The sequence below is a fragment of the Taudactylus pleione genome, unplaced genomic scaffold (genome assembly GCF_031769625.1).
Source record: "Taudactylus pleione unplaced genomic scaffold, aTauple2 ptg000665l, whole genome shotgun sequence".
In the NCBI taxonomy this organism is placed as follows: Eukaryota; Metazoa; Chordata; class Amphibia; order Anura; family Myobatrachidae; genus Taudactylus; species Taudactylus pleione.
The window spans coordinates 32-72,120 of record NW_028285067.1 but is presented as its reverse complement, the minus strand read 5'-3'; the positions used below and the strand labels follow the sequence as shown (position 1 = coordinate 72,120).

Here is a 72,089-nt window from a genome sequence, read left to right as displayed (position 1 = left end):
AGTTTTATGTTAGATGTAAAGTGGCTACTTAGTGTAGCGGTAAGGGATCTGTATGTGAAGATAGAATTTTTTAGGTATATATATTTTATATATGGAGACATAGAGATAAAAACAAAATAAATCGTTATATATTATTATTACTATTATCAGTGAGAGAAACAAATAAGACAAGTTTGCATAATGATTTAAAGTATTGTATACTAAGATCAAGACGCTTATTTTAGATGTATATTTTGTAATTGATTGTTTGAAAGCGTATACATTTTTTTTAGCTCTTTACCAGCACAATGAGAGACACCTGTGTGATCAGGTGTTAATTAATGATAAATTAAGAGAACGAATCAAAAGGAGTGAGGACTGGTATAAAAGCTTCCATTGGAGGGAGCGAAAGCGGTCAGTGGACTGTTCTTATTTGATTTGCTACTTGGTGGGAGTTTGTGCGGCTTGTCCTTGTATCTCCAGCACTCACCTTAAAGAGGAGAGAAGACTGAGGGGTAAATTTACTAAAGTGAGAGTTTTTAGAAGTGAGTTTTAAAAGTGATGTTGCCCATAGCAACCAATCAGATTCTACTTAACATTTAACTAGCACCTTCTAGAAGATAATAGCTAGAATCTGATTGCTTGCTATGGGCAATATCACTTTTTAAACTCACTTCTAAAAACTTTCACATTAGTAAATTTACCCCGTAGAGTGTTCTTTCTGCAGTGTGGTGAAAGGCTGTCGCAGGCTGACCGAATTATTGCCCAGGAGAACTGCTTGTACATTTGAATGATTACCTCTTAACCGCTCTAACATCTTAGCCCGACAGGGCTCCGAATACACCTGAACCGGAGCTTATTAAACGGAGGAGCGGACATTCAAACAACCTTACCTTTACAGTCTAACATGGTGAGATATTAATGTGACCTACTTTTCTCCATTATTGCGGAAAATAACCAGCTATTGGACATACCCACCTCTCTCTATATAGAATTGTGCAGATTTTTAGCATGTTCTAGAGCAGGGATGGGAAACCTCAGGCCTGGGGGCCATAAAAGGCCCTTGGAATCATTTGGTCTGGCCCTCTGAGCTTTTTTGTGATAGCCTCATCTGGCTAGCAGGGTGACTAGAATGGCACACTGCAGCCAGAATCTAAGCAGCAGTGCCGCCTAGAGCGTCCTTCAGACGGTCACAGCGCTGCCTCAGGATGCTCTGGGCATTGCTGTAATCATTGGCGATTGTAGCCCCGCCCCTGTGTGATGTCACACGGAGGGGGCATGGCCTGCACTGGCCCGCGAATAATGTTATATATATATCAAAATGGCCCTCGGCAGAAAAAAGGTTCCCCACCCCTGTTCTAGAGTGTATAGTACACCTGAATATGTATGCTTTATATGTTTTTTTTAATTAGATTATTTTATATAAATACATTTTAAAATTATACTGGCGACTTGATCTTATTTGGTTCTGCCACATTTGGTAATAGTATTGAATAGTATTATTATACAATTTTCATATACTCTAAATTAGCGCAAAACCAGTTAATTTTTTGGTGATTGACTTTTTAGTTTTCTTTATGAACTTACACAGGTTCACAGGTGTGTTTGCAGCCCTATAAAATTCATTTGTGCACTAAGGACCTGATTCAGCAAGGATCGCTATTCTGCTAATACGTACGCACCGCAGTTGCTAATATCAGCGGTAAAATGCAAATGTTTGCAATCGCATTGCGATCACAGCCTAACACAAGAATGCCCACTTCCCCTTACACACATCCGTATACTTGTGCAACACAGCAAAATATTCGGTAACATTGTTTAACATTAGACCCATACGCACAGTTAAGGCAGGTCAGACCGCACTCAGGAATTGCTAACTTCAGCTCACGCTAAGAGGCCTCAGGCCGCGTATGGTATTGCAGTGGATAATTTATGCACGCCCCTGCAACAGCGTTGCAACACACTGGCACGCCTGCGTTCGCTAAACCCTCCCCCCCGTCACCACCCACAAACGGCATTTCCTGTCAATCACTGTGCTCTGGGTCTGCGTAGTCTCTGCAGATGCAGTTCCCATCGCGATTGCTAGTTTGCGCACGCGCACTGCGATGCATGCGCAATGCGAATTAATCCACTGATTGCGTGCGTCTTTGCAACTGCGATTCTTGCTGAATCAGGCCCTAAGTAAATTGATATACAATATTATATCTAGTAGCGCCCTGCTAATCACTGTGTTAGGGACATTTTTCAAACTGAAAACAAAACAAGGTAGAGCAAATTGCTGCTTTCCAGTAAGAATGCCAATCACACAGACCTGATCACTGAGGGGTCCCACATAGAGCTACTGGGGCTTTTTCTGTGTTGGGCGCAATTTGTACAAAAACATAGGTGTAAAATGTGTCCATTACAAATCCGCAATTTGTGCAAAATGCAGAGGCGCAGATAACTTGGGACGTGACTGTGCATATTACGTAAAATTTGTATTTTTCATTATTTATGCTAATAGCCGAGTATTAAAGTGGGGATTCCCCATAGTATGACCACACACTGGGGGAAAACCCAACAGTATAAATAGAAATGATACACGTCTGCTTCTCATTCATATAAGGTGGATTTATTCTTCTGTAACCTGGAGATGCCTCCATGGATAGAAAAGAACTTCTGAATGAGTGAATGAGGCTTTTATGCAGAAGTGTCTAATAAAATTGTTTTCAACTTCTGTGTGTGTGGAGGGAGGAATCTGCATTTCTCCATGGTGTACCTTGGATGCCAGGGCATGCTGGCACTTGTGGTTAGTCTAGTGCCAGCATGCCTGAAAGTCATAGGTATACTGGTGCTTGTAGTACTACAAGCATCAGCATGTCCAAAATCTTAAAGGCAATCCACTAGGCAATATTAATGAGCGAATGTTCACATTACAAGACATCGTATTGCTCCTCATTCATGTTACACCACACAGAAGTGCACCTAAAGGGGCACATCCACTAGGCGATATTAATGCGCGATTGTAATCATAGTAATCGTGCAATCGCTCATTGCACTATAATGTCGGAAACGACCAGCGATGCGCGCTCCCGCTGGTCGTTTCCGACATCATCGCCCGAACACGCCGGTCAATCTGCCTATAACGACAGATTGATACACTGAATGACTGATCGTTCAGTGTAGGCGTTGCAGGGGATGAGGAAAGACGGTACGATTTCGATGTTGTAATGTCTTTCCCTAGTCGGCATGTGGATGTGCGCCTTTATTTACATTAAGCCACACATTATTACATCCCAACCTCACCACACCCTGCACAGCACTCATCTGGCCAATCAAACTGTGACCTCGTCACCTCAGCCTGCCTGGACTCTGCAGATATTGATCCTGCTTGCACTCCTCACCCTATGCTCAGCTCCTCACAGTGTGTCTCTCTGCAGACAGGCTCAGCCTGCTGGAACTCCGCAAAGGCCTATGGGAGGAGGAGTTACTGCAGCTGTGCATGCACAGCGGTATGCAGTCGGGAAGCCGGCGGACCTAATCCCGACAGCCGGCTTCCCGACTGCTTAATCCTGGCGAGGGCTAAATGACCAGCGTCTATGTCTAGACGCCTGTCATTTTACCAACGCTGGGAGACCGGCGCCCAGCATTCCGATCGAAGTGATGCCGGGCGCCGATGCGGACAGCCGCGGGGGGAGGGGGTTAGGTTTAGGGTTCCCGGGGGGGACTTAGGGTTAGGCACCCCCCGCGGGGGACTTAGGTTTAGGCGTCAGGGAAGGGGGGGGTTAGGTTTAGGCACTTAAGAGGGGGGATTAGGGTTAGGCACTTGGGGGGGAAGGTTAGGGTTAGGCACCCTAAAGGAGGGTTAGGGATAGGAGGGGCATAGGTTAGTGAATACTTACCTGGGGATGATCGGGATATTCATCCTGTTCGGGCAGCCGCTGTCGGGATTTGAACCGCCGGACCCCTGGAATCATACCGATTCCTGCACAGTGGCCCTCATCCAGTGGGCATTTTTGTCACTGCCCGCTTCCCCCACTGTCTCTGCTCCCTGCTTCCGCTGGCTGTATGAGCTTCCACCAGATCGGAGCTGTGCTGAGAGCTCCGATCGCAGTAGGGCAGCCAGAACAGAGCCACCAGCACCGTCTGCCTGTCCCGGTTCCGCCGCTGCCCGCTGTAAGCCTGCCCTAGTCCTGAAATGCATGCCCCTAGCCAGACCGTGCCTTCCTTCCCCATCTGCATACAGACTGAGGCATACTGTGCATTCGCAGTACGGAAAAGTGCATTGGTGAGGAGCGCTGCAACACACTCGTGACAAGAATGACCGTAGCCTTGTGGGGAAAGACACGGGTAATCTTTAATTAGCCCTAAACTTCCTGGATCTTGTACCTGTACTTCACCACTTTGTAGACGGAAAGATGCTTTGATTTTCCAGTTTATTTGTATTGACTTTTATTTCACAACATAACATCATTGTTTTTTCCTTGGGGAATGCAGATTACTCAGAGATGTGATTGATGAATTTGACATCCAGGTGTCTCTACGTGTATTTACTTTTACAAACCAACAGGCTTAAAACTTCTATAGTGGTTTTGTGAAAGATTTGCAAAAGCCCAAGGCGCCCCCTTCAGGATGTGTTTTGAAATGAAAAGGCTCCTTCAAATAATTAACCTGTTTTATACTAGGACGGTTCAAACTTGGGTTAAGGTCACAGCCGGAAGTGCCGTTGCAGCTGAAAGATTCGCTATGACTTCTGTCCAGTGTACAGATGTATGTACATCACCATATCAACAAGGGATCCAAATAAGCTTTAGCCTCCTAACACTTCTCACAAAACATATACAATATACAACAACTTTATACTATGGCAACAAGGGAAGACTGGCAAGAAGAACAGGAGGGCAATTACCAACCAGGACCTTCTTATATTCACAGATACATGTCAAAAACATGTCTCCCGGAGCAACTGCTGTTTTGTGGTGACTTAAGGGATCAATGACTGTGGAGGTGAGAAATGTTGCTCTTTAGCAGGAACTTGGCAGCAGGGCCGCCAAGAGAACCATCTGGCCCGATACAGGGGGGCATGGCCAAATGTGATTGGGTGTAGATAAACCCCAAAGTGTATGCCGAAACCCTCTGCCTAAGCCATGCGCCACCAAAACGGGCGCATTACAACTTTCTGGCAAGTCCAGGCCTTGGTACTTCGAAACGGTCCACCTCTCAGTGCCACTTTTGGGCAGAATGAATGCAGAATTCAAATGAATCCAGAATATACGCACCTATGTTCCCTATATCCACATACATATATGATTTTGTTTTCAAGCGGTGAGATATTTAAATAAGCTTAGAAGAATATAGGACTATAATGGTGCATACACACGGTCAGATATGTCAGATGAACGATTTTAGACTGTATTAAAATGAATGCAAACACATCAGATGTCAGATATCGTAATCTGACAATGTGAACGCACATTGTTCATCGTTGACGGCTCACATGTCAGATTTTCTTTCAGATATGAACGATTGAACGATTTTTAAAATCTTTATTGTTATCGTTCTGACAGAAAATCTGACCGTGTGTATGCACCATTAGGGGTATATTTACTAAAGTGTGGGTTTATAGAAGTGGAGATGTTGCCCATAGCAACCAATCAGATTCAATTATTATCTTCTAGAAGGTGCTAAACAAATTATAAGTAGAATCTAATTGGTAGCTATGGGCAACAACTCTACTTCTATAAACCCGAACTTTAGTAAATATAGCCCTTATAGTACTATTAGAATCAATGGGACCAAATAACTGGCATATTCACACTCTCCTCCACCACAAAATTTATTTTTCACAATAACCTGTCAGTTGTCTTCCCCTTAAAAACATGTTTTATTGTTGTGAACTTATCACTCATGTAACTTTAATTTTATGAATAATTCACAGCAGCAATACTGTCAAATATTAGAATAATTGGAAAGGATTTAGGGCCTGATTCAGCAAGGAATGCAGTTGCTAATATACATGGCAACCGGCCGATTGTTGCGTACTGCTCATGCATATGCGATCGTGACTGTGATAGCAGTGACTACACAGACCCATCGCAGAGTGATTGACAGGAAGTACCGTTTGTGGGTGGCAACGTGGGGCTGGTCGGCCAAACGCAGGCATGCCAGTGCGTTTCAGCGGCGTTGCAGAGGCGTGCATAAATTAGCCACTGCGAAGTCCTACGCAGCCTGAGGCCAGCTAGCGTGCGCTGAAGTAAGCAATTCCTGAGTAAGGTCTGACCTGCCTTAACTGTGCGTGGGGCTTCAATGGTACTCGATTGCACCAATGTTTTCGCAGTCTTGCTAAACATTACGGATGTGCGTGTAGGTGAAGTGGGTCTGCATAGACACTGCGATCGCAAGTCCCGATCGCAATGGCTTGTTCGCGCACTGCGATGCATACGCATGCGCAGAACGCAACAATCGTCAGATTGCGTGCGTATAAGCAACTGGGGGCCTGATTCAGAGCTGAACGCTCTGACCAGAGCGCTCGCTCTGAATCAGGGCCCTCCTCCCTAAAAATGGAGCGGCCTCTTGGACGCTCGCATAGCTGTGGGTTACCACCCACAGCTATGCGATCGTCCATGATGATGGTCGCGATTGTCAAGACCATCGCGACCATCGGGCTTGCGACGAGACCCTGCGGTAGGGTCTCGGTGACCGCAAGCCCTGGAGTGATTTTGGCTCTATCAGAGCCAAAATCACTCCCACTGACATCACTAGTGATCACTAGTGATGTCAGTGGGGCCGGACTCAGACGGTAGGCGTTCCCATGGGAACGCCTCCGTCTGGCAGCCACGCCCCTGGCACGCCCACCAAAGGGGGCGTGCTGTCACTCACCATCGACAGCACGCCCCCTTTGGTGCGAGACCCTGAGCGACGAACTCCTCGTCGCTCGCCGGGTCTCGCGCATGCGCACGATGGAGCTCCCTCCGTCGTGCGCATGCGCATTCGGCCACCATCGACCCGCTTGCGAGCGTCCTTCGCTCGCGAGCGGGTCTGCATCAGGCCCTGGGTTCCTTGCTGAATCAGTAGACTCCGGCTTTGCGCATGCGCAGGTCTCTGGGAAAATAGCGCCTGTGCCTCATTTACGGGGACAGATCTACTACGCGTGCGCAAATTCCCCCTTTCACTTTCCTCTCTGTTCCTCTCACCTCATCTTCTCATTCTTCATTTGATATCTTCACAATCTATGGAAAGATTCTTATTTTTGTCTACTATGCCAAGTGAAAAAGTTGGATAAAACTTTGGAGGATGGATATATCTTCACCTCTTCTTCAAGTTTTTCCATTGAAATTATATGTGGACTCCCGCCCCCTTTTAATTTGTGGTGCCTTCTATGCTTCCATGGGGTCATAATGCTATTTGTAGTCCTGATATCTTTGGGCCTGATTCAGACCCATTCGCTATATGCGTGCGCTCGCAAGTGGCCCGATGTTCTGCGTACGCGCATGCGCACACTTTGTTCTGCGCGTGCGCGAACTACTCACTGCGATCGCATATCGCTCGCTCGCCCTGCAAAGACAGCCCAGTGTAATGAGTGACAGGAGAGGCCGTTTGTGGGTGGTAACAGGGGCAGGACACTAATAACGGGTGGCTGGAGATGCGAACGCAGGCATGCCTGAGTGTTTCAACGCCGTTTTAGAGGCGTGCATAATTAACAGGCCGCGTCATAGTACACGTCACTTGCCTTTTTTTTTTTACACTGAATTCCTCGCAATGCTTGCGGTAGGGTAAGGCAACCACAAGCACTGCGTTCACATCCGATGGTGCTCGATGTACCAATGTTTTAATACAGTTCCTGGAGATGACGTGGTGCTGGTGGGTGGCTCTGCCTGTGCGATTGGGCGTACGCATACACAAAGTGGCCGCTCGCTAAGACATGGTGGGTGTGTTTATACCTTGGCGAGTGTTCGCTTCCCGTGGTGTCACTTTGACAAATTTGCATACACATCCAGCGAGCGTACGCAGATAGCGAACGGGTTCTGAATCAGACCCTCTGTCTCTGTAGAATACCTGCAATATCATTTGGTATCACTGTTTGTGATGTATTGCAGTCTGCTTAATTTGTGCCTATTTTGCTATAAGATGGCAATCGTGATTTTAGCAGTTATTTATTTGTCCATTGTTCTTTACTTGAATAAAATCAATAAAAAAATAAAAAAAAAACATTTATATTTAGTTATTTCATAGACCAACTAGTCTGAGTTATCCTGGATTTCTGTTTCTTATTTTTATACTGTCTATGTATATTTTATTGCATTTAGTTTAGTGGATATTTTATATAAGTGATCATTAAATTATATATCTTTTGTCCAGCGCTCTCCTTATAATTTTTTCTTTCTATTTATATTTAGGGCATGATTCAGCATGGATCGCAACTGCTAAAGTGTACGCAAGTGGCCGATTGTTGCTTACTGTGGATGCATCACAGTGCGCGTAGGCACCACTGCGATCGCGCAGGCCGCGGAGAGCCATCGCAGAATGATTGCCAGGCAGTGAACGTTTGTGGGAGTTGAGGGGGGGGGGGTCGAAACGTAGGCTTGCCTGGCCGTTTGAATGCCGTTGCATGGGAGTGCATAAATTAGCGACTGCAACAGCATACGCAGCTTGAGTACTCACTGCATGCAACGAGGTTCGCATTTTCTGAGTAAGGTCAGGGCTGTTGTCATTCTGCGTGAGGGGCCGATGTTACCGATATATACACAGGGCTGCAAGGCATTATGGATGTGAGAAAGCGGCAGTGGGCGTCCCCATCTGCTGGCTGTGTGACAGCATTGCCATAGCAGTCATTAGCATATTTTCGCAGTGGGTCTGCGTGTGTAATCACAGCTGTGAACGCAATAGTGTTCCGTAGTGAATCAGGTCCTTAGTCCGGTAATGTGTTACTTTAGCTGCACTGTCTTAAGTGTGTGCAGATGGTTTGCTGCTTGTTGTGAAATGTGAAGGGGAATTTCCATCTTTTAAAGTATTATTGATCAAAGGAAATAACCCATGTCATGGCTGGTAATATGCTGCAGGAGCTGGGGGGTATTTAGCACATTTCCCTACGTTTGTAAGCCGTGTCATGTGATAATATTAAAACATCTAGATACCCCATTTCTGTTGTAATACAATAGGTGTGAGTCTAAAATGAGAGATTGTAGTCTTTTCCCGAGTCTCAATTGTGCGTGGTTATTATAGCACTTCTGTGGTTCTCTCTGGTAGAGATCTCAGGGCCTGATTCAGACCCGCGAGCGCTCGCAAGCGGGGTCAATGTTGCCCAAGTGCGCATGCGCACGATGGAGGCGGCTCCGTCGTGCGCATGCGCGAGACCAGAATAATGGGTCTCGCACCAAAGGGGGCGTGCTGTCGATGGTGATTGACAGCACGCCCCCTTTGGTGGGCATGCCGGGGGCGTGGCTGCCCAGACGGAGGCGTTCCCATGGGAACGCCTACCGTCTGGGGCCGGCCCCACTGACATCACTAGTGATGTCAGTGGGAGTGCTTTGGGCTCTGATAAAGCCAAAAGCACTACAGGGCTTGCGGCAGCGAGACCCTACCGCAAGGGTCTCATCGCAAGCCCGATAATCATGGCCGCTCGCTATAGTTTGACCATCGCGACCATCATTTTGGCCGCTCGCTATAGCTGTGGGTGGTCACCCACAGCTATGTGAGCGGCCAGGAGGCCGCTCTTAAAATAGATAAGGACGGCCCTGAATCAGGGCCTCAGGCCTCAGTTCATAATATTCCTCTGTGCTATGTGGTTAGTACTGTTATATTGTAGTCACTGGACCAAAAGACGGGCTCACAGCTTGCTGGTGATTTTCCCATTTATTCTTACGGCTCTAGACACCATTTATAGTTCGACAATCTTTTTTGATGTACAAGGAGGATAATTATCTATAATTTTGATGTGCAAGGTTAGGGAAAATAATCCTTGGACATTACAACTATGGGGTAGATGTAATAGTTTGAGACTTGCAGACATTGGTACATTTCTTGCAATTCTTCCTGATGTTTTAAAGTGGCAACCCATTAGAAGGTAAAACCAACAAAATCTCGCCAATGCCTGCAAGTTGCAAGCTATTACATTTACCCCTATACGGTAAATGACATCTAGAGGAACAATGATATATAACATATGTTCAAGGCCGGTGTTTCTGGTGGGCATAGGGTTGATGTTTATGGCAAGCCTCTGGCTGTTTTTTTTTGCTTTTTTTTCTCCAGAAGGCCTAGGGCTAGTGTTAATGGTAGAGCTAAGGCAAGTAGTATTTCTGGCAAGGCTAGGGATAGTGTTTCCATTATGGCTTGAGACTGAAAGAGCGCTCGCTCTGAATCAGGGCGTTTTTTTTTTTTTTTTATGCGGCCTCCGGGCCGCTCACATAGCTGTGGGTGACCACCCACAGCTATTGTGAGCGGCCAGGTGATGTCAGTGGGGCCGCCCCCAAACGGCAGGCGTTTCGTCGGGAACGCCTTCGTTAGGCCAGCCACCCCCCCTGCCCGCCTCCAAAACGGTGCGAGCCTTTTGGTGCAAGACCCGGAGCGACGGAGCGCCTGTCGCTAGCCGGGTCTCGCGCATGCGCATGTTGGAGCCAGCTCCGGCGTGCGCATGCGCAGTGGCCAAACATCGATGCGCTCGTAAGCGCTGGTCTGAATCAGGTCCAGTGTTTCTAGCAGAAGGACACTGTATCTGGCAGGCTTATTTGGCTTTGATACTCCACCTTGATCTGTGACTGCAATCTTTCTGTGCACTTCTATTAGAGGATGTTCACCTCATTTCATGTTAATGAGGTGCCTTAGCGTAGCGCCCAACTGTCCCGATTTAGGACGGATGAATTCAGCCATGAGGTTGGGAAGTATAACCCATTCAGCAGTGAAAGTGTTTTGCACGCACCTGCTATGGTGCTTGTGTAATTAAATAAAACTGGATTTAGGGACGGGGAAAGGTACTGTGTTCCGTTGAGCATGTCAAACGTGTTGGTGGCAGCCAAGTGATACGTGACCTCATCGCCTTCTTGTGTAAGTAAACGTTTGTCCCAATTCCCTAACTTTCTTTTTTTCCTTGAGGCCATGATCTCCTGTTATGTCTATTTTTTTTACCTAAAGGAGTTACGTCCAGGTTTCTGATTGTTAGAGAGTTAAACATGGTATGCAGGTGTGACAAATCCAGACAGTGATGTCATCTCCCAGTGAGTCAATCCAGCTCTGTATTATAAAGAAAGGATGTGTTCTTGAAAAAGATGACTGTGTTGACTATCTAAGGAAGCTAGTGACAGCCTATGACTGCAAGAAACCTAAAGATGATGCCCTACATTTTAACATTCCCATAAGTGACAGAGAACCAACACAATGGCAGTTCTAAAACTCTTTTCGCTCGATCAATCTGAGAAAAGCTTGGCTCATGCTGGCCAATCCTGCTTCTTGGTCCAAACGATAAGCAACAAAATCAAAGTTCAATTTTGGCAGACATTGCTTCTACCCAAATTAGTCATTGCTTCTAGGGCCTAATTGCCAGCTTGCTCATATGACTAATATTAGGCATAACACTTAATTTGGAGCCATGCATGACAATAATGGGCCAATATCGCCTGTGATATCACATGATGCCAGGGTTGGATTGAATTTGCCAGGGTTGGATTGAATATGACTACCCTGGGGATGGAATGTCTGGATGTATTAACATTGTTTCTCAAACCAGGATCCACAGAGCTCCAAAGTCCTGCCAAGTGGTGCCAGGAGTTCTGCAAGAGAAATATAATAACGGCAGAAAAAAAAAAAAACAGTTGGTGGCTCTAAATTTGTATGTAGAAATTAAAATTTGTGTTATGTTTGACACTAAACATTCCGGCACTGTTAGTATGCGGACAAATAAACCACTGCACTGATGCTTGACCCAAAAGATTCCAATGGCCCAAATATCGTTGTCTGATCGTCCTGCATGTACTGAATGTTCGATATTGAACATCCAGCAACATGCATCATCCCCCAAACGACGTAACGACCCACGATCAACGATTGCGGGTCCCTATAGTAAACAGGCTAACCTGGTCGATATCGACCATCCGTGCCCGCGCATCGACCATCGTTTGGTCGTTGGAGGGGGTTAAAGAAAAGACGATATAAACGATCAAACGATATCGTTATTGTTTATATCGTCCTTTTTATCTGACCGTGTGTATGCACCATAAGAACGACCCTAGATGACTCATCGCCAAACGCAGCATGGGAATTTTTATGCTTCCCTGCACCACAGCTGTCACTCAGAGGAGGCTGCTATAGAGGGAGTTTCTACATACTTGTTTTTAGATAAAGTTTTGTCACAACTATCTGACCCATGCTTACGTCAATCTTACAGCTTCCCAACGTTGGAAGGCATGCATTTGTGGTGTAGTGGCACCATCAGAATTTGGTGGCTACTCCCACTGTAACGCCTTGGGGATATATCACTTTTGTTTTGTGTGGTGCTATGACTATACATAAAAGAAGCCTGATCCAGAATATTGTTTTTTGCATGGCATAAAACTGATTTAAGTGATCTTTGATATTTGAGGAAGGTTTAATCAATTTTATTTGCATGATTTTTTTTTTGTTAGATCTTGCTTAGGCCACATAAAGATAGAATAGTGGCATCTAGTAACCAGGCTTGCACAAATACATTCCGAACATGGTTCATTGCTTAAATAACAACAATCACTTACAAAGAGGAAGTGTGAATATTGCATTGTGACATATCCGACCTCAAAGCACAATATAAGTATTGGCACTATGTAGCTGTCACTACATTAGGTATAAAAGGTACACTTTCTTGAACAAATCTAAACCTAACACTGGGCCTGAATCTCTGAATCAGCCCCACTGCTTTTAGAAATTACAATAAGTTGTCACCCATGCAATAAATATCACATTTTGGGGGGAGATGTATCAAACTTTCAAGAGAGATAAAATGGAGAAGTTGTTGTCCACTGGAACCAATCAGCTTCCAGCTATCATTTATATAGCAGTCAATAAAATAACAGTTAGAAGCTGATTGGTTGCTATGGGCAACTTCTCCACTTTATCTCAATCAAAGGGTTGATTGTGAAAAAAAAATAAAAAATGTTGTCCCATTTCCACTTCTACTCTTGCTGCCCACTGCCACCCTGTCCATTGCTCAGTTATACCGCTTTTATACCTAAATTCCGGGTCTGACTTGGAGGTCCCGAGTCGGCGCTGTTCACACCGGAGCCGTCTCTGCAATGACCCGGCTCCGGTGTGTAAGTGGATGCTTGGAGATCACGTCATCTCCAAGCGCCACTGAAGCCGGCATGCGGCGTGCTCCAGGTCATCTTGACCCGGATCGTGCTGTTTACACCTCAGAGTTTCACGGGTCATTCCCATGTTAAACCCTGCAAGTTACCTGGGTTGGATTGTCGGGTCACTGGACCTGGGAATCCAACCCTGTCCCCTTTTACACAAAGGAGCTGCCCGGGTTAACCCTGCAATAACCCGGGTTTTAGCTCTGGTGTAAAAGGTGTATAACTATCTAATAACTAAGGACTTTGTAAGGTGCTGTGGACCCCTTATGGCGCCATATCAATAAAGGATGATAATAATACGAATTATGACACTAGTGGAACAACCACCTATTTCTTACTCCAAGTCATACTTGCCTACTTTTGAAAAAGCATTTCAGGGAGATTGTGAAAGTAACACCTACGAAAGCGGTGGTAAGGTGGACGTGTGATGCTCTGAGAAGCGTGCCATAAAATTAACTTACATTCACATGTAAATGAGCCCCAAAGCAGTTAGTAAAATCTATTTGTTGATGAAAACACACTGATACTTTTCAGAAAATGCATGTAGCCATATGGATCATTGGGGTAGATGTATGATAGCGGCACTTAACGTCCCGCTATAACGCTTCCCGCTTCGCCTCTTTACCGAGAAGAAGCACTACCGATGAGATGTATAAACATCTCATCTGCCAGAGAGGGGGAGCGTTAACTGCCCCCTCCGACACTACCCACTAGAGACCAAAGCGCGTCAGCCTAGTTCTGACGCGCTGTGTGTCAGTCCCGGCTGGCTCCACTGAGCATGCGGGGGATCTCGCAAGTATCGCGAGATCCCCACGTGCAGCCTGGAGCCGGCAGCCGCCGCAGCAGAGACAGCTCTGTCCCTGGGGATAGGCTTGCACCAGGCTGTAGCTGTCGATAACGACAGCTACAGCGGGACGAACGGTCAGGCGATCTGACCATTCGTACATGGCCCAGGCTATCGGCGCTGCTATCTTGTAGATAGCAGCGCCAATAATGACAGGAGCGCATATCGCCCCTTTTATTTACTGCCCAGACCCCCGATCATACATCGGTGAGAAGCGATATCAGCGCACATAACATGCATTGATACCGCTTCTGGGCTTCATACATCTCCCCCATTGTGCCTTATATAACCAATGCAGGGAAATGATACTAATGATCCCATTTGAATGTATTTATCTCTATTTTTTATATATATAACAGCTTCATAATGGGGGGGGGGGGGTAAGAATAGATGCAGTCAGGGAGATTGCTGAACTCTTCAGGTAGACAGGGATATTGCTACTATTTCTGAGAGTCTCCCTGACAATCAGGGGAGTTGGCAAGTATGCTCCAAGTATATTAATCTTTATTCATCATAATTTATGTGTGGTGGTCCTATTTACTATTGTTACATATGTATGTGTGGCGGTCCTATTTACTATTGTTACATATGTATGTGTGGCGGTCCTATTTACTATTGTTACATATGTATGTGTGGCGGTCCTATTTACTATTGTTACATTTGTATGTGTGGCGGTCCTATTTACTATTGTTACATATGTATGTGTGGCGGTCCTATTTACTATTGTTACATATGTATGTGTGGCGGTCCTATTTACTATTGTTACATATGTATGTGTGGCGGTCCTATTTACTATTTTACATATGTATGTGTGGCGGTCCTATTTACTATTGTTACATATGTATGTGTGGCGGTCCTATTTACTATTGTTACATATGTATGTGTGGCGGTCCTATTTACTATTTTACATATGTATGTGTGGCGGTCCTATTTACTATTGTTACATATGTATGTGTGGCCGTCCTATTTACTATTGTTACATATGTATGTGTGGCCGTCCTATTTACTATTGTTACATATGTATGTGTGGCCGTCCTATTTACTATTGTTACATATGTATGTGTGGCCGTCCTATTTACTATTGTTACATATGTATGTGTGGCGGTCCTATTTACTATTGTTACATATGTATGTGTGGCCGTCCTATTAACTATTGTTACATATGTATGTGTGGCGGTCCTATTTACTATTGTTACATATGTATGTGTGGCGGTCCTATTTACTATTGTTACATATGTATGTGTGGCGGTCCTATTTACTATTGTTACATATGTATGTGTGGCGGTCCTATTTACTATTGTTACATATGTATGTGTGGCGGTCCTATTTACTATTGTTACATATGTATGTGTGGCGGTCCTATTTACTATTGTTACATATGTATGTGTGGCGGTCCTATTTACTATTGTTACATATGTATGTGTGGCGGTCCTATTTACTATTGTTACATATGTGTGGCGGTCCTATTTACTATTGTTACATATGTATGTGTGGCGGTCCTATTTACTATTGTTACATATGTATGTGTGGCGGTCCTATTTACTATTGTTACATATGTATGTGTGGCGGTCCTATTTACTATTGTTACATATGTATGTGTGGCCGTCCTATTTACTATTGTTACATATGTATGTGTGGCCGTCCTATTTACTATTGTTACATATGTATGTGTGGCGGTCCTATTTACTATTGTTACATATGTATGTGTGGCCGTCCTATTTACTATTGTTACATATGTATGTGTGGCGGTCCTATTTACTATTGTTACATATGTATGTGTGGCCGTCCTATTTACTATTGTTACATATGTATGTGTGGCGGTCCTATTTACTATTGTTACATATGTATGTGTGGCGGTCCTATTTACTATTGTTACATATGTATGTGTGGCCGTCCTATTAACTATTGTTACATATGTATGTGTGGCCGTCCTATTTACTATTGTTACATATGTATGTGTGGCGGTCCTATTTACTATTGTTACATATGTATGTGTGGCGGTCCTATTTACTATTGTTACATATGTATGTGTGGCCGTCCTATTTACTATTGTTACATATGTATGTGTGGCGGTCCTATTTACTATTGTTACATATGTATGTGTGGCGGTCCTATTTACTATTGTTACATATGTATGTGTGGCGGTCCTATTTACTATTGTTACATATGTATGTGTGGCGGTCCTATTTACTATTGTTACATATGTATGTGTGGCGGTCCTATTTACTATTGTTACATATGTATGTGTGGCGGTCCTATTTACTATTGTTACATATGTATGTGTGGCGGTCCTATTTACTATTGTTACATATGTATGTGTGGCGGTCCTATTTACTATTGTTACATATGTATGTGTGGCCGTCCTATTTACTATTGTTACATATGTATGTGTGGCCGTCCTATTTACTATTGTTACATATGTATGTGTGGCGGTCCTATTTACTCTTGTTACAATTGTTGGTGTTTGTTGTCACCAAACATTATCTGTAAACCACCTGTGAAACGGTTCCCCCGTTTTTAGCTATACCCTATCAAAAAAACAAGAAGTATTTAAAAAAAAAATATATATATATATATTCAGCATAATGCTTATAGGAATTGCATTTTAACTATTAAGTAACGACAGATAATTTAAGGAAAATATAGAAATAAATACAGCAACACAGGCCAGGTGATGTTTAGGCAGCAGCCAAGGTACTGTCTGCTGCCACACTCAATATGGCCTCCGCATGTAGACGTTCACGTCCTCGAGCAGGCGTGCTGGGCTATTTCGAAAGGGAAGTGATTCACTTGTATGGACTCGGAGTTATTCATTACCACCTCCTCCTCGTCTCTAGCAGCCCTATGACAGACCCCGAGGCACTGTGCCTGGCTCTGTGGTGCCTCTCATCCCGGTCACCATGTTCAGCGGCAGCAGCATAGATGAAGTGTTCCTGTATGAGGTCCCCTCTCTGGTCATGTGCAGGTTCTGTGAGATCATGGACTCCCTGGACGACACGGACTGGAAAAAGTTCGGTGAGTTTCGCAAATCTGGGAGAAAACAGCGCAGCTGTCAGCAGCCCAATAGTGACAGGTTTGGGGAAAGTCCTGGTAATATGTTCAGTGTGATTCTGGGCACCCATCAGGTTTTTCTGATAATCCAAAAATGTGATGTATGTAAAAAAAAAAAGATCCCAACAATTTAAAGCTGCATACACACACAACGATTTTTTTAATGAACGATTTTAGTAAACTATTTTTTCCCTTGAAAAAATTAACTAAAATCGTTTACTAAAGTTGTTCATTTACTAATGGTGGGTACACACTGGGCGATATTACTGAGCGACTGCACGACATCGTAATCGTGCAATCGCTCAGTAATCCTGCACAAATCGTGCACTTTTATGTCGGAAACGACCAGCGATGCGCACTCCCGCTGGTCGTTTCCGACATTGTCCATCGCCTGAACATGCAGCACAATCTGACGATGTCGTCAGGTTGCTGCATGTCGTGGAATGGGGGAGAGAGCCCGGCGCTGAATGATATCGTTAATGATATCGTTCAGCGGCTGTGCTCAATGTCATGAACGACATTGAGCACAGCCTGCCGGGGACACACTACACGATATCGCTCAGGGAGCATATCGTGTAGTGTGTACGCACCTTAAATGTCATGAACGATTTTTATGAACTACAAACGATTTTTGCATATTCCCTTAATGAAAATCGTTGAGTTGACAAGTCTGACTGAACGACAAACTACAAACGTGAACGCGCATGAACGATAATCGTTCATCGTTTGACTCAGAAAGTGAACGATTTTTGCCATCAATTATCGTTAAACGATATCTTTTAATGATAATCATTAAAAAAATCGTTGTGTGTGTATGCAGCTTAAGAAATGAGAATTTAAGATAATCTGTAATTTGTGAGGGTATTTATTTTTCTGTACACACCATACTTCAGTAAAGGGGCCCATACATCAACAGTCTATTGGTACATTGATCCATTTTGCAGATAGATTTTGTTGTTAAAAAAAAAAAAAAAAAATCGCCAAAATCAATGGAAATGCTCGATTTGCCAATTCCAAAATCTGCGAGTTGGGCATTTCTAACATGTTGGATTTTGCCGATTGTTGGAGAAACGGAGTTTGGTAAGTGGGGGAATCGGCCAATCGATTTACGGGCCCCGTAAACCTGTTGCACAGTAGTTGACCACTTACATTTTTTTTTTTCAATGAACCATAAATTGCTGATCGCCAGAATGCGCTAAACTGCACTGTAAATTGTGTTTCAGTGTAATAAACCCCATTTAAAACGTGCCATAATAGCCATATTGTATTGAGCAACTTGGTTTGGTCCTTGGGTGCTGTAGTCTATAGAGCGTAAGCTTGTGAGCATGGTCCTCTTATAACTGCCTGTCTGTTATTACCCAGTCTTCTTTTATTACTGTATTGTACCCAATCGTATAGTGCAACAAAATATTCTGGCATTGTATAAGTGTTAATGGTTTTGGTTTCTTACTACCAGGTTGTTGTGGTATGTGTGGTTCTGAAAGGGTTAATGCCGCTTGGGCAGTGTACATGCCGGTCACATCCAATGACTAATGATGCCCCCTATATCCGTAGATCACTCTTTCCACTCGCTTCCACCACTACGTTGCTATTTATTTTTTAGCTTGGGTCCTAAGTCAGCGCTCCACAGAATTGATTATATTTTATACTTCAGATGGGATAAAACAGAGTGCCTGCCCCTGTACAAAAATATTGTAAAATTGCAAACCCAGGATGTTTATTAGTCAGAAATAAAAAAATAAAATGGGACTAAACAGATAAAATCCAGGAAAGACTGATCATCTTCGTTTCCGTGCCTACTTTCAATGATAAAATCGCCAGGTCACCTCGCCGCATACCTGACCTGGCACTGTCAGGTCTCACGTGCTCACTTCACTGGAAACCCGATCTCCAGCTTCCAGGTGTGTGTGTGTGTGTATATATATATATATATGTGTGTGTGTATATATATATATGTATGTGTGTGTGTGTATATATATATATATTTTTTTTTTTTAATTAAAAAAAATGCTTTATTTGAATGTTTTTCCTTGTGTACTGCATCTGCTATCGCCATCCTGACATGGTGGTATATATTGTCGACATTCATCACGTTAACATGAGATGTCGACATTGACCATGTTTATGAAATGCTTTTATGATTAGAATGTTGGCAAAACGTTCCTGGAGATCTAGCGTGACTTGCCTGGTGTGCGCGGGTACGACGGTGTCTTTTGGGTCTGGCGGTGACGTCACGATGACTTCCGACTTACTCACCGCCAGAACCATTGCAGGGTATCTCTGACCCCTAGCCACAGCTTAACCCTCCGGTTCATCCAGAATTTCGACATTTCACATGTCAACATTCTGCAGATGTTCAATACCGTGTTTTTAACCATGTCGGCATAACGTTCGACATTGTGGTTTCGACATTTATTATGGGGGCGATTCAATTCTTTTATCGGGCGCCTTACCTAATGGGCGCCCTATGTAGCAATTTAATTTTCTCTAATTGGCCGCCTGTGCCTCGTATGCGTGCCTGATAGCACCAGATTTAGCTGCGAAAAGCGTCTAAACCCGTTTAGTCCTGCTTTGGACGCCCAAGGTGCCGTGTTCTCACACATTTCTGGTCGCCACCTGAGGAGGCTGCGAGCAGAAACGTGTCTACGCGCGGCAAAGGCTCCCGAACGGAGAAACAATTGAATTGCGTTGTTGGGCGCCCATTAGTGAAGTCGCCTGTTAAAACAATTGAATCGCCTCTTATGAATGTTGACATAATGGGCGTAATTCAATTGATTCCAGCCCCTATCGCGCCCGACGGAGCTATTCAATTCTTGCTCCTGTTGGGCGCGATCAGCTGCCAGCGCTACATTTCAGCTCACAGCCCCAGTGGGATGAGAGCTGAAATGTGTGAAAAGTGACCTGTTTGGGTGCCCAACCATCACTTTTCACGGGCGCGCCCAGCACTTTGGTCGGGTTTAGCTGCTTTACGCGGCTAAACCTGACCTCTATGGGCGCGATCTGCGCAAAAAACTGCATCAATTGAATAGCGTCCCGCGATCTCCTGTCACTTTAGATGGGAGATCAGGACCGAGTAATCAATTGAATTCCGCCCAGTGACTGCATCCTGGTGATAGCCTATGAGAACAGCCTGGGGTACAGGTACAAACAATGTGCATCTCAAGTATGTGATAACTAGCTTTGCGTAGAGAAGGCTATTGCAGGAGAGCAACCGTAGCTGATTGTGGGATTTGATGAATAGGGAGAGGCCCTATTTCCGTCAGAAACACCAATTTTCACCAAGGGATAGTTTCAGTGGTTTACACTGTCCCATTGTCTCTTCTCTTAACAGTTTATTTGTGGTATTACTCATGGTCTTTAGGTTTCCCTTTTACCGTCAGTAACCTGCCGTGACTGACCATTACTACTTGTGGTACTTGGCCACCAGATCCTAAAGCTGGGTACACATAAGATATATTGTGCTGGTGGCATGATGTATCATTAGATCGCGTTCTGTCACTGGGTACAAACATCGTATAGTGTGTACAGAGCTTCACTGACTGTAAGAGCCAGCTACATTGTTGTAGGAGAGTACTCACTGCTATCGCCACTCTCCTGGAACTGCTTGTTGCTGGCTATAGTGCGTAGCTGCTGCATCGCCTCTTTGCTAGTGATTGTGGCTGGTTCCTCCTGACTGCTTACTTCTTGCCTGGACCTCAGGGTTAGTAGACAGAGCGACAATACAGGATAGCTGTGACGTGGATGAGAGTTCAGCTCGTATCTGTAGATTTCAGGATTACAGCAGGTGATAAGTGTCATGTAGGATCTTGTAAGCAGAGTGGGGTATATGGCTCTGAAAGAGTCCGTGCAAAGTCTGTTACAAACCCTTGCGGTGAGGATGGTCATCTATAATGTACATGATTGTACACACGTTACATGGGCTCTGCTGGGCCTTTTTTTACTGTCTGTATACACACGTTGGCAGGGTGTATTCCTGCACCCCCGCCTCTCAAAACACTCCAGGGTGTCAGCTTTCACGTGAAGCGTCCTAGATGTGTACACACCTCCCACTGATCTCCAGGGTTGATGTGTGGCAGCTATTTTGCAGCCCCACCACTGATCCACCAGGGGTGGGGGGAATCCTTCTCCTGTTCCCCCGAAGGGAACCAGTAATAATTTTTCATTAATAGAGAGAAGATCCAGATACCTAGTAAAAATGTCTGAATGTAGTAGTCCCAGGACACAGAGTATTTCAGTCTTTCTCATCTGTCCCTGCCCCAGCGGAGCTTACAATCTATGTTCCCTACCACATGTACACGCACTTATACACTAAGGATTATTTTTTCCATCAGAAGCCAATTATCCTACCAGTATGTTTGTCTTGGAATGTGGGAGGAAACCGGAGCACCCGTAGGAAATCCACACAGATATGGGGAGAACATACAAACTCCCCACATATCGTCCATGACCTGGAATGGAACTCATGACCTCAGTGCTGTTTGGTAGTAATGCAAACCACTACGACAACTATGCCACCCCAATAGGATGAATGCTTTTTTTTTCTCATGAGTTTCTTTCCCACCAATGTATTACTCAAAGAAGTACTCGGCGCTCACTGCGGGTGGTAACAGATCTATTTGAAGGAAAGGTCCCCACTTCCCTTAATTAGCATAAGAACAACAAAGGTAGTCTGCCCCTGAAAGGAGTAAAAGTGCACAATATTTTGCTGCATTGTTCTTGTGTCTGCAAAGTATTATGGGGAATTTCTTAATGGGATAGAGAACTCATGAACATTAAATAGCCAGTGGATGTTGTAATTATTAATGACAGTAGTCAGTGGTAATGTATAAAGAGAAATCCTATATTTAGAGTCGCAGTGCTCCAAGGATTATTCTATTGGCACTAATAAAATGGAAATGCAGGGAGTGGAAATATAATTGTGCATCTCAAGTGGAAGCCTGGGATAAGGGGGAGATGTCAGAAAGGGAGGAAATCAACAATCGGGGGGTAGAAGGGGTGTCGGGGAACTCTTGGAATTGCGTGGTCTGTGAGTATTAGGGATGATCAGTCCCAGGGGGAAAGGAGGCAATGTTATGGAGCCGGTGATTGGGCGTCTCTAACCTAAGGCAGGTCATGGTTATAGCGGTGTATAAACAAAGTATCGGTCTAAAAATAAAGTCCCGGTGAAGCCTCCCCTGAGTATAGGTCCCGTCCTCTTCAGTCTTCTGGTCGCCTTGGATGTCCGGACCGTATTCCGGTGCTCCCCAGCATGGTCCCCGGTAAGTTTTCCTGCGGGGACCACGCTGGGGAGCACTACCCCAGATACTAGAACAAAAGCAGCCAAATATTGTGCACTTTTATTATTTTAATGAAAAATTGCCAGGATTTGCATCAGAACCTATGGACAACCCCCTATAATGACTAATTAGGCAATTAAAAGTTTCCAATTGGCCTAATTGGTCCAGTAATTAGATTGCAGCACCGTGTGAGACATGTATGTTACCCAGGCGCTACCCTGCTGCTGCTGCTGCTGCTGGCTGCTCTCAGGGATTTACCTGCAGGTGACCACAGGGATGCAGAGCAGCAGCCAGGGATGAATCCAATCGGGGGATCCTGCCCCTGTTCCAGGTTCCCAACTTCTTCAATAATAACATCTTGCGGTCGGAGTTTGGGTGGAGGAAGGAAGGCGCCTCCCAGCAGGATGAGATCTTCCCAGGCAGCAGGGGCATGGTGGTACGCTCTGGGGTCAGAGCCCGGATATGACAGAGGCATTTTTCATCACTGCCAACTCTTATTATTTTTTTTTTTCGCCTCCCCTGCCTGTTTTTGAGGAGCGCGTATACCCATGGTAATGGAAAAAAAACTGGTTGCAATGCCAGCAGTAATTTTCCTATGCAGATGCAAATAGCTTCATGTGTATGTTGTCTGCTGAAATGGGAGAGGTGCTGGGTTCAAATCCTGGGTATGATGTTTAATGTGTGATTAAAAATAAAGGATAATGTAACTGAATGACAAGGTGGCCACAAATGGCTTTCGAGTTAAGTGCACCAATGTGTGGTATAAGAGGATTGATGTCCAAATCCCTTTTCTTGGAATGTTCTGAAAAGCAGTGTAGGTGTGCTATAAATGGATGGATATATATATATCTATACCACCCCCAGCCTATCGCCTGGCCAGTTTGTCCAACATTAGGAGCCGTGAACAACAGGTGTGTGAGTTTTAAACCCTTCCTGTGCTGCTGACTTCCTGCTGGATGATCTGCAATTTGCTCCTAAATACCAGAAACAGATGCAAATCGTCGTTCAGACAAGTTTGTTAAATGTTTGATGTAAACAATTTGTTCAAACGACAGTTTTTGGCCATTTTCCGGCGTTTGGGTGCAAATTGCTGATTGTCATTTGCTATCATACCTTACCAGATTTTCATTCCAACCAATCAACTAGTTGGATGTAAGTTGGTCTAGTGTGTGGCCAGCTGTAGGCTGACCTGAGGACTGAGTTTGGGACCCTTTGAGATAAACTGTCTTAAGCTGGCCACACATCTAAAGATTATCTGTCCAACCAGCCAACTAGTTGATTGGTTGGAATGAAAATCTGGTAACATATGGGAGTAACTGATGATCAGCAATTTGCTCCTAAATGCCAGAAAACAGATGAAAATGGTCATCAGACAAGTTTGTTAAATGTTTGATGTAAACAATTTGTTCAAACAACAGTTTTTGTCCATTTTCCGGCGTTTGGGAGCAAATTGCTGATTATCATTTGCTTTCATATGTTACCAGATTTTCATTCCAACCAATCAACTAGTTGGCTGGTTGGACAGATAATCTTTAGATGTGTGGCCTGCTTTAGTCCCTTGTATCATACTTGCCGTTGATGGTTCACCATAGATGGTTATCACCGATGGCCCTATCGTTGAAAACCCACCGATGGCCATCCCTAGAACACATAGAGAGACACTACAAGAGAAGTCTGAACTTGCCAGGTTAGTGCAAGAAGAGTTCAACTGCCGTACTTAATATTTTTTTTTTACCCCCGGTCCCAAAGGCTTCTCAAAATTAAACTTCTACCAAAGAGAGATTGTATTTAAGTGTATAACCTTACTTTGTGCCGTATTCAATTTGGAGCGAAAAGTCAATTTTGGCAAAACTTTTTTCCCGATGACGTAAGTTTTGCCGATTCCACTTTTGCCCGTATTCAATTTTGCCGACTTTTCGACAGTGCGAAAAGTCAATGCATCAGACCCGGCGAAAAAGTATCACCAAGGAATAGGTGGTGATAAAAAGTGCAGAAATGGGCTTTTGGGGTGCAAATTAAAAAAAAAAAAAAACATCCAGCACCCATGGGAAAGCCCCCCTAAGGATAACTGCATCAATTTAAATTTAAAAAGACTTCACGACACCTGTGAAAAGGTCCTTTAGTTTTGGGGAAAAAATAAAAAGTTGGGGGACAAACCTTAAAAACTAGCGAAATAGACTCCAGGGGTGGTCCCCAAGTATGCCCCAGGTGTTTTTTTTTATTACAAGTAGTTACGGCAGGTGGATTTTTCAAGTTTTTTTTAAAAAACTTCATATTAGCAACTTTAAAATATGCTAGCACCTATTTTCATGTACCCCAAATTTGATGGGTCTACATATTTGCCAAAAAAACCCTCCTAAATGCTATTCTTCACCACCTTCTTAAAAACGCTATAGCTCCAATTTGAGACCATTTAAAAACCCCAAATACCTTCAGCAGGGCTATTCGGGGGCATCTAGAGTGATCCCCCATGTTAGAGCATCTTTTGGTGGGTGTCGGGCTGATTTTCCCCAAAAATGACAGAACTTTTCGCTGATTTCAATTTCGCCCTGTACCGTTTTCGCTGATGTCAAATTGAATACAGGGGGACGCACGCAATACTTTTTTGCTGCCAAAAAGTCCAGCAACGGACTTTTCGCCTCAAATTGAATACGGGCCTTTATGTACAAAAATCACTTTTAGAGATATTAAAGGTAAAAGGTCGCATCATGTGACCTTAAAATGTATGAGTCAATATTTAAATATAAAACTATTTTCTTTATGAAAACTATGGTCCCTTAGCGTCAAAACAAGACCAACATGAAAGTTCTACCACGATTACAAGCAAAGTTGATTCGTTTTAGTTGACTCTGCAAGCATTAATGTAACTTTTTTTTTTGTAATGTTTGCAGGGATAAAATTTTACGTATGAAAGATAAGGAGCGTACACACTAGACGATATGCTCCCTGAGCGCTATCGTTTAGTGTGTCCCCGGCAGGGTGTGCTCAATGTCGTTCATGACATTGAGCACACCCGCTGAACGTTATCATTAACGATCTTGTTCAGCGCCGGGCTCTCCCCCCCCCCCCCCCCGCCCCATTCCCCAACATGCAGCGACCTGACAATACCGTCAGGTTGGCCTGCATGTTTACCCAATGAACGATAATGACGAACGACACGCGGGAACGCGCATCGTCATCGTTTTGGTGTTCAAAATGGACGATAAAGTGGAAGACTGAACGATATTGTTATCGTTCAGTCGTCCACTTTAATCGCCCAGTGTGTACGCACCATTACGTTATGCTGTCTATCATCCTACCAAATTTCATGAAGCTCTGTGACAGGCGGGTTGGAAGCTGTGATGATTTGGCATGGAATGATACTATAACTCTATACGGGGGTATCCACTACGCGACATGAAAGTCTGAACGTCCAGACCTTCATGTCGCCAAGGTGCAGTGCCCGTACTAAACGGCATTTAGTGAACGAGCCCGACCTCCTGTCCCTGAACATGCCGAACCTGACGAGTGTCATCAGGTTGGCGGGCATGTTCAGTAGACAGTCGGGGACGGCAAGGACTCGGCGTGCACGCGCATCGCTGGTCGCTGCCGGCTATCCATTACCCGACTTTGTGAACAATGCGACCGAAACCTCCTGGTTTTGGTCAGATTGTTCACAAAGTCTGGTAATGGATAGGCCCCTTATCTGCTGACGTTCAGGAAACTTGCCCCATCCAGTTTCCATGTTGTGATTTAAACAGTAACCTATTTGCAGCTCTTTAAAAGATTATGGGAAACCCAGTTAATAGAAAATCTGTACAAAAGAGTTCCCTGCCTATAAATGATTTACGTAAATTAACTGTGACTGACTACATAGTTTAGTATAAGTAGATGCTCTTATTTACGGATGATGAAAGCTGTAGGTAAGAATGCTGATTGGTGGCTTTATTATTATTATTATTATTATTATTATTATTATTATTAATAATAATAATAATAATAATAGTGAAATGTGACTGAAAAAGAATACATTGCCAATAATAGCTGCAAGTTGTGTTTTCATTGTTCTATTTTATAAATATCTTGTATATCTCCTAACGGCATGGATTCGTATGAATTTACATTTCAATATTATGTTTTTATTTTATTATTTTTTGTTCTTTTGTATGACCAATAAAATGTCTGATCTGATGGCTGTGATTTGATTTTTTACATAAGTGTCATGAGGGTTGCATTGCATGTGTCACGTCTTCAGAGTCTGGATTGCAGGCAGGAAATTATGCCATAGTGTAATATTGTTGTACAGCACAATGTTCAGTGTTCTGGGAGCTATGGACGCATTGAAAGCCATAAATGTGTGTGTGTGTGTGTGTGTACATCACACACTACAAAATAATTTCTCTTCTCATTTTATTGCTTTTTAAAGTGTAAACTGCACAGTGATCTATAGAAAGCAAATGGGTGCATCCGTAGCGCTTGCTGGATAAAGCCGTTTGCAGACGTGTATACCGCTGGCATGTAGAAGTGTTAGGGTTGTGCTTGTGTAAAGATTCAATACTTTCTAAGCACCAGGCAAGACCCCATTTGCCAGCAAAATTACATTTGATACAAAACCATTTAATGCCTTGTGTCCATAGAGACATAGAAAAGAAAAAACGATCTTGCAGCAGGCAAACCGTGTCCCAATATTTGCTCAGTGATGTCTATCTCTAGCTGTGTTTGTCACATTCACCTATTATATCCTCTGCGCCTTCAATGTTTTTCCATCTGCAGCATTGTTTTGTATGCCTCACCTAAAAGGCCAAGAGGTGTAGCAGTGTGGCCTGCCGCATAGCCTCGGAGCCCCTGCTCTCAAACCCTTTCTTGTAATGATGGGACACAATGGGTTTATATTTTCTATTATACGATCTTTTAACCTCTTTAGAGGACTTACTCTAATAAAATAAAAATCCCTATTTCAAACCCCCTGTAGAGTACCTGAGAGTGTCTGTGTTTGGGCTTATGGCACAGCAAACAGTATTTGTCGTCTGAACAATTTCAGAGTCGTGAGCGTTCGGATGAGAAGTTTTTGTTTTTTCTTTCGTTACATTTATAGAAATCGGTGGGAGAAGAGCGTGCGGGAAATCATGCCGGTATCAGGATCATTGATCTCGGTGCCAGTACTCCCTTTCTATCAGTTGAGTGGCTGTTTGGGGCTGATCTGCAGATTACATGGCCTCTCAATAGTATACTTATGCACATGGAACAGTGTCAGAGAAAATGCTTGTCTAAACAAGCTTCTGAGTGACTCCCTAAAGCGTCCTACAGTATATTTACATACATGCAATCTGGTGTCTTACTTTTTTTTTTTTTTTTTTCATTTTTCAAACCTCTTTAATTCTGCAATTGTATTGAAACGTATGTTTTTATTTGTTTCAGTAGCTCTTCTATCAAGAATACTATGTTTAGTAATCATTTTAAAGAATTGGTTTATTGATATAAATTTAAGAACTTAAATGTTTTAAATGTATGGGTTACCCCTCTCCTTCCTTCATAGTGGGACAGTCCCCACCCTTTCATGATGCAGATGTACTTCCTTCTCCTACAAGCGTGGGCCACACTACTACTGTTACGAAAGGTGGAATCCCTTCTGTTCCACACTTTTGAAAGCAGTGACATCATTTAGCATGTAAATTTTAAATAGGGAATTTCTTCCTGAATCAGTTTCCTTCTGAAAAATTCCATTAGCGCCTCTATTTTTATTTCTTATGTGAGATTTTACCTTTCTTCATTCTAAAAATTCTAGACTAGATATGGATATCTGCATCACGGGCTCCGTTACTGGACTTCTTTGGTTATTTGTAGGTTTTAATTGCAGTATAAAGCATCAGCTGAAATGAATGCAGTATAGTCTATATAGACTTGTCATGCTTTTCTGCTGTCTTGATTTTTTTTTTTTTCCCCTTTTTTTTTTTTTTTACATGTTTTTAACAGTTTTTTTTTTTTTTTTTTTAGTTTTTTTTTTTTACTTTTTGCCCCTTTTGCTATCGCCAGTAATATGTGATTTGTTCACAGCTTCGTAGAGTATTTCAGGAGTTAGGTACGCTTATTTTGTGTGAAGTAATTAAACTTGATCGATTAGGTTAGTGATGTCAGGGCAATATGTGATGAGTGGATTGGAGGCAAGCAGAAGGCTCTATACTGAGAGATTGTTAGTGGAAGGAGCACAGTGTAGTGATGTGGCATCAAACTCACTTGTGTATGAAACAAAGTTTATGCACCTGTGATTCATTTGGATTTTATTTTCTAGGTCACAGATGTAATTTTCTTCTTCTGACAGAGGCTGCATGTACCCTTTAAATCTAAGTTCTCCAACTGTGGCGGACAGGACATGTTCAGGCTTGCTTGAATTTATTGTGTCCTCTATTTTATAACTGTCTTGGACAACAGCTGAAGAGCCACAGGTTGCTTAAGCTAGTTTAAGTCTGGGTAAACACTAGTGCGATATGGGAACTGTATGTCTGTTTCAGGCAAATTGGAACGACCTATCGTGCAGATCGCACAGTGTATACGCGCTATTGCTTGATCCCGCGGGTCGTATCCGACAACTACTGGTTGGCCGTGCTGCACGGTCAATCAGAAGATATTGTGTATGACCCTATGCATCTGCATGCGGCCACTCAACGATCTAGATCGCGCTATAACATTCAGTGTGTACGGGTGCCTGCAATGTCGCTCCGTCGGTCGCCCCGTCAGCCAGAAAACAAATTGATCTAATGCGTACTCGGCCATGGAGTTCTCAAGGAATCTTGAGGCCAGTAGTAGTAAATGATACTGTTCTATGTTGTTAGACTTATAGTTCGTGTAGCGGGGTAGTTTCAAGTATAGTTTTGACACCATCATAATTAAACACTTCCGCGCTCCCGAAAAGGGGGCGTGGCCATTGAAAAGGGGGCATGTCTATTAGACGCGTCACCTTTTCCTCACTCTTGGGGGCGTGCCTGGCACTTATGGATACGCCGGGCAGCCCCCAAGCGCTGCTGACAGGGAGAATAAATGCCGGGCGCATGCGCGCAGCGTCTGTTCACCAGCGGTGACCGGGTCACAGCACAATTCTCCACCTGCGGGACACTGCGACCCGCAGGTGAAGACTGCACCTGCAGGCTGTGAGGGCAGGGCGCTTTTTGCCCTCCTAAAGGAGGGCAGGGCGCAGCGCCCCGCTAAAACAGCCTGGCGGGAACGCTAGTGTAGTTTACGAAATGGGTATGAAGTCCCGGCGGCTGAATAGCATATCCCGACGCCGGCTGCGCGAAGGGAGAAGATACCGACAGGGCAGGTAAGTACCCTATCCCTTATAATATATTGTTAGAGAATACCTTATATGTGATGCAGTTTAATATATGAAACTGACACTGACACCAATAATATTGTCCTAGTTAATACATACTTATACTTATAAATCTATAGGCTTTCCCAAGCCAGACTATTAACCATATTGCTATTACATTATGCTTGGGTGGAGGCACCATATAATAAAATTAAGAACCAAGGGTTACATATAAATAAAAGCTGATGATCATAATAAAAATGACTCCACTACCCTGGTGACATTTTCATTCTACTTACATTCTAGACGACACAGAATTTTCTATCACTGCATCTTTATAAATAGCCCCATGCGGATTACATTGTGTGCGGAGATGGAAGTATACTTCATGCTGGGAACAGCCACATTGTCATTGATGTATACAGGTCCATCTGCCATATATATTCTGCTACATCCAAGTACTAGTGAGGACAGGAGTCCCATAGAATTTGTTTGTACATATCATCTTTATTTATAATATATTGATTTTTTTTTTTTTTATTATACCTCCTCTCTAGTACACATTTTTCCTGCCCAGTTGATCTCACAACCTATGTATGCAGGGAGGCAGTGACTTGTCACAGAGATATAGCAGTAGGATTTGAACTGGAGACTCCAGCAAGTCTCTGTAAGTCCATATTATACAGACATTGCACTTTAAACTCCTATTTTGGGATCAGGTTTGGTCAGGAACTGCTTTGAAAAGATAATTTTAACCAAAGAGAAATAGAAGATTAAAGAATGGTGAGAGCCGTCTGCATGACATTATGGAACTGAGCCACGTTTTACTTTTGTTATGTTCTGGGTTGTTTGTGGACCCGGGGTGGTAGCAGGAGCGATCACAGAAGCGGGTTTAAAAATAAAAATAAAACTAGGTTTTTTAATAAGTGCTTGAGAAGACATAAAGTATGGCAGTAAATAAAAGTCCAGGTGTATATATAAATGTGCACTAAAGTTCTGTGGTGGGAGTAATGGGTTAATGTCCAAGTAGAAACAATTAGAACTGTCCAGGTGTGCAGGTAGTGAGACTGGAAAAATCCACCAGGTATGCGGGTAGTGATGCAGGAAATAATAAGCCAGGTTTGCAGGTAGTGAACTAAGGCAATGAGCATGATGTCAGCAGGCTCAGGCACTCAGGTATGGGTAAGGGTGGTGGAGGAAGCAGGGTAGTCCAGCGGGAGCTAGGAGCTGATAGGCAGACTGGCAGATAGCGAATTCACAGGAACAGGATCAGCACAGAGAACTCCCTCTCAGCTAGGCTGAGATACACGTTGCACTGGCAAAGAAGGAAGGCACTGTCCCTTCCTAAATACCCCATGCCGTGCTGTTACTGGCCGAAGGGAACATGTGACTCACCAGGATTGGCCAGCCGCATCACATGGCCAGAAGGCAAGATGGCGGCGCCCATTCCAAACGGAACGGAGATGCCGCCAGGCCTTACCAGCGCAGAGTGACAACAGGCCCGCACAACAACGCGCGCAGCCAAAACCCCCCGCCAGACACCAGCTCCGCCACCAGACAGCCCACGCCACAATGACCTCACAGGTAACACCCGCCTAGCGCCATGCTGAAATACCCTGGCCAGGACACCTTTGTTGGGGGGAAAGGACTCTGCACTGACTTCTGCTATATGAGAGTAGGCCAGGGTACTTCTGCATTAGTAAAGGAAAGGACTGTCCTATCGCATGGTTATCAGGACAACCAATAGAAAGTGAGGAATAGGTAGTAGCAGGAAATAACATGTGAGGGTTAGTGGCTGGGGCCAGTGGTGCCGACAGCCAGGCCAGGCCCGGGGGAAGAAGGGGGGCATGACCTAATCGCGGCATGCGTGACCACGCCCCCTTAGGGGAAAAAAAACATCTCGGCACTGTGAGCCCCTCAGCCTGGTGCATAGTCAGTGGGGGGAGCGCTCTCCCCACAGGCATAGGAGACTGCTGTGATTCCTACTTAGCAGCCGCGAGCAGCCTCCCAGTGCAGCCCAGCACAAAGCAGTGTGTGCTGTGCTGCTTTGATGTAAGAGGCAGGGGTGTGGGGGGCGGCGCTGGACCAGGGCCCGGGGTAATTAGTAATCGGCATCCCTGGCTGGGGCCACCAATGGCGTGTGCATGGGGAATCCAGAACGTGGCTTTGGAAGCATGAAGAAATCTGAATACACTGTAGTCGTGCCAGTTCAGTGCGCTGATACAATCGCTGGCTTCTAGTGCTCTTTCCACATGCTGAAAACAAAAACTAGTCAAGTGGAACGCAAATAAAGAATGAATAAACCCTTTGTATACCTGGTGTGTAAAGTCCATATTACATACAGTTAAATCGTTACTTCTGAATGTTGGTAAGGGAAAAAAAGAAAAACTGGACCCATACAATACGTGAGGTTGATTATAAAGATGTGAGATGGTTCATATGGAACACATCTCAGGATCTTATTAGAAGTAAATATATTTAAAGGTATTTATAGATTAATTACCTGTCATAAAACCCGCGCCCTGTTGATGCAAATTACTTTTATGTTAATCTGCACCTCTGGTTGACCAGTGTCTGCTTATACACTGCTGAGATTCTCTGGATCAGATGTTCCTATCTCTGCAAACAAGTCAGGCGGCCGGTTCCCCGATCCAACCGTAACCGCCAGTCAGAAACGCAGATTGGTGGCCATTGATGATCGCCGATCCATCAGGGAAATTCTTCATGTTAAAAATCCCTGGTTTGCTGATCCCAATGATATTTTGGCTGGGATATGGGGAAATCCAACGGAATCTGGGAATTGCGACAAATCGTTGCTGATGTACGGGAGCCTTAAGGCCAAGTTCATCTATGGCAGTGTTGGCTAACCTTGACACTCCAGCTGTTGTGGAACTATATATCCCAGCATGCCCTGTCACAGTTTTAGCATGCCCTAATGGCAAAACTGTAGCAGTGCATGCTGGATTATGTAGTTCCATAACAGCTGGAGTGTCAAGGTTAGCCAACACTGATCTATGGTCTACATTTAACATCATAAAATGAAAACAAGGGGCCTGATTCAGACCCACTCGCGAGCGGCTGTCCGCTCGCAAGTGGGTCGATGTTATGGACTGAGCATGCGCACGACGGAGGGAGCTCCGTCGTGCGCATGCGCCAGACGCGACGAGCGAAGGAAAGTCCTTCGCTCGTTGTGTCTGATCAAAGGGGGCGTGCTGTCGATGTTGATTGACAGCATGCCCCCTTTGGTAGGCGTGCCCGGGGGCGTGCCTCCCTGACGGGGGCGTTCCCACGGGAACGCCTCCCGTCAGAAGCCGGCCCACTGACATCACTAGTGATGTCAGTGGGAGTGATTTTGGCTCTGATAGAGCCAAAATCACTCCGGAGCTTGCGGTTGAAAACCTCTACCGCAGGCTCCGGCTCGCAATTTCGATGGTCGCGATGGTCTCGACCATCGCGGCCATCAAAATGCACGCTCGTATAGCCTGTGGGTGGTGACCCACAGCTATACGAGCGTCCAGAAGGACGCTCCATTTTCATGGAGGCCGGCCCTCATTCAGAGCGTGCGCTCTGCTCAGAGCGTACGGCTCTGAATGAGGGCCAAGGTCCCAATACTTGTAGAGTTTGAGTGGAGCTGAGTCAGAAGTGAACCTGTCTCTCTTAGTACGTTAGCGACTGTAACAAATGTGTGTGAATCACTTCACGCTGTGCTCCGGCGCTAAAAGAGTTAAATTAATGATTGGGCTTTTATGTATGTGCTGTAAGTGAAAGGGCTTGTGCCAGATATGCATAAGATACAAAAGAAACCAATACTGCGCTGATACAAAGTATAAATAGTAAAAAGTATATAGCTTTCAGCTTTGAGTTAAGCAGCTTTTAGCAATCAACATTTAATATGCAGAAAAAACCCAACAATATACATTAATAAGTGAATTCAAAGTATATAATTTTAAAATTTGTAAATATTGTACCATGAATAAAACCATTTTATAAGGCAATATCTAGCTATACTTAGGGTTGAGACTATAACTACACAGTGAATAAACAAAATTTATATTATTGAATGTAATTTCTAGAATCAAGTTATTTGCATGAGTTGTATAATACGAACTGGTGATACCTGGTAGATCCCATTTGGGGCTAAGGGCCCTGATTGAGGTTTGCATACAAGTCCGATTGTTAGAGATCTGCACTGCACATATACAGGTGTCTATCTGCGAATACGCTTGCTGTGCCCCTAAAGGTGCCCACACACATAGCGACATTTTACACGATTTGGCCGATTTTGACGAATCGTGGCGACGAATCGGGTAAAAAAAGTACAAATCATGAATTTATACTCACGAGCATGATGCCGATGCGCGTCCCCGCTCGTCGTATATCGCATCTTCTGATCTACCGTGCTGTAGGGCAGATTAGCCAATCTGGGATACAATGCATTGGCTGCAAGATAGATCTTTAGTCAGATTGGACATTTTTAACTCCAAATCGTGATCACGACGACAATGGAGCTCCCGTGAAAGTTCATGAGGAAATTGGCCATAAAATCGTATCGTGAGCACATCGGTATATGTGTGGGCACCTTAAGCCACAGGATAACTGTCAGGCTGCAATCTTTTGGGGGAGGAGAATGGACCCGGCCGGCGTTCCTGAAAACAAGAGCAGTCACCACCATTTTCTGTGAGCCAGGGTCTGCGTCTTCTGACATAGCTTTCCTGGCCCCGGCCGAGCCATTCCGGCAGTCATTCTGAGTAAGCTTAGGCTCACTCAGATGGGCTATGGCTGCTACCATAGAGACCGGTGGTTGTGATGGTGATCCTATGCTAAGTCTTCGGACGCAGCACTCGGATCTGCGATGCTGTCAGAGGGCGTCTCTTGTCCTCGCACGCCTCCTGCGGCATTAGCGTATTTTGTCATCATGCAGCCGGCTAGCACATACACACGCGCTGACAGTCCATCTCCACCCCACGGGAGTGTGTATAGATCTCAGAAGTATTGAAAAGTATAACCGGCTCCACAATAGGAGAACAATGTGTAGTTGATTGACGAATGAAAACGCGCGGTGGTGTACAGCGTCTATAGCATCTCAAGGAGCATCTTTAGTCCAAGGAAGCAGGAATATACAGCGTCTGTAGCTTCTCATATGTCTAATGGTGCATACACACGGTCAGATTTGTCAGATCATCGTTATCGTTGAATGATTTCATGGATGATTTCATGAATGATTTCATGAGTGATTGAACGATTTCTGACAGTATTGAATGAAATCGTCCAAATCTGTCTGCAAACACATTTCATTATCTGACATGCGGGAACGCGCATCGTCGAGCGATGCATGCCCTACATGTCAACGATATGAACGATTTTTACACTCATTATCGTTCATATCTTTAGCAAAATCTGACCGTGTGCATGCAGCATTATACTCTGTATCAGTGCAGTCAAAACACATGTTAACGACTGTGCTTACTGCACAAAACTGATATTTTTGTTATTATTTTCAACAACATCATACCAGTTGGATAAATAATTATTTTAAGGGCACCTGCTTTAAAATTTAGAAGAGGTATCAGTAGCTTGGTGTGGTCAAACAGTTGACAAAAGAAATGTTTTAACAAACAAATGGGTAATACGTTTATCGCTAATTAGGTTCATATGTACCAAAAATCTGATGTTCATCAAATGTGGGTGAAATAAAAAATTCTTTAGGTTTATTCATAAAATAACATAAAACTTTAAATTATTGCTGTACAGAAAAGCCGTCTTTCTGCTCCCAACAAGCTGCTACCTCACCCGTCCTCCTAATTCATTTCTGCATGACTCAACCATTGTAAAACGTTATTTTGATAAAACCGGAATCAATGTTGGAGCTGGTCATCCCTTTTTCCTTTGTTTACTATTATATAAAAAATTCTCAAGGCCTCCAACATTGCATATTAACGCCTATTGATCCTTTTACAGTACTATGGAATCTTCATACTTTTAGGACAATGGAGGAGATGTATCAAGCCTTGGAGAGTGACAAAGTGGAGAAGTTGCCCAAAACAACCAATCGGCTTCTGTCATTTCTCTAGCAAAGTCTTTGAAATGACAGTTAGAAGCTGATTGGTTGCTTTGGGCTACTTCTCTACTTCATCACTATCCAAGGCTCGATACATTCCCCCCCCTCTGTGAATGAGAGCTGCCAAGCTGCCTCATCTGTCTACGTAAAGTGAAATGTCGTCATCATTAAGCTGGGTACACACTACACGATGTGTACCCAGCGCGACATCGCCGGTGACCTGACCCTGCATGCGCCAAGTGCATACACACGTCCCGGTGACAGGGGGGGAACTACACAAAGTTAGCGACATGGAGCATGGCAACGGTATCGTCATCCCCCCGTCAACCTTGCAGTAGGGCCAACTGGCGATGTCATGGCCCGCGGGAGTGCGCATATCATGGGAACACACTAGACGATGTACCCGGTATGTCGCTCCGATCTGCCGGTTCGGATGACATATTGTCTAGTGTGTACCCAGCTTTATACTCCAGTGTACAATGTCACTATTTCTTTACACTATCACAAATATTTGATAGGCTTACGGAGCCATAAACCGTGAACAGAACATTTTTCCGGTATGGGATCTCCCCTATTCTATCCAGCAACCCGGGCTCACCTGAGTCTGACATGTGAGTGCACAACATTTATTCAAAGCTGTCTGATTATTTTTATATATAGCTATTCATAGAGTGCGCACACATTACGCAGCACTTTAAAGCGAGTATTTCCGTCACTGACATCAGTCTCTGCCCCAGTGGAGCTTACGATCTATATTCTCTATCACATATACACAGACATTAGACAGACATTAGAGTTAATATTTTTGTCAGAAGCTAATTAACCGACCAGTTTGTGTTTGTAGTGTGGCAGGAAACTCACACAAACATGGAGAGAACATACAAACTTTACACACACAGCCTTCAGAAGGGATTCAACTTTTAATTACACCCCCCCCCTTGTAATATCCCGCAATTCCTTTTACATACCCTTTTCTGCCACCACTAAGTAATATCCTTATGTTAATTTGTCACAAATCAGAAAGTTGGGTGTTGATAAAACAAATACAGTATAGCATTTTGCTGCATGACTGTGTATTATTGTCCCTGAGGAGGAGTACAGTCAGAATAACTGAGTATCTTATTTTTTTTTTAAATAAACGCCATTGTCACACTTCAGGCGGTCGCTGTACAGCTGTATGCTATCAGTCTATAGCTGGGTACACACCTATAAAATTGTTGGGTCGTTCTTTAGCTTTCGACCCGTTGGTTAGATAGCAGGCAGGCAGGATGCCTGTCAGAAGAAGGCACTTCACCCCCCTCCTTCTGAAAAGGGGCGTGGTTACTCAGAAAAGGGGCTATGACCTTGCGTCACACTCCCCTTTTAATCACTGTAGGGGGTGTGCCCACCACTCACGGAGATGCTGGGCTGCCATTCTCCCCCCCCCTTCCCCCCGGGACCTTGCAGCCCGTGGCTAGCGGGAACACTAGTATGTAATGATGGGGAGTGGAAGGATCGAACGTATTCAACCCTCAGCACTAGTCTACAAAATGGCAAAGCGAAACCGGGAGGCTTGTTTGTTCTGTGGTCACGCCCCTTTTTCTAGCCCATTATGGTAATTCTTGGTACATCTGCTGTGAGTGTAGTATGAATCGGGAGAGTGTGTACGGTGGTACAATCATATATATATTTTTTGCAATATTTTGGCAGTCGGCGATTGAAGATCACAAGTATGATTGTATAGGTATGTACGCGCGTATTGGCGATGTGATCGGGACTTCCAATCAGGAGTGAAGTCGATTGAAACATCGCATGGAAATTTGTGTACCCAGCTTATCTCTTACTGCCCAATCTATGAACACAATATCTTCACCGATCTTCTGTTGCATCACTGCTGCTGCTTTGGTGACTCCAGACTGGGCTGTCCCTCTGTTATCCAGTGTGTGACAAACACACATGGTAATGCTGTTGTCAGAGGAATACTGTACAAAAGAATGCACAGCAGTGTTAGCCGTCATAGGGAATACTATAATTAGCTGTGGGTGTAAGTAGATGACAGATTTTTATAGACTCTGTCATTTACAAGCACATAATAACAAGGATATGGGAGGAATAATATTGCCTGAGATGTGCTGCCTCATATTCCGGCTGCAGACATTACCGCCTATTGCATTAAACACTCATTCTCCCGTGCTATGGGGTGTAAGGAAAACTGAGCAAAGAGAGAGTCTTCACTGCCATTCCAGAGGCACATCGCAGATATTTGAATCATAACCTCTGAATATACAATGGATTGCAAATGTATTCAGCCCCCTTAAAAGGGTCAACAGATTTGTCTGTATTACAAATGACACTTAAGGCAGGTATCCACTACACGACGATGAAAAGACTGAACGATATCGTTATCGTTCACTACACTGCATGCAGGGTGCCCACACTGAACTATATGTCGTTCAGTGCAGGCACAATCAATCATCTGCAAACATGCTGAACCTGATGATATAGTCAGGTTGACCAGCATGTTTGCACGATGATAGATGTCTAAAAGACCAAATTTTCAAATGATTATCGAACGATATCGATATCGTTCAGTCGCTTATTTTAATCGTCTAGTGGAGAGGCACCTTACTCAAATTGTTCCAGGCAGTATTTTTATTGCAAATCAGTAGACTCTTATGGCCGTATTCAATTTGAGGCAAAATGTCGTAACCGGCGATAATTTATCGCCTATTTGAATTATCCCCGTATTTAATTACATTGACTTTTCGGCAGTGCGAAAAGTCAATGATTAAAAAAAAGGGGATAAGTTTTCACCAGCTTTTTGCTGGTGAAAAAAAAAGTGCAGAATTGGGGTTTAGGGATGCAGGCTTACAAAAATAGCCTGCACCCCATGGAAAAAAACTGCGTCAAAAAAAGTTTAAAAATAATCGGGACACCCCTATTACAAAACCCCGACTTCCGTCAGCAGGCAAAAATGGGGGTGCCCATAGTGATCCCCCATGTCTGGACATCTTTAGGGGGTCCCAGGCATATTTCCCGAAAATTCACGTTTTTTGTTTTTTTTCATAGATGGTGCGAAAAGTCATTTAAAAAAAGAAAAAAAAACAGGGATCATTTTTTAATTACCTTTAGCAGGTGAAAAAAAGTGCAGATTTGGGGTTTAGGGGTGCAGGCTTAAAAAAAAAAAGAAAAAAGCCTGCACCCTTGGGAAAGCCCCCTTAAAACGAAATGTGTAAAAAAAAAATGAAAAATCTGGACACCCCCCAAAAAAATTAACTTTTTTTTCGGGGTGAAAAAAAACCCCATCAACTAAAAACCACTTCTGAAATAGACCAATTAAATCCACAGGGATTCCCTTATATGCGCAGGTGTTTTCTTCATTGTGCAGAGTAGTGGCGGGTGCATTTTTGCAGAATTAAAAAAAATAATTGTTTATGGACTTAAAAATATGCTAGTACCCATTTTCATGTACCCCAAATTTGATGGGACCATTTTTAAAAACAAAAACAAAAAAAAAAGCGAAGTGCTCTTCTGCATCACTTCTGCAATGTTGGGGAAAAACAGCTACTGCGGCTATTTAAAAATGCAGAACACATTCTGCAGGGCTAAACGGGGGTACCCACAGTGAACTCCCCATGTCTGGACATCTTTAGGGGGGTCCCTAGAATATTTCCAGAAAATTCCCGTTTTTTTCGATGATCCAAATTCGCCGGGTCCCGTTTTCGCTATTTTTTAAATTGAATATGGAGCTAAAGCGGGCGCGCGCCCGATACTTTATCTCCAGAAAATCAGCGATGTGGAGCGAAAAGTTCAGCACGGACTTTTCGCTCCCAAATTGAATACGGCTCTTAAAGTACATTTTCAAACTAAGGGCCGTATTTAATTAGTTTCGCACCCGCGATACTTTTTCACATGCCACACTTTTCAGCGACTTTGCGTGTTTTAACCGTGAAAACTTATCGTGCGTGCCCCCTCTATTCGCAGTATTCAATTCCACCAGTATGGATGGGTCTTTCTCAGTATGGATGGGTCTCTCCTGTTACAGCCACTTCGACCAGTATGGATGGGTCTTTCTCAGTATGGATGTTCTAACCACTTCCTCAAGTATGGATGGGTCTCTCTCTGTTCCGGTCACTGCCACCAGTATAGATGGGTCTCTCTCTGTTCCAGCCACTGCCACCAGTATGTATGGGTCTTCAGCCACTGCCACCAGTATGGATATGTCTTTCTCAGTATGGATGGGGTGTTCTCAGTTCTAGACACTGCCAACAGTATGGATGGGACTCTCTGTTCTAGCAACACCTGCCAGTATGGGCGGGCCCCTCTATTCCAGAAACACCTGCCAGTATGGATGGGTCTCTCTATTCCAGAAACACCTGCCAGTATGGATGGGTCTCTCTATTCCAGAAACACCTGCTAGTATGGACGAGTCTCTATTCCAGAAACACCTGCCAGTATGGATGGGTCTCTCTATTCCAGCAACACCTGCCAGTATGGATGGGTCTCTCTATTCCAGCAACACCTGCCAGCATAGATGGGTCTCTCTATTCCAGCAACACCTGCCAGCATGGATGGGTCTCTCCATTCCAGCAACACCTGCCAGCATGGATGGGTCTCTCTGTTCTAGCAACACCTGCCAGTGAAGGGCGGGCCCCTCTATTCCAGAAACACCTGCCAGTATGGACGAGTCTCTATTCCAGAAACACCTGCCAGTATGGATGGGTCTCTCTATTCCAGAAACACCTGCTAGTATGGACGAGTCTCTATTCCAGATACACCTGCCAGTATGGATGGGTCTCTCTATTCCAGAAACACCTGCTAGTATGGACGAGTCTCTATTCCAGATACACCTGCCAGTATGGATGGGTCTCTCTATTCCAGAAACACCTGCTAGTATGGACGAGTCTCTATTCCAGCAACACCTGCCAGCATGGATGGGTCTCTGTTCCAGCAACACCTGCCAGCATGGATGGGTCTCTCTGTTCCAGCAACACCTGCCAGCATGGATGGGTCTCTCTGTTCCAGCAACACCTGCCAGCATGGATGGGTCTCTCTGTTCCAGCAACACCTGCCAGCATGGATGGGTCTCTCTGTTCCAGCAACACCTGCCAGCATGGATGGGTCTCTCTGTTCCAGCAACACCTGCCAGCATGGATGGGTCTCTCTGTTCCAGCAACACCTGCCAGCATGGATGGGTCTCTCTGTTCCAGCAACACCTGCCAGCATGGATGGGTCTCTCTGTTCCAGCAACACCTGCCAGCATGGATGGGTCTCTCTGTTCCAGCAACACCTGCCAGCATGGATGGGTGTCTCTGTTCCAGCAACACCTGCCAGCATGGATGGGTGTCTCTGTTCCAGAAACACCTGCTAGTATGGACGAGTCTCTATTCCAGATACACCTGCCAGTATGGATGGGTCTCTCTATTCCAGAAACACCTGCTAGTATGGACGAGTCTCTATTCCAGATACACCTGCCAGTATGGATGGGTCTCTCTATTCCAGAAACACCTGCTAGTATGGACGAGTCTCTATTCCAGATACACCTGCCAGTATGGATGGGTCTCTCTATTCCAGAAACACCTGCTAGTATGGACGAGTCTCTATTCCAGCAACACCTGCCAGCATGGATGGGTCTCTGTTCCAGCAACACCTGCCAGCATGGATGGGTCTCTCTGTTCCAGCAACACCTGCCAGCATGGATGGGTCTCTCTGTTCCAGCAACACCTGCCAGCATGGATGGGTCTCTCTGTTCCAGCAACACCTGCCAGCATGGATGGGTCTCTCTGTTCCAGCAACACCTGCCAGCATGGATGGGTCTCTCTGTTCCAGCAACACCTGCCAGCATGGATGGGTCTCTCTGTTCCAGCAACACCTGCCAGCATGGATGGGTCTCTCTGTTCCAGCAACACCTGCCAGCATGGATGGGTCTCTCTGTTCCAGCAACACCTGCCAGCATGGATGGGTCTCTCTGTTCCAGCAACACCTGCCAGCATGGATGGGTGTCTCTGTTCCAGCAACACCTGCCAGCATGGATGGGTCTCTCTGTTCCAGCAACACCTGCCAGCATGGATGGGTCTCTCTGTTCCAGCAACACCTGCCAGCATGGATGGGTCTCTCTGTTCCAGCAACACCTGCCAGCATGGATGGGTCTCTCTGTTCCAGCAACACCTGCCAGCATGGATGGGTCTCTCTGTTCCAGCAACACCTGCCAGCATGGATGGGTCTCTCTGTTCCAGCAACACCTGCCAGCATGGATGGGTCTCTCTGTTCCAGCAACACCTGCCAGCATGGATGGGTCTCTCTGTTCCAGCAACACCTGCCAGCATGGATGGGTCTCTCTGTTCCAGCAACACCTGCCAGCATGGATGGGTCTCTCTGTTCCAGCAACACCTGCCAGCATGGATGGGTGTCTCTCTAGACAAGCAACCCCTGCTGGTATGGATGGATCTCTGCCAGTTCCCATCCAGATCCTGTAATATGTTTACAATTATTTTACATATGTTTAAAAGAGTCTTCTCTCCCCTTTCCCAGAAGGTAATTTGAGACCATGGGCTGCCTTCTTGGCGCTGCCAATGATGTAGAAAATAAATCCTGCCAAGCATTGTTTTGTGGTCATGCCATGGGTCAGTGGCTCCTGCCTGAAAGTGACAACCAGTCCATTTTTAAATAGCTGTATTGAATTAAACGAATATGCCTAACTGAATTTACATTTATTCCAACTAGTACATTTATATTTTCATTTGTTTTATTAAAAAAAAATGGACAACTGTGTCAGACATTTTATTTTGTTTGCTAAACCGTAGTCTTCCTCCATTATTTTAATCAATTGTTCAGTTGTTATTTGTGCTGAACTAATCGGTTTTTAAATATTTTTTTCTTGCCATCAATTTACTTTGTGCAGTAAGTAAAAAAATTAGATAAAGCTTTGTGTACGCAAGTGTTAAAAATGTACATTAGGCCCAACCAGGCTTCTTCCCTGTAATGCACTAATTAATTAAAATCTGGCAGCATTTTATATCTTTTCCTTCAATATTCTCAAAATACAGTATGCGTGTTTGTAACTTTGAGCCATATTCAATTAGAGGCAAAGTTTTCGCCTGTCCGACTTTTCGCTTCATTCGCCTGTTTCAGAGGCGAATTTATTCCGTGCTCGGCCCCGCTTTTCGCCTAATTCAATTGCAAAACAGGCGAAAACGGAAATAGGCGAATGTGGAACAGGCGAAAACTACTGAAAGAATTGGGGAAATCAGTCTGTACCCCATAAAAAGATATATTAACATAGGGAATCAATATAGATGTGTACTAATAGCCCTAATAAAACAATTTTGCGTACTTAAGTTGTGTAAATTGCTTGCTATTAGCGTCTAGGTAAAAGTGGTGACGAATGGTATAAAGCTGTGTTTTTTGGTGAAAATAAATAGTCCTGTCAAATTTGAGGTGCTTGAAAATGGGTGCTAGCATATTTTTATGTCTCTAAAGTGAACTTTTAAAAACATTTGAAAAATCCACCTGTTGCGTGCACAGGCAATCCCAAAAACACCTGACCCATACTTGGGGACCCCCAAGAAGTCTATTTCGATACTTTTAATGTTTATCCGCCAACTTTTTAAATTTTCACCCCAAAAATGACATGTCTTTTTTGGGGTGTTCTTAGGTTTCTTTTTTTTTTTTGCAGATTTGTCCTTTGGGGGGCTGTCCCAAGAGGTCTGAGTTGTTTCCCCATATTTGCACCCCAAATTAAAGATTTTGCATTTCTTTTCACCAGCTATTGATTGAAGAATCTTTTTTTGGAGAATTGTTTCCGCTTAGGCAAAATTTTCCTGGAATTGAATTTTGGCAAATTTTTTGCAAAAAAACAGGTGAATATGGCTTTTCGCCTCTAATTGAATTACCCTCTTTGTATCTCTGTTTTTTTTTGCTGTGGCCAAATAGTCACCCTTGGTTTGTAACTTGTGATGTTTATCAAGGCATGGCTCATTTATCATTGTTTAAACATTCCTATAAAAAATATAGAGGCCTTTGTGCAAGCTCTGAGTAATGTGTTGCAGCATAGTGTACTGCAGTGGCTCCCAAACTGGGTGCCATGGGGCACGTGGTGCCAGCGATTGGTGGTCCATGACCAAATCAAGTTATTTATGGTCAGTGTGATAGGCAAAACCAGTGCTGGTGGCTTCCAATCATAATCTATGTGGACAAACAGAGGCGCAACCCTGTCCACCACCACCACCATCACCACATAGATGAACCTAAGGATGACTGGTAAGCACAATTTAATTAATTAACCTTTGCTACATTTCTCTATAAGGAACTAGGGGGTATATTTACTACAGTGAGCATTTTTAGAAATGTATTTGTTGCCCATAGCAACCAATCAGTTTCTACTTAACAGTTAACTATCACCTTCTATAAGATAATAGTTAGAAACTGGTTGCTATGGGCAACATCTCCACTTTTAAAAATTGTCACTTTAGTAAATATACCCCCTAGGGGTCCAGTGGGAAAAATGCTGTTACTGTGGGCTGTAGTAATTCAAGAAAATTTGGGAATCATTGGGTGTACTGTGTGCATGAGTCTGACAAGCGTACGCATAACCCAGTTATATTTTACAGAGCGTTACTCCACATGCTACGGGCATCCTGAGAGCGTGTATGTGTGTCAATTCGCCATAATAATATTTTGGAACTGTGGTGCCAGAGAGCGTTTACTAGGCTTTGTTGGTGTATACTGAATGCTTAATTTTAATACCATTGCATACAAGCCCAAATTAAACATAGAATGTGATGGCAGATAACAGCCACTTGGCCCATATAATTACCACTTTAGGGTTAGGGTATTGGGGTTACAAAGGAACAGAATTTGATGGCAGATGAGAAACACTTGGCCCATCTAGTCTTCCCCTTTAATCTTATGGTACCCTCAAAGCCTATTTGAGCCTTGAGGGGATATGTACTAAGCCTTGGAGAGAGATAAAGACCCAACCAACTGTCACCTTACAGGCTGTTTGAAAAATGACAAGAGCTGATTGGTTGGTACATTATCTCTCTCCAAGGCTTGATACAGCTACCCCTATGTTCTTTGTAAGGATATCCTCACGTCTATCCCAAGCATGTTTAAATTGCTCTACTGTACTTGCCTCTACCACCTCTGTTAGGAGGATATTCCACTTATCCACTACCCTTTATGTGAAGATAATTTTTCTTAAACTTCCTCTGAAGTAGGTTCCCTCCAGTTTCAGTTCAAAATAAAAAATAAAAATAGAAAATAATATATATATATATATATATATATATATATATATATATATTTTGAAAGGAGTGTGAGGGTAGCGCACAGTAAAAGATGATACCCTTATTAATACAAATGAACGTGTAACTAGTGCAATATGTGAACGGTAAAAGAGTTGATTCAAAGTCACTGATCCTTAATAGGCGGCTGCAGTCCTCTTGGGGTCCGTTTTGGCTAGCGGGTGAAGTGGTTCTGAAAAAGAGGTTTAAGAAAACATGCGCCTGAGAGTGTAGTATTTAAAAGAATAGTACCGAGTGCTCGTAAGAATAAGTGTGCGTACCAAAAATAAACACTTTTAAGCTTATCTGTGTTCCAGGGATGAGTAGTCCACACTGGATAAGTTTAGATGGGATGTCATCAACTTGATCACCTTAAGGGGAGCTTGTATAAGCTCATGGGAGAGAGAGTATATATAGTGTAGTATATTTTTGCAAATTATATAATTAGAAGTAGAGGCTGCGTACCGGATAATGCTGAATAAATAGCCCGTAGTATGTTCTCCTCCAGGGACCGCCTAATACCCTCTAGGAATCCCTATTAGGCGCATGGATGTTCAGTGTATGAGAGCTGAATACATATGCAATCTCTCGTCAGTATATTCCAAACAGGGGATTTTATTAGGTTTACAGGGTGTGGGGGAACATAAAACAAGACATAAAAGAATAAAAAATGGCTTATCTTATATAAGGGTACCCAGTCCTCTTTACATAACCAAGGATACAGAGAGCCTGGGTCTGCTGGCCTCAACGCGTTTCCTCCCTTCAGGACTTCTTCAGGAGTAGTGTGGGTCATTGGAGTGCCTTCTATTTATCCCCTGGATAGGGGGAGGTGTGCTGCTGCACTTTGGTGCCAAAAACAGCACAAAAAAAAAGTGTATGGCGGCCATTTTGCATGATGTCATCAGTGACATCGCGAATTCCTGCAAAAAACGACAGATTGCCATAGAAGAAATGGCTCTATATACTTGTCAGGGGCTAAATCGCTAGCCTGGCTAGGTATATGTGTAGTGGGGACATTAAAAGGCAAGCTAGAAGGTCTAATTCCTTGTAGCAGCGGCCATTTTGTTGGTGGGACAGAAACTGTACCCACATGGCGGCGGCCATTTTAATAATGCAGAAAACTGCATTTGAATAAGCAGTGACCATCTTTTGGGTTAGAGAAAGCTTGTGAGATATAGATACACAGGCGGCAATTTTGTTAGTGGGATAGGATATCAAACCCACTATGCAGCAGTTAAATTGGTGCCAAAAATTATTAATATATAGAAATCATACTTTAGGAAAAAAGGGGAATAATAAATGGTTGTTTACAGTCTAAACATAGCTAATGGAGCACAAATATTAGGTACAGTAAAGCATAATTGCACCGTAGATTATGAATGCCATAATACATAACAAAGAATAAAAGAGTAAAACGTATAAATAAATGATACAGCAAACCACATACAAAGGGAACTAAAAGGAGAATATTGCCACCTCCTTATGTATATGTACAATGTTATGGCAAATAGTTACAAGCCTTAAAACAATCTATTTAGTATGAGACCATAAAAACTTTAAAAGCAACAAAAAAGTAGTTATGTTGCATAAAACAGATACACATCATGTAAAATTATAATAAAAATTGCGGTTAAAATATTGATAGCCGTTAAAATATTAATAAAGTGAGCAATAAAACCAGGTTAAAGGAATGGAGCTATTTCATAGCTATCATTTAGTCCATTACGTTGCAGTGTATTGAGTTCGAAAATCAAAAAAAAATTTCTCGCTGTGAGTTTTTTTGCGAGATTGCCACCTCTTGCACCTACTTTCACAAGTTCAATACCTTTTAAAGGTTAAGAGTTCTGGATTCGAATCATGGCACGTTTTAAAATGTTTGGACACTGAATGACTTTCAACCTTATTCCTTATGTTCCTTACGTGCTCCTGGATTCTATGTTTCAAATTTCTTTTAGTTTTGCCCACATATTTCAATTGGCAAGGACATTCTAGTACATAGATAACTGAAGAGCTGTTACAATTGATGAAATCTTTAATCTTGTAAGTTCTTGAGCTTTGAAGGTTGATGACAGTTTTTCTATTGGGATGGAGATGCTTACACATATTGCACTTTCCACACTTATATGATCCAACACATTTCAATACGTTTTGTTTAGTGCCGACTGTGTGTCTCAGCATACTTGGAGCTAAATTGTCCTTTAAGTTCCTGGCTTTTTTAAAAATGATCATGGGTTTTTGGGGTAAAATACTAGATAAAACCGGGTCCATTTGTAAGATGCCCCAATGTTTATTGAGGACCTGTCTAATCCTACTCTCATTACTGAATTGAGTGATGAAAGGGATCATATCCTCTTTTTTCTTATTATCTACATTTTTATATTGTAGGAGATGTTCCCTTGCTACAGCTTCTGTTTTGGACATAGCTTTGGAAATTATGGATTCAGGGTATTTACGGTTCCTAAACCTCTCTGCATAGACTTTAAGCTGTTGTGAACATACTTCATCATTACTACAATTAATTTTATACAGTGAAACTGAGAATAAGGAATGTTGTCTTTCCAGCTCCTGACATGTCCAGTACCATAGTGGAGATAGCTATTCGTATCTACTGATTTAATAAAAGTGTTTGAGGAGATAGCATTCTGAGATCCTTCAAGGATAATGTCTAAAAATTCTATTTTGTTTATTTGTAGGTTAGAAGTGAATTTTAAGGTAAAATCATTGACACTAATAAAATCCATAAAACATTTAAAATTCTCTTCTGAACCTTTCCATATAATAATAATATCATCGATGTAGCGTTTATATAGATGTATTTTGTTTTTGAAAGGATTTTTATCAAAAATGAATTCTGATTCCCAGTTCCCCATGAAAAGATTCGCATAACTAGGTGCGAAGATCGTGCCCATCGCGGTACCAAACATTTGTAAATAAAATTGATCTAAAACTTTAAAATAAGATCAATTCACAAATAAAATGTTTGTGCTGGGTATCGATCAGGGTATCTTGATCTAGGAATTTTTTACAAGATTCAATACCTTTGGAATGTTTTATGCATGTTTACAAAGACTGAACACCAATAGTGGCCCATATAAAATCATTACTCCAGTGCATCCCTTGTATTAAATTTAAAAGACTTGTAGTGTCTTTTAGGTATGATGACTGTTCTTTGACATATTTGTTTAAAAAAATCTCAACATATTCTGAAGCATGTGAAGTTAATGAATTGATGCCAGCTATTATAGGTCTGCCAGGTGGATTTTTCATATCCTTGTGAATTTTTGGCAGGTGATAAAAGATTGGGATTACTGGGTAAGGTTGCATAAGATATTGGTATTCGTCTTTCGTTAGTATATTCATGTGTAAGCCCTTTACTAATGTATCCCTTAAGGAGTCTACAAAGTCCTCAGTTGGATCTCTAGTGAGGGGTTTATACGAATTCTGATCCCCCAAGAGCCGTACATCCTCTTTGGTGTAGTCAGATGTATTCATTACAACCAAACCTCCTCCTTTATCTGCTTGTTTCAGGACTATATCTTTATTAGTTTGGAAAGATTTTAGGGCCTGTTTCTCAGATTGTGTGAGATTATTCCTTAACGGTATATCTGATTTAGTGTCAATTAAATCCTTCTTAACCATATCATAAAACATTGAAATGTTACTACTCTTGGATTCTAATGGGTAAAATTTTGAAGCTGGTGTAAGACCAGATTTTGAGAATGGGATTTCATAGTTGGAAATTACCGCTGTCTTTTCGCACGAAGTGTCCTTTCAGCGTGAGTTTTCTAACAAATTTGTTCAGGTCTATATATGTCTGGAATTTGTTGCTTTTATGTACTGGGGCAAAATTTAAGCCCTTGCTGAGGAGAGAAATTTCTGCATTTGACAGTTGATGATCTGATATATTAAAAATGCCCTGTTTTTTGACTTGTTCTAATGTCTGTACATGTTCCTTCTTTTTGGTTCTTGGTCTGCGTCCTGCTCTCCTACCTCTGTGTACCCTCTTTTTAGGGGGGATGCTAAACGTGACTGTTCCTTGAATATTGTTTTTATTGTACGTTCTCCTCTGGTAGGGAGTGGGGGGTTGGGGATAAAAAATCGCTGTCACTATTGGACTCAACCCTCTCCAATGCAGTGAACCTATTTCTCAGGAGGGGTCATTCCCTGTAAATGGGGCTAGGTTTAGGTTTAAAATTCCTATACTTTTTAGGTGGTTTATTCGAATTCCTGCGCGTATCATTCCTATATTGATTGATGGGATGCAGATTAAAATTAAAGCGACTCCAATTTTTGATTCTGTTGTTTTCATAATCTAGTTTGTCTCTAATAAATTTTTTCTCCTTAATTTTGGTGACCTCTTCCTCGACTCTCTCTAGCTTTTTTTGTAATACTAATATATTTATATATGAACAACCAAACTAGTTATTAGAATGATAGAATTCAAACACAAACTAAACCTTATAATCAATAGCTGCACCTTTCTCTTATATCTCTGTTAGACAGATACAATAGATAGAAATACAAAATAGAAAAGAGAAAAAGGGAGCTTATGAACACATATAAATTGTGAAGATTTTTTATAGGACCAAATGAGGTACAATTTTAAAAATATAAAAAAAATATATACAAAAATAGTATAAAAAATGCTCAAATGAACAGTCCCAGATTGAGGGGTTAAGATTCTGTACCAATTAGTCAAAAAAAAAACTCATCCTGGGTACCAAGGGTTGGAGCTTTAGATAGTCGTAAACCCCTTGGTATACGACCCACCGCTAGATATTTCTCTAACGTTATGATGTCATACCAGCTTTTTAATTATTTAATTGCAAGTATTTCCATATTAGAAAGATAAATAAGTAAAGTCATCTCCACTGTCCTCCAGATCTAGGATCTGATCATCATCCAGAAAAATTGACCTACATTTTTGAGATCTTTTGGATCTATCTCTAAATATTGGCATTCTAGCTAAGCTGCAAGGGTAATATGTCTAAATCCCCTTCACAGAGAGGACCCTGACGTCATCAGCCAGTGTCCAGCGTCATTCCCTGCCATCCAAGTGGGCATAGAAGGGGAATATAACCATGTGGCGAGCGTAGCAAGCCACCCTGCCCGAAGCGTGGCGAGCGCAGCAAGCCTGCGAGGGGACAACAAACTTGTTTAAGTGGGACATAGGCCAGGCACCAAATTGTCATGTCCGATATTTATCCTAGAATTTTTTTTTGTTGCCCCTTCTCCACCACTGAATTTAGCTTTGAATATTTTTATGTGCAATAGCCTTGGAATTCTAAACCATTTGTTGCCTAGCGCAAAATGATAATATCCATGCTCCACAACCCCCATCCTCCCCACATTCCTGCAGAATATTTGTGGAATGTCTGAGGTGCTGATATCCTGCTGAATACAGGAGTGATTTATCGGCCATCACTCTCCCTATATTATGCATTCCACCTGGACAAAAGCTTCTATTAGAAAACTTCTGTGCTGAAGCCGGCTGTTAAGTCTGAGCTCGTGTCTGCCGGATTAGATGTATCAACTATTATTTAGCACATTTTTTTAAATACAGGTTGAGTCTCCGATATCCAAAATGCTTTGGACCAGGGGTATTTTGGATAATGGAATATTCTGTATTTTGGAATATTTGCATACCATAATGAAATATCTTGGGAATAGGACCCAAATATACACACAGAATGCAGTTATGTGTTATATACACCTTATACACAGAGCCTGCAGGTCATTTTATACAATATTTTCAATAATTTTGTGGCTCAAACAAAGTTTGTGTACATACATGAAATACATTTATGTTTCATATACACCTTATACACACAGCATATAGGTAATGTTATACAATATTTTTAATAATTTGTGCCTCAGACAAAGTTTGTGTAAATTGAACCATCAAAAATCAAAGGTTTCATTTTCTCAGTCATGCTAAAAAAGTTCCGTATTTTGGAATATTCCGTATTTCGGAATATTTGGATATGGGATATTCAACCTGTAGTAGTTAAAAGCTGATTTAGTTCCTTTGAGCAACTTCCCCACTTTATCTCTCTCCAAAACTTGGTACATCTCTTAAATCCTTTTGAGCTGATATTTTGCTATTAGGGGGGGACCTAAAAATCGGCCTCCTGTACACATGTATTGCGTATTAGCATTCAATACCTCTCTTGAGCACGTCCTCACTCTCCAGCGTTGCCAGTTTCCATATACCAAAGTTCTGGCTCACAACTCTCAAACCTAAGAAGATCATCTCACTGACAGATGCCGTGGCGGTGATTTTTTTTTTTTGTCGCCAAATCAAAGTATATAGATCAGTGTTTCACAAGTGCCGTCCTCATGGAACCCTACCAGTGCATGTTTTCAAGATCTTCTAGCTGGACCATAGGTGTGTTAATTGACTAATGATAGATCTACGGTTGGTACTAATTAGTCCTGTGGATACCTTGAGGAACGAGCTTGAAAAACACTGATATAGATGAATTGGGAAGTAGATGGCGTGGCCTTGGCATGCTGGGGAGAATGACCTTGTTATAGTAGACATTTTTATTGCTGCGTTCACTTCCACTATGTGCAAATCGTGGGACATTCCCAGGGCCTGCTCAAGGGCCGTTCCATACAAAAGGGTGCCACCCCATAGGGGCTGCGGTACGATCACTAGGTAATATACAGTGCTATATAGATTTTTATGTGTGTGTCATATAATCTATTCACAAATCACTACATATAAGACTCAGTTCCAAAATATAACAACAATAGCATCTCCATGCATCTCTGCATTTTGTTACCTATGTTCTAAAATGGTGTCCTCTACAAACCACAACATCTGATTGCCAAAGATATTTCTTTGGGTGCAAAGTGTGCCCACTGATTAATGCCCTCCCTTCCCCTGTAACATCAGGCTGCACCCATGATGGAAGTAAATGTCAAAACCACTGTCCCTGCCAGTTATATCTCCGGCATTTCATTTAAGTCTTTTTTTACGTTTATGAAAGATTTCTCCAAGGGAAGCTGCACTGCGAATGCGCACAGTGTCCGTTTCCGTCGCCAGCTGGAGGCTGCGGGAGAGAGATCGGAAGTCTCCACAGGCTTAAAGCAGTTTACCCCACCAAAGTAACGCGGCCAAACTTCTAATAGCGTTGCTTTTTTGAAGTTTGGTACATAGGGCTGAGATTCTAGTCCCACTGAGATCGTAGTTATCAATGAGGACTGTGATCTGCAGCGCTAATTAGCACTCTGCAAGGGAGTCCTGTGAAATCTCCTTCATTGTGCTATTAGTACATAGCAACAGTTCATAAAATTCTGCAGAGACCGCAGTTTCTACATAATTGTATGAAAAAAAAATCTCGTTACATAGGCCCCTAAAACATATTACATGTCTCACTTGTGTATTTCAAAGTCTTTTATTCAATTGTACATGTCTCTGCTTTCCTCCATCTCTCCTGGTTCCAGCCGCCACCAGTATCTTTATCTTTAGATATGGAGGTCCCAAGAGATATCCCTTTCACTCCAAAATCCCCGGTCTGCCCAGAATTTGGAACAAGGTTCCAATACCGGTCAGACCTCGTTCACACCACAGCTCGGACCCAGATTATACCTGGGTCGGCGCAGTTTACACTGCACACGGGTGCACTGGAATGGTTATGCTGGTGCTTGGAGATGACCATCTCCAAGTCCAGAAATCCGCCTCTTCCTATGTTACAAACGGGACCCGGGTCAAATTACCGGGGTTACCCGCTCATGCTGCCCCTCTCCTTTTTTTCCGGAGGCCCTTTCACACCGAAACCGTGACCCAGGTTACTCTGCAATAACCCAGGTTGAAACGGTGGTGTTGTAGGGGTATTAGTGATCTGCTGAGAGGTGCGGAATTCTGAATGGAGGGTTAGGTATAGGTAAATTAGCGGGGTTAGGTTTTTTTTTGGGGGGGGGGTTAGGATTAGGCACCCCTAGGGGGGAGGATTAGTGTCAGGCTCCACTGTGGGAGGGGTTAGGGGGAGGCACTAAGGGGGAGGATTAGGTTTAGGCACAAAGGGGGGAAACTTAGATTTAGGCACTAATGGGGAGGGTTAGGGGGAGAAGGGGGGAGGGTAAGGATACTTACCCGATCCCTGTAGGGATACCAACCGTCGGGATGACACTGTCTGTATTCTGACAGGAGGCATCTCGACAGCCGGCATTATATACCTATTCCCATTGAATGGAAGTGGGGGGAACTATTTCTTCTTGAACAGTGACCAGTTGTAGATATTTTATTTATTTTTTTGTGTTTTCAGAATACTTAGTGATTTATGTACAAGTGTTTTACAATTTGTACAAGAATATTGTTGTAGGTTTTTTTTTTTTTTTTTGGCATGGATATTTATTTTATTAGTATTATATATTGTGAGATTTTAGTTCTTTGTTTTTGAAAATAAAAATTATTTGGTATAATATACAGGGTCACGATATGTGGGAGCCAGCGTGATTCCGGCGAGCTAGTCCAATAGACTTAAAGCGGCAATTGGTTTAAAGGCAAAACCAGCCTAGTTTTCCCTTTAAACTATTTGCCGCTTTAAATCTATTGACCAGCTCGCCAGAATTTCGCTGGCTCCCACAAATCACGGACTATTAAATTTGTCCCACATGCATCCACAGTGTGTACTGCATTGCTATTTTTGTTATTGTATATTGGTTTAGGACTATACAGCCTTTGTTGTGAATATATTCATTTAATGAATTGTTTTCTGTATAAAATCATTTTGAACCTGGCGTCCTTAGCTGTTTTTCATTTTTTTTTTTTACATTATGTAAGTCTTATGCAGCAAAATAATAGCTAATTTTTAAGTTTGGGGGCATTTTGTTTTGCCAACTCCGATGAGGAGATGGTGCAAATAGCCAGTGGATCTGTATTCTCACTAATGGGCTACAAACCCATAGAAAACAGGTATGTTTATGTGAAAGTAGCAGTGTGACCTCACCAAATAGCTTTTGTACTTTTCTACATGACGTGCAGTATACAGTAAGCTCCCCAATCTAGACCCTGCATTTCTGCACAGCTGGCCTGCAAAGCTGTCACTCTAACTCTGCCTGCTCAGTTATGGAGCATACACACGGTCAGACTTGTCAGATTTGTCAGACTTGTCAGACTTGTCAGACTTGTCAGACTTGTCAGACTTGTCAGACTTGTCAGACTTGTCAGATGAACGATTGAACGATTTGAACGATTTGACCAAAGTTTTGAACGATTGAACGATTTTTGACTGCATTAAAATGTATGAAATCGTCCAAGTCTGACTGCAAACACATCAGATGTCAGAAATCGTTATCTGACCATCGGGAACGCGCATCGTTGATCGTCCATCGTTCAGGCATGTCAGATATGTCAGATTTTCCTTCAGATATGAACGACTGAACGATTTTTAAATCGTTATCGTTCATATCTGAAGGAAAAATCTGACTGTGTGTATGCACCATTAGAGAAGCATCTTCCTCCTAATTGGTAACCTGTGGCAGAGTATGGAAAGAGAGCTATGGTGTATGTGGAATATAAGCACAGCAGTTATTTAGTTTACATTAATCAGATCAATAATACACAGCCTTTGATTTATATTAATGTAAACTAGGTGAATCACCTGTTCTTTTAAATGGTAACCTTGGCTTTTTGACTGCAGCAATATTGTTTGTACGACAGAATGGAGAATTATTTTTCTGCAGGTATCCGTGTCCCTGTTGATTGACTGGGCCTGTAAAGTGTGCACTTAAACCACTTATTTATTGCAAGGAGCTGTGAGGCCTGTTGTCAGTTATGCAAAAAAATTTTTTTGATTTGTCCCTTACTAGGGTGCCATGGTGAAACACAGACACCAAAAGCCGGAAACAGTTGGGTATTCAGCACATAAACCTGACTCTGTGTGTTAAGTGATTTTATACTTTTTTTTTACTTTTTAAAAAAAATCTATTTTTTTTTCTAAATTATGTATTTTAGCTTTTTTTTTCTGACTGTTTATGTACTATTTTTGCAATATACATAATCAAGTCAAATTATTATCGTGAGAAGTATAGCTTTAAGGGATATATAGCACTATACGTGTTATTGCGTTTGATCCTACTCACCTACCTCCCATCCTGAACCTTGTGCAAGAACAGCCACCTGTTGAGTAGCCATTGTAAAATGTGCCGTCTTTGAAGTGTGCTGCCTTTATAAGCGATCTCTTTACATTCATAAATCGCCAACAGGAGTAAAATATAGAGGGCCGTGTAACCCTTCCCTGGTCAGTCAACCTGTATTTTTTGTATTTCAGCTTCCATGATTATTTTCGACCAGACCAATCTGCGCCTCCTAGAACAGCAGGGACGCCACAACAGCCGAACGCACAACGTCATGTGGAATTGGATAAGCAGAAATGCGCGAGTAGGGGACCTGCTGTCGATCTTGCGGAAACTACATTTATTGCGGGCGCACACTATTTTTGAACGCTGTGAGTTTTCCTGATTATTTTTTTTTTATTTAAAACCATTTTCTTTATTTTCTTATATTATAATTCCAAGATTAAAAATAGTTTAGAAAAACACTTCTGTTCGGGTGCTATTAAGAAAAGAAAAGTGTGTGTGGGGGAAAAATCAGCACTAGATTACTTTTATCTGAAAAAAAAAAAATGTTTTATTCCCAATTAAGGACTTATTTATTGCATCTTTAATAAAAGCATAATACATATAAACATATAGATAAACCAATATAGGAAAAAAAAAATCAACTTGCGCAACAATCTGGAGCTGCTTAGGCCTCAGTGATTTCACCTACCACCTGATAACACAAATTGACTTAGTGCTCCCTATTGGGGGACAAAAACTTGCAGAGCTAACTGAATAACGTTCTTAAAACCAGTATATAGCCACACAATGATGGTATATGTCTCAATGATAAGTCAATATATCAGGGTTCAGGAAGTCAGTCAAATATCTTGTGTTACAGGACTTCCTCCACTTTAGGAGTCCTGCTTCATAGGAAGTCCCTCATGGAACTTTATTTTTCAATACATTTTTTATTGAAGCAAATAACACCGTACATCAAAATAATATAAAATAAATTTCAAAAAAAAAAAAAAAAAACAGTATATGGTGTCTTCCCATCTACAAATATTCCAGGACATTTTCATGTTTACGTACATAACTGTGTCCATTTTGTCCAACATTTAATCCTATACAAATTAAAACTTAGACACCAATAATAAACAGAAAACAAATAATCTATTAAGTAAATAAGAAAGAATGTCCTGCACTCACCCACCAGGCAACAGAATAGGAGGATCACCCAAGAGGACTCTAGTTTCGTGCCAGTGGGTCAGACGCATACTATGATAAATTTGGGTTTGTGTTAAAATTGGCAGAGCCGTAATAAAACTTTCCCAGGTATCGAAAAAAAAAAAGCGACCCTCCTCTCCTTTTCGAGCACCGACTCAATTCAATCCATACGGAAAATAAAATTTTATTTTTCTTTATATAATTGAAAATTGATAGGAGTTGGGTGTATCCAGTCCTGCAAAATAGTCGTTTTTGCTGCGGCACTTATTGCAAGTAATAATTTTCTGCTCCCCGCAGTGAGTCTCTGACCCCTTGGAAAGATACCTAGGATGGCCGATTCCGGAGTAAATGGTACAAAATTGACTAGGTGGTTTCCAGCCTCCCGTCGTACTTGCCTTCAGAAACCCTGGACTACTGGACATTCCCATAAACAATGATATAGATCGGCCTCTTCACTGGCACATCTAGGGCAATTATGTGAGTTGGATAGACCCATTCTGTATAATCTGCGAGGGGACAAATAGGTCCTATGATATACATTTAAAAAGAGTTCATTATATGAACTAGCGGTTAATAGTGTGCGAGACTTCAGTAGCCCTTTTACCAAATCCTCAATAGTCAATGTTGGAAATTGTGTCAACCATTGGCGCATCCCTTGGTTGACCAAGTCATGACTTAGATTTTCACTCAAGAATCTATAGTATATAGAGATAGCTTTGCGTGAGGGTATTGGTCCTGAAAGCCGTTGATCTAATGGATTACACCAGTCATCAGCCCCCTCATGGAACTTTAAAGACCTATCAAAATGCTCCTCATAGTGTAAAATCATTTAAGCAACATGTGGCAAAACTTACAACCTAAAATATAGACACCAATGGTGAGTTGAACTGCGTATCAGATCCTAATGGGGTAAGGTCGTATCATAAATGGAGTCCTTTAAAGCTGTTACCTGGGAATATACAGTCCTCTACTCTCAACACCCCCAGAATCCTTTAAGTGTGGCCACAGTTAACTTTCCATCCACCAATGCATTTTAAATAATGTCTTTTTTTTTTTTTAACATGGTCCCTATGGTGTACTGAGCTTTTATACCTACCTTTAATTCAGTGGTAATTCGTGTCTACGGCTTCCATGAGTCAATCTGTATCTTATTAATCTGCTTATGAGCTGAAGAGTGTTCAGACTCGTGTATAGAAAATACACCAGAGCTGCCTGTCCATGTGACCACGGCCGCTTACAAATTCTTCTAGAACTAATTAAAAAGGAGTTATATAAGGAGATTTAGGACACCCGGGGGGCACATACCCTCATTTCTGTGGATACATACTGGTTTTAAGAAAGCTATACAGTTACCACTGTAAGATATCCCAATAGGGTGTGCTAAGCCTATTTGTGCATTATATAAATAAACCAATTAAAATATTTAAAATAAATACAGATATTTGTGCTTAGGAGGTCATCCGGATCTATAAATTACACCTATTGCTGCTCTGTGAGTATAATAAATTCCGGCATGGATATAAAGGTGATTGATACTAAGGGACCCAAAATACTTGATAGGATGGAATATCCCCACATGTACGTTCTTCCGTGTGGTAATTCATTCAAAGTATTAATGTGCAGTCCCAATACTAGTTGATTGAAAAAGTATGCCCACCCCACCATGGCAGCGCTGTAATGTTCCAGTGCCTCGTTATGTTAAACTCCCAGCCAGCTGTAAATTGTACTTGAAATGAAATCGTCAGGAAATGTCCTTGTCTTCATACACCCGTGTGGCCGGCTTAGCTGGATGACCACGCTATCAGGCTGGTGTATGTGGCAACCAGCTCTGGCTGCTGACGTGCCGGATCATGGAGCTGGACGGTGTAAACCGAGTTTCCGAGCAGGAATACCGGACCTCCACTAGCTTTTAGGAAGGGGTAAAGGGGGTTACGTTAGGTACCTATAGACCAGGGATGGGGAACCTCAGGCCCGGGGAATCATTTGGTCTGGCCCTCGGAGCCTTTTTCTGCTAGCCTCATCTGGCTAGCAGGGTGCCTAGAATAGCACCTTGCAGCCAGAATCTATGCAGCGGTGCCACCTGAAGCGTCCTTAGGACGCTTCAGACAGTCACACCTCTGCCCTTACAGCTCCCCGGAGCATCCTCGGGATGCTCTGGGCATTGCTTTAATCACCGGCGCTTGTGGCCCCGCACCATATAATGTCACACAACGGGGTGTGGCCTGCATTGGACCTGTGAATAATGTTATATATATATCAAAATGGCCCTTGGCAGATAAAAGGTTCCCCACCCCTGCTATAGACCATGTCTTTATGGCTTTGATCACATCAATTTGGTGCACTGGGCCTGTGTGTAAAGTTACCGATGGCCAGGAGTTAATTGATCCCTATGGTATATGAATGTTGCAACCGAATGTTTGCATTTTTTTTTTTAATGAGACTTAAATGTACAATGATTCTGTGACTACCTCTATGCTATATAATTTACAATTAAGTAATTTACAATGGAATGCTTTGCATATGCAACATCCTTTGGGTTAAATAATGTACATTGATGTTTTTCATTTTAACCTAAACTTAATACAGTAATGAAAATCCGAAATTAAATCTGCATTAACGCTTTGTTCTCCCACATAATTCAGGAGTAAAGCCGCATATCCACTTGCAGATAGGGGAACGACCGTACGATTACAACATCGCAATCGTACAGTCGTTCCTCATCCCCTGTAGTGCCTACACTGAACAATGTCGTTCAGTGCAGACAGGGTGCCTCATCCCTGAACATGGCCAATCTGTCATCAGCAGATTGACCATCATATTCAGGTGATGATTGATGTGGGAAGCGACCAGTGGGGGCGCGCATCGCTGGTCGTTTCCGACATTAAACTGCATGATTGAGTGATTGAACGATTACGATGTCGGAATCGTTCATTCGCTCATTTATATCTGCAAGTGGATACGCAGCTTTGTTTTGTGCCCAGTTTGATGTATGTCTGGGTGACCTATAGTTAACCTACGTATATAACTTGATCGCTATGGATTTCCTTGTTTTATATGCAGCAGTTAGCAAGCTGGCAGACCTTTTTATCTGACAGTCTATGCCCAGTTTTAGATGATGATTTTGCAGGCTGTGATTTTTGCTCTTCTACTTACAGCATAATGAAGTTTTGATGCCAGTGTGGATATATGGGATTTCCATTAATCCATAATGGGGAGAATTGTAAGTGAGTCTAATAATTCTGTGATCTCTCTCCACAGGGTGGTCCGAGTACCAGTCAAGTTTGCCTGTGATTCAGAACAAGAGTCCGACCACAGCACCTTCTCCTCCAACCAGGTACACACGGCCGTGCCTGGAACGGAGTGACTCCAAGAAGAAGAGACAACCTTCCAGTCCTTCACAGGCAGAAACTGTGCGCTCTATTGGTACTTCAACATTATAAGTGTTCTTATAAGTGCGAACATGCCCTATGTATGCTCTCTCTACTGTTAAATATAGGTTTATTAGAAACCAATGAGGAATCCCATGATCATATAAAACGTGTGCTTTTATACAGGTCACAGAAATCCCTTACTGTATCTGAAATTATTTCAACTGTAGTGTTTCCCCCTACCTGTCCACCAGGTATGCAGTCAGGAAGCCGGTAGACGTAATCCCGACAGCCGGCTTCCTGACTGCTTTATCCCGGCGAGGGTTAAATGACAGGCGTCTAAATCTAGACGCCTGTCATATTACCGACGCCGGGAGACAGGCACCCGGCAACCCGATCGAAGTGATGCCGAGCGCGGATAGCCGCGTGGGGGGGGGAGGGTTAGGTTTAGGGCTGCCTGGGGAAACTTAGGGTTAGGCAACCCCCCGGGAGGTTAGGGTTAGGCTAGGGGGAGGGAGGGTTAGGGTTAGGCACCCCCCCGGGGGACTTAGGTTTAGGCGGCGGGGAAGGGGGGGTTAGGTTTAGGCACTGGGGGGAAGGTTAGGGTTAGGCACCTCTAAGGAGGGTTGGGGGGGGGGAGGTTAGGCTAGTTAATACTTACCTTGGGACGATTGGGATTTTCAGCCATGGCGGTAATTCATACCGATTCCTTCCACCACACCCCTCCCCCATTGTGTCTACTTTTGTTGGATATTCTATGTGTCATCTGCAATAGGGCAGCCTTTACCTCCTCCTCCTGAACCATTAGCAATGTCACACAACATTTTAAAGAGCACAGGTCCAAGTACAGAGCCCAGGGGTCATCCACCGGTAACCTTTACCTCCTCCGATTGCTTTTCATGTACTACAATTCTCTGTTGTCTATCCATCAACCAACATCTCCATTTAACAACTTTGGCATCCCGATCTTCCTAATGTATTTTTCGGGACAGTGTCCGAGACTAAATGGAGTAGAACCCTTTTTTTATGGTCTCTGTGTATCTTCCTCCTAGGGAGCCCTCTTCCCCTGCCTGGACCTCCTCCCCCAGACTTGATATGTAGCAGCGTGTGCCCATCCCAAACCTCAAGCTCCGAAAGTAGCAGTAACAGTACCTACAGTAATATCCATTCTTCAGTACAGGTAAGTGTGCCTGGCAGTGATCGGCGGCCGGATGCACTTCAGGGGCTGCATGGGCGTCCCCTAACTTTAGATGAGCCGCACATTATCCTTAATCTGAGGAATCCGTTAGACCTTTTAATGAAAGAAAGATACAACTGTAATAACAAATGTTACAAGTTAAAACAAATCTGACCATAATGCAGCAAGGAACCGGGACCCCAGATAAACACTCGGAGACCACATTCAGACATTGGACCACTTATTGCTGATCATCGTTCCATGGTGGCAAAAAGTGAATTTCAACTTGGTACGTGTTGTAATAGAGACCTATGTGCTGAGGTCATTAGTTCAATCTCCAGTCATGGGCCGTCTGTGTGGAGTTTGTATGTGCTCCAGTGCTTGTGTGGGTTTCCTCTGGGGGGGCTTCCGGGTGCCGGTGGTCTCCTGTGGCACAGCCTAACCCTAACCTCCCCCTAGTGCCTAATCCTAAACCTCCCATGGTGTCTAAACTTGCCTGTCAGCATGTTGAACCATGTCAACGTGTGATGTTGACATAATGAATGTTGACAATGTGACTGGATCCTGTGTATTAGCCCTGCGCAGACTGTATGCATAGTCCTTTGAAAATAGATGGCAGATTCCAATACCCATGATTGCTATAACTCCCCGATGACCCCTGAAATCCTGTTTTAAATTGATGTTCTTAATTATCTGTTTTAACTTTAAATTGTAAGTAAGCTCCAATCGGAACGGGACTTATGTGAATGATTGAATATTCTCTTTACATCGCTAGGTAATATGATGGAGCTATAGAAACAATATAATAATAATATTAGATTAAATGCTTTTTAAAAAAATATAATAATTTATAAAAAAACACATTACCTGCAGCAATCGGTAAGAATGATTTAACTGGATATTCCGCATAGTTTAATATTATGCAGTTAGTGAGTTATGACTCGCTGTAATACAGGCCCTTATATACTGATTTTAATTGTAAATACCTTACTGGACTAATGGTTTCCTGTATTGTTTTCTGTCTCCAGGAATCCGCTGTCCCCAGTAACTTTATAGAGCCACCTGAACACTTGTTGTGGAACTTCCAAGAGGTGGTCAAGGGTACAAGTAACTTCTCCCCATACTCACTCATTGGAGAGGGTGGATTTGGCTGTGTGTATAAAGCAACCATCCGGAACACTGACTATGCAGTCAAGCGGCTGAAGCAGGTGCGCTGCACGGCGTATTATTCAGTGGTTACCTTGTGTGATTTCTTTACTTTTAATAACATTCTATGTATATTCTGGAAAATCCCGTCGTTCTTTGGAACTAATGATTTAAAATGAGAAAGATTACATTGAATTGTTTTTACTTTTCCTAGAATGTCATAACTTTTGATTAGGCAGAAATTTAGCTTGATATATAAAAAGGGTGAATGCATGACCTGAAGGTGCTGTGAGAGGAGAGCAGCTATACAAAGGAGAGGTCAGTCTTTAATAAAAAAAAAAAATTATATATATATATATATAATATATATATACACACACACACACTATGTAGACAAAAGTGATTGGACACGGACAGTACATGGATCAACAAGACTTTCTTGACATCAGTACTTTGTAGGTCCACCACGTGCAGTGATTACTGCAGAGACCCTTCTTGGCAAACTGTCCACAAGTTCCTGGACAACAGCAGGCAGGATGTTTGCCATTCCACCTTAAGTACAGTGACCAACTGTGACACTGATGGAGGTCAAGTCTGACTAGAATGCCCCCGACGCTCCAATTCGTCCCAAAGGTTCTCAATGGAGTTAAGATCTGGACTCTGAGCTGGCCAGTCCATCCAGGTTACCGAATTTTCTGTATACCAGTCCAGCGTCACCCTGGAAACATGACAGGTGGCATTGTCGTCCTGATAAAAACATTTGTTGTAGAACTGCAAGTTTTGCCTCCCTACCAAGTGTTCTTGTCGAAACCTCCACATTAATGGCCATTTGAAACTCATGTGCAATGGTATGCATTTCTCTTGCGCGGGGGTGTCCAATCATTTTTGTCTACATAGTGTATATGAGATATAATTAGGGTTGTTTAGCGCTAAACCATAATCTACCAATCTGATAAAATATCCGTACGGCTTGAGTTAAAATATTTAATCTGAACACATCCGCAAATATTAGGGTGTGATCCAAAAGGTCGACATGCAAAAGGTCGACCACAGAAGATGTAAATAACCAAAAATATTCAGCTCTTTTCTAGCTTTGCTTCCAACTCAGAATCAGCCCCTACATTAGTTTCTGATACATTTACTATGTTCAACCAGAATGGAGCACATCACAAATTGAACCCCCTCCTGCCTGCTTTTGGTGTACGGAAACAGGCATTGTGCCGCTGGCTTTCTGAGTGCTCCAGAATTATTGCTGCCTCTCGCTGTTCTTGCCCTGGGTTTCCTATAGCATTGGCTGCTGAAGTCCCCATCTTAATGTAAAGGAGGCTGTTTGTGACCTCACTCAAGTTTTATTTACGGTCTATAATTGGCCACTGTTATCTTCCATTTACAAATGTAAAAAATACAAATTTTTGGATCGTTGTTACAATTTATATTCTCTTCAATGCTTGTCTCTTATACAGTTTCTTTCCTCTCCATACACATATGCAGTGATATAATTTTGTGGTTTGTGGCTCCTCCTGCAAAAAACTTGTCATCCCTTGTGTACAGAGATTCCTCCTGTCACTTCAGTACAATATTCCACATTATTCTACCTCCTCAGCCTCACGCGTTAAATACCATCGCTCCCGGAGCTCCTATTCAGCAGAATGTGAAAGCATCTTTAGCTGGGTACAACATTAGATTATATTTTGGCCGATCCGATGTATCGTTTCGACATATCATCAAAATCGGCTAATGTGTATGCCCTGTCGGCCCATACGCGCTCCCGGTTGTTCGTCAGCCGCATCGTCAGGTCGGCCCTACATGCAGCTCAATCTGACAATGCAACTGACGGCCCCAAGCAGCGGCATGCGGCTGTTGCCGACATGTCGGGCACCGGATTGTGTACTGTGCACCTGCTCCAGATATGTCGGTCCGTTGCATCACTGGGTACATACATCGTTAAGTGTGTACCCAGCTTTAGTGATGTCGCTGACCCATAATGAATTCACAGGCTGCCTTTTCCTGATTATCCATGCAAAATGGCTGCCTCCGCTGGGTATAGGTGACCGGTGTAGATGGTTTATTTTGTGTAATTTGTGCATAGAAGACCTCTGATTTGCTCTTTGTGTGTTTGTAGGACTCTGAGTTAGAATGGAGTACAGTGAAGAAGAGTTTCCTTACTGAGATCGAGAAGCTGACATGGTAAGGAAAACTGCAGTAAATATTTATAAAGTCCTTTACATAATCTAGATATGCTTACAGCCGAGACACTGGATGTGTGAACTTGATTTCTCATAGATGTGGGCTGACACCACAGTTTGACAGGTACCTCACCCTGTGCCAGTGGTGACCCATGCATCTTCCCCTTTCTAGTTGCGGAGATTCCCCCCCCCCCCCCCCCCGATTCCCTCATCAAAGCCTGTGACTGTCGTTGTTGCAGGCAGTGCTAGTCTCTCTAGCCTAACCACACAAGAAAACGGGCAACGCCCCCCCCCGATAAGTCACTCTCGTGGCCTGAAAGACTCTGCTGCTGTAAACATTGATTTCCTTGACAACAGGTTCTTCTGCTCCAGCACACATGAAAGATTTGATAACTGATCAGTAGAAGACTGGACACCGCAAAGTCTTGTGACCTTATAAGATAATGGCCATGGGATTTAAGGAGCCCCTTATCAGTTCAAATAGATTGGGTTTAAAAGGGATGTACAACCAAAATCAAGTATTATTCCTCCAGCCCTCTGTCTTTTTGTTATCCACAAACTCTTATCATTTTAACCAGCTCAATGGAAATGTTTGAGGTTATTCTGTAAAGGTGACATGCAGAATAATGGAGTAGGGCAGTGGTCCCCAAACTGTGCGCCGTGGCGCGTCAGGATCAAATTATTTATTGTCAATGTAATGTAAATATGTGGGCAAACAGAGGTGTAAACCTGCCCACCACCACATAACTGGACCTAAGGATGACAGGTCAGCACAATTTACTTCACTTTACTACTTCACTACATTTTCTTCTGAATTTGTAAATAACAAACTTAAACTTAGAGGTGCCGTGAAAACAATCCTGATACTCTAGGGCGCCGTGACTCAAAAAAGTTTGGGAACCACTGGAGTAGGGATAGTCTAGAAGAAGTGTGGGAGAATGCTGCTACTTCAAATGTTTTTTTTTTTTTTTCCATATGTGGTGATCCGTCTGTGTGCGGTCTTCCAGCTTCACTTACAGCCCCTACTGTGTTTTGGATGAGATCCAGCTGCTAGGCCCATACACAGAACTGCCGGCTCTCATCCTATACTGTGCCTGGCCAAACTGTCTACAGATCCTGTAGTTAGTCACTCGAGCCCACTGGGAGGATTGGCTCGTGTTCGGCCCACATTACAGCAGAGCTAGGACGCACCAGGAGACTGTTCTGATTAATTTGATATGCGACACTTCATATTGTATACAAAGCACAGCGTAACTTGGTATGTACAAAAGCTGCGGCCGCTGCATCGTATACAGAATCGGATACTCGGACGCACACAGATATACAAGTGTCGCATTATTAATTAATCAGTACAGTCTGCTGGTGCGTCCTAGTCACATCACATTGCGACTAAGACGCATTTTTGGGAAATAAGACGCCCGGCGCTAGCAGAGTTGCACAGGACCTGGCGCGCCAAGAGGGGCTGTTCAGCGCAAATGCAACAATGATGAGGAAGGACACATACATATATACATACACAGAGTGTGTGTGTGTACATATATATATATAATTATTACTAACAGTTTCTTATATAGCGCAGCATATTCCGTTGCGCTTTACAATTGTAAACATTGATAGAACAAAACAGGGTAATAACACACAGATATATAGGTAAGAGGGCCCTGTTTGCAAGCTTACAATCTATAGGATTATATATATATATATATATATATATATATATATACCTTTTAAATATGTGTGTAGATATATATAATAGTGAGAGAGAGCTCTCTATCTGTATCTCTCTTTATATATATATATATATATATATATATATATATTTACTGTGCCTCAAAGATGTCTGGATTGGCAGCTCACAAGCGGTAATTACCTATTCCCTCTAAGCAAATAGACTAAAACATGGGCTCCTATACTCCAGCATAAAAAATTGTGCATGGTTAATGTCACTCAACTCACAATTTCGATTATCACAAGGTGTATGTAGATAACAAATTCAGTAAAAATTATAAAAGGGAGAATCCCTAGAAATTATAAAACACTACTAATAGATTAAATTGCAACATATAGTGTTAAAAGTAACTATTTGCAGCTCGGTGAGCAAATAGTTTATAACTGATGGTGTGATGAAACCGTCACAATTCAAAGCTTTAGCTCAGTGGTTCCCAAACTTTTTTGAGTCACGGCGCCCTAAAGTATCAGCATTGTCTTCACGGCACCCCTAAGCCAAAAGCTTTTTATTTTGAAATTTTAAAAAAATTTAGTAAAGTGAAGTAAATTGTGCTTCTGTCATCCTTGGGTTCAGTTATGTGGTGGTGAACAGGTTTGTGCTTTTGTTTGTCCAAATATTTACATTACATTGACCATAAGTAATTTGATTTGGTGCTGGACTACCAACCTGAAGCACCATTGTAAGTGTCCCGAGGCACCCCAGGGTGCCACAGCGCACAGTTTGGGAACCACTGCTTTTAGAGTTTAGAATATTATGTATCAATAGAAATCCATGTCTCCAGGATTAGACAATGGTCAAATAACATAGGATAGTTACCGACTGTTGGGGGCTTGCTGCCCACCAAAGTCCCGGTAGAGCTATGCAGATAGCAGTCCTGAGTGCCCCGCTGAAAGGCTGCCGGTTCCAGTGTCCACTGCACTAGGTGTTGACGTGTGTTGCCTTATGACAGCGGTAGCCAACCTCGTTCCTCGAGAGCTACTAACTGTTCACGTTTTCCCGGTCACCTAGCAGGTGCACAGGTATATTCATTAATCACTAACACATTTGAAAAAATCCACAGGTGGAGCGAATCATTTCACTTGCGATTCTGTGAGGAGACCTGGAAAACATGCACTGTTGGTAGCTCTTGAGGACCAGGGTTAGCTATCCCTGCCTTACGATATCGGCTCCTAATCAGGTGGTTTAGATGGATAGTGAGGGTAACTGTTCCACCCTCTATTAAAGTTGATCTCGCTTACAGCATCACTGCTTTCCCTGTTGGACAATATACGTGGTAGCCGCATCGGACCCTGCTCCGCTGATCTAAAAGGCCAAACGTGTATTCTCCTGTGGCTTTCTTAGTGGGAACCAGCAGTGCACATGAGGCAGAGCCGGACCTTTCCACTTGTCCTTAAACCGGTATAGTAATCACCGGTGGCTTTCTCTGCGGGGGGTCTCGGTCACCACTATTAGGAGCGTGGTCTGCTATATGTTGCAAATGTAATAATCCCTACTCCCTTGAAGCGTTTCTCTTTCTCAGAAAGTTTCTTCAGAAGCATGAGTAGGGGTTTCCTGTGTCCTGGTTTTAAATATGTGGACTAATTATTATATCAATTAGTCCACATATGTGTTAGCAGAGTTATGGTGCATACACACGGTCAGATTTGTCAGATGAACGACTGAACGATTTGAACGATTTTACCAAAGTTTTGAACGATTTTTGACTGCATTAAAATGAATGGAATCGTCCAAGTCTGACTGCAAACCCATCAGATGTCAGATATCGTTATCTGACAAACGGGAACGCGCATCGTTGATCGTCCATCGTTCAGGCATGTCAGATATGTCAGATTTTCCTTCAGATATGAACGACTGAACGATTTTTAAATCGTTAGCGTTCATATTTGAAGGAAAAATCTGACCGTGTGTATGCACCATTACATGTGCTCATAATATCAGAGCTTTTCAGTGTTATATCTGTGACATATATACAATAAATAAATAAAAACATATCTATGCTTTTAATCTGTTATAGAAAAGGTGAGTTGGAGTGCATAAAAATAAAAAATAACCATTGTAGTGCCTGATATCCTTAATAAATGAATACACGATACATCCAATAATTCTAGTAAATTATATTTTATAACATTAACGTAAAAATTTTAATAAAATTAATAAGGAAAATAAATAAATAATAAACACTGAGATTAAAAAAATATGATTTTATTTGAGCAGACATCATTTCAGAATAGGTAGATGGACCTAATCTATTATAGAGCAGGACACAGAAAGGTTCTGGGTGCTAAAAAAAATAAATAAAAAAAATAAATAAATTAACAGGTGACCATCTGGGTGTAGTGTTCCCATAGTATAGATAGATACTTAGAACCTTTTCCAGCATTCACTCAGAATGTTTAGCTTTGGGTGGAAGCATTCTTCTATGATAATAATGATGATATTGTATTGTATTGAGGAACCAGGGGCATTGCAGCTAAACTGGTTTTAGGAGGTATATTGTACAGGGGGTTTTCTGGTTTATACTGGGTTTAATATTTGTTTTGCAATAATATGTAGTTTTGTCTGAATCCTGTTTGACCTCCCTAAGGGGTCATTCCAAGTAGGTGCGAGTTGCTATTTTTTATTCGAATTTGAATTGCAAATTAATTTTGCGATCCAATTAGCAACTCGCACTGAATTACCATTTTTCCATTCGCACCTCCCTGAGGGTGAGACAGCAAGGAAAATCTTCATTTTAAGGTTAAAGTGTTGGGACACTGTGCTTGAACCCCTTGCGCCCCCCCCCCTTTATTATTATTTATTATAATTATTATTATTATTATTATTATTATCCTTTATATGGCACCACAAGTGTTCCGCAGCACCTTACATAGTACATAGAACTAATAAGTGAACAAGAAACAAGTAACTTGCAGTACATTACAGTGCAGGACAAGGACACGATTTATATACATTGCTGCAACAGCAATTAAAGCACTCACAATTAGCAGCAGGGAGTTGGCAGTCAAGTGTTAGGTGCCCTAATGGGGAGTAAGGAGTAGAAGAAAATGTAAAGAGAAGCACATGAGGGAAGAGGCCCCTGCTCGTGAGAGCTTACATTCTAAAGGGGAGGGGCAGACAGATAGGCGTGACACAGAAGGGGAAGATAGGGAGGAAAGAGCATGAGGTGCGTTAGGATGAGAGCTGGAAGGCCTTGATAAAGTAGTGGGTCTTGAGAGCCCGTTTGAAGATTTGTGGAGAGTCTGAGAGGGAGAGCATTCCAAAGGTAGGGAGCAGCACGGGCAGAATCTTGGATATGGGAGTGGGAGGAAGTAATCAGTTGGCAAGAGAGGCGGCATGCATTTGTCGAGCGAAGCGGGCGGGACTGTGAAGGGAGACAAGGTCAGAAATGTATGTGGGAGAGGATTTGGTGAGGGCTTTGTAGGCGAGTGTAAGAACCTTGAATTGGCATCTGAAGGGGAGCCAGTGTAGGGCTTGAGGGAGAGGGGAAGCAGATGTAGAACGTCTGGAGAGGAAGATGAGCCGAGCTGCAGCATTGAGAACTGACTGTAGTGGAGAGAGGTGAGAGACTGGGAGGCCAGCTAGGAGAAGGTTACAGTAGTCCAATCTGGAGATGACCAGCGAGTGGATGAGGGTTTTAGTGGCGTCCTGGGTGAGGAAGGGTCTAATCCTGGAGATATTTTTTTGGTGGAAACGGCAGGACTGCGAGAGGTGCTGAATGTGTCGTTTAAAGGAGAGGATAACTCCAAGACAACGCACTTTGGGGCTAGAGGAGATAGTTGTACCATCAATAGATAATGAAATTGTGGGAAGTGAGGTAGTGGAAGAGGGTGGGAAGATGATCAGCTCAGTCTTAGACATGTTAAGTTTAAGAAAACACAGGGACATCCATGAAGAGACAGCAGAGAGACAGCTGGAGATACGGGTGAGGAGTGAGAGGGGGAGCTCAGGGGTGGAAAGGTAAATTTGAGTATCATCAGCATAGAGATGATATTGGAGGTCAAAGGAGTTTGAGTTCACCTAAAGAGAGCGTATATAGGGAGAAAAGGAAAGGTCCAAGAACATAACCTTGGGGAGCTCCTACTGTTAGTGGAAATTGGGGCTAAGAGGAGTCATGAGAGGAGACAGAGAAAGAACGATCAGAGAGGGTAGGAGGACAGCCAGGAGAGGTCAGTGCCACGTAAACCAAGATAGTGAAGGATATGCAGGAGGAGAGGGTGATCTACAGTGTCCAATGCAGCAGAGAGGTCAAGGAGAATGAGCAGAGAGTAGTGGTTGCTGACTTTCGTGAGGGCAGTTTCAGTGGAGTGGAGAGAACGGAAGCCAGATTGAAAAGGGTCAAGGAGGGAGTGGGAGGAAAGAAAGGTGGTAAGGCGGTTTTAAACAATACGCTCAAGGAGTTCGGAAGCAAAAGGGAGAAGAGAAATGGGTCGGCAGTTGGAGAGTTTGTTAGGATCAAGGGTAGGTTTTTTAAGAATGGGGACGACCAGGGCATGTTAGAATGCAGAAAGGACAGTGCCAGATGATGGGGCTAGATTAAGGAGGTGAGAAAGATGGGAACAGGCAGAAGGAGACAGGTAGGAGAGGAGACTGGAAGGGACTGGGTCCTTGTGACAAATTAGGCAATTGGAAGTTTCAAATGAGATGTAATTATTGGGCTAATTAAGCTAATTTTTGGGGTAAAAAAAAAATATCCTCAAATTAATCCCCCCCCCCCAAAAAAATAGTACACAAAAAAGTCTTTTTTTTTTTATATATTTCTTTCTTTTTCCTGCAGTTTAAAAAAAAAAAAAAACAACAACACAAATCAGCCGTTTGAGTCCATTTAAAAACCTACATTACCTTCCTAGTGCCCACAAACAGCCTTCTATGCGGCCCTGCTAACGAAATTATCCATTTTGGGGGGTCCAGGATGGTCTCCCCACTTTTTCATACACTTCTCTCAAATCTCATTTGGCAGTCAATTCGCAAACCTCCGCTGCGAGCAGTGCGAATAGGCAATTTTTATTGGATTGGAGAATTCTCGGGAGCGCACATCGATGCAAAGTCTGCGAGTTTCAAGAAACAAACTCGCAATTCGCACCTAATTGGATTGACCCCTTTTGTGTTTCTCTTCACTCTGTTCTGTAAAATAGCCAGTCTACTATTGAATCAGAAAATGATCATTCACAATACAGTGTATGCTAGTGGATGGTGGAGTTCCCTTTTGAGGTTAAGTTTGGACACAGCTGCTTCCAGGAATATGCTTCAATGGTCTTTGTAAAGAATTGTCATAATGCATAAACTTTTGTGCTTCTGGCATTTTGCAATATTGCTGACACTGTGTGATGACACAACTATTTGCAGTTTAGTTTCCATTGTTGTCTCTGATTATCTACAGTCTCCGACACCCAAACATAATTGACTTAGCCGGTTATTCCATGCATGGAGAGGAGTACTGCCTCATTTATCTCTATCTACCCAACGGTTCACTAGAAGATCGGCTGCATCATCAGGTATGACCACAAGAAGGAGCTACAGCGAGTCTGTAGCCATACTGTAGAACTGTATTTACATTCAGCTATTATTATTATCCTTTATTTATATGGGCGCCACAAGTGTTCTGCAGCGCCTTACATACTATTTTCTTGAAGTTGCTAGAGAGTGTATCTAGCCTACTTGTGTAAACCTTTAGTGTGAAGATCTTCTCTCTTCACACAGTCAGTTTGTATGTAATGCTGCCTACAGCCACTGACCTGCTCCATTGTCCGTAGGTATGAAATCCACACCACAAATAGCTTTTCACACTGTGGATATCAAACACAGACATCAGGCTTGGGGCCTTGCAAAGATTTTTATACTGCTAGTACTGCTGAATAAATTCTGCTAGATAGACTGTGTTTTACAATGGAAATAAGATAGCCAAGAGGTTGTATTTGCAAAATGACTCTATGGGACTATTACATGCAATAGAGTTAAAAAAGGAAGAACATAAGACATTTCATATTTCCCCTTGAGAAATCATTAAATAGGGAACATAGATTGTAAGCTCCACTGGGCAGGGACTGATGTGAATGGCCAACTATTTGTAAAGAGCTGCGGAATATGTGTGCGCTATATAAATAACTGGTAATAAATTAATTAATTAAAGGACCCACTTAATTCCTGGTCCATTA

General features: G+C 42.9%; 1 protein-coding gene across 1 annotated transcript; it reads left to right on the top strand.

Moving 5' to 3' along the window:
* Positions 1 to 16,836: 16,836 nt before the first annotated feature.
* On the top strand, positions 16,837 to 71,429 carry LOC148478279 (interleukin-1 receptor-associated kinase 1-like; the record flags this gene model as incomplete). Its single annotated transcript, XM_088455684.1, has 7 exons — positions 16,837 to 17,133; positions 55,332 to 55,508; positions 59,590 to 59,754; positions 60,752 to 60,879; positions 61,905 to 62,084; positions 64,145 to 64,209; positions 71,315 to 71,429. Coding segments are annotated over exons 1-7 (945 nt in total), but the record flags the coding sequence as incomplete, so codon positions are not given.
* Between the last annotated feature and the right edge of the window lie 660 nt (positions 71,430 to 72,089).